Source organism: Tamandua tetradactyla, chromosome 6 (genome assembly GCF_023851605.1).
Source record: "Tamandua tetradactyla isolate mTamTet1 chromosome 6, mTamTet1.pri, whole genome shotgun sequence".
In the NCBI taxonomy this organism is placed as follows: domain Eukaryota; kingdom Metazoa; phylum Chordata; class Mammalia; order Pilosa; family Myrmecophagidae; genus Tamandua; species Tamandua tetradactyla.
Window position 1 is genome coordinate 14,899,327 of NC_135332.1, and position 71,860 is coordinate 14,971,186.

Here is a 71,860-nt window from a genome sequence, read left to right on the forward strand (position 1 = left end):
TACCCCTCTCACATGGATCAGCTTCTTTCCTTCAGTTATCAACTTTTTTGAGTGATTCAAACCTGGTTCTTCCTTTCCCCTCCCCCACAGCTGAGTTGCAAGACCTTATGAGGTTCCACTTCCTGCTATCCATTTACTTTGTAAGTGGTTTTCTCTTTATATCGTGAACATAGCTCCCTTGACCTCGTTACCAGACAAAGACGATGGATTCTTATGCCCAATGCTCTCAATAACTAATTCCTGAGACATCGAAGTTTTAAAGACAGAGAGAGTTTATTACTAGGCACCTAGTAGGAGAGCAGATGGCCCAATGGCCCAAAATCTGTCTCCCCGAATTCCAGTAATTCTGATAGTTTTATTAGAGAAAAATGTGGGCAGGGTTTAGGATAATGAGCACAGTGGCCCCAGATGATGTAATCAGAGGTGATCTGATTATTGAGCATGCGCAGATTGATTACATGCTTAGTCACAGAGCACGTGCAAGAAAATGGAGAGATATAGGTGACTTACAGGTTAAAGTCTAAGCTACAGCACATGGTAGGGGGGCCCACTACGGTTTGATGCAATCTCGGTAATCAAGATAACTATAGGGGTGGATTAGTTCTGGGCTGACCCAAGACCCTTCATTATTAAACATTAGGGGCTGTCTTTAGTGATTACAAGTCTCTAAAGTTAAAAAAACTGGATAACTGGGTACAAATGAAGGTTAGTCACAAGGTGTTCTAGTTTGCTAGCTGCTAGAATGCAACACATCAGAGACGGATTGGCTTTTAATAAAAGGGGATTTATTTTGTTGGTTCCTCAGAGGAAAGGCAGCTTACTTTCCACTGAGGTTCTTTCTTACGTGGAAGGCACAAGACGGTCTCTGCTGGTCTTCTCTCCAGGCCCCTGGGTTCCAACAACTTTCCCCGGGGTGACTTCTTTCTGCATCTCCAAAGGCCTGGGCTGAGCTGCTAGTGCTGAGATCAGGAATGCCAAGCCGCTTAGGCTGTGCTACATTGCGTTCTCTATTTTAAGCACCAGCCAATTAAGTCAAACGTCACTCATTGCAGCAGACACGCCTCCCAGCCGACTGCAGATGTAATGAGCAACAGATGAGGTTCACATACCATTGGTTTATGTCTGCAGCAACAAAACTAGGTATGCTCACCTGGCCAAGTTGACAACTGAATCTAACTAACACACGAGGTTTTTACAATCCCAGGGGCAGAAGACAAGGGCTGTACGATCATTATCAGATATCAAGGCAGCTGGATTACAATTTAGAGATTTCAAGAATTTTCCTCTTCTCCTTTAATATACGAGAAAGTCAAAAGAAATATTTATATAATAATTCCATAATCAAAATCATCCCTTAAATCTTGACTTCTCGGTTACAACCTTTCTCCCTGCCCATGCTGAGGTGGACAAGACTGATGCGTGCTCAAATCAGTTTTATTTTGACTCTCTGCTCTTGGCTTACCTCATAGTAGCTTCCCATTTTTTCTCCCAGTTAATTTCTTCACAAATTCCAGGTTGTTTAATTTATCAATAATAGTAATATGCATTACTTGTACAGTTTTTCATTTGACCTTAAAATCCTATGTGCAAAACTAACACAGTGCCTCCGTGGTGTTATTCACCTGTCTTTTCTTTTTCAATATGCAAGACCAAAAATCACTGCCCCGGCCTGATGATGTTGACAACGAGTAAAACAGACATCAAATAAATAAAAGCACAAATAACTATGTAACTACTCATTGTAGTAGGTGCTGAAAGGGAAAAACATTAGGATGCTTTGAGAGAGAATGAGACTGAGACACAGTTATCTTGAGTGATAAGGGAAATTCCTCGGGGCAGGGAGTGGAATTTTGAAGTGAATTGTTCTATATAAATAGGTGCCATACAGCAAGGGGAAGTTGAATCAGGAGAGTATCATGGTGTGGTTTAAATGCTTAAAGGTTCACTTGGGTTGCTATGTGAAGAAAGATTTACTAACTGTTCAAAATGTTCAGTATGGCAGGAAAGTTGGATGGGGAGATACAGAAAATCAGATGTTGTTTCATTCCATGATATTTTGCTGTCCTTCCAGAACAGGAGTTGGCAAACTATGGCCAGCAAGCCAAAATCTGGTCAACTTCATTTTAGGAACAAGCCACTCCCAGATGGCCAGGGAGCTCCCCATGAACGGCACCTTCCCTTGCCCAGGTAAGAAGTCCACAAGCCCAAGATTCAGGCAGCCCCATTGCCTGGAAGTCAGAGGGATATACCTCTGTATGTAGCTGCATCCTGCCTGGTGGAAACCGACAATCCAGAGACAAATAGCAACCCTCTTGACCAACTGTCATGGCCAGGTTCATGTGTCAACTTGGCCAAGTGGTGGTACCTGTTTGGCTGGATGGTCAAGTACTTGGAAAGACCATAATTGGAAAATTGGTGACAAAAAGGTCTGGGGAAGAGGTATATGGATAGACCTTTCTGAGTGGGCTAAAAACATGAATATATTTGTATCCCATGTGAATGTGCACAAGAGAGTGACTTCAGCAGAGGAAGGTTTTAATAATCAAGTGGATAAGATGACCCGTTCTGTGGATACCAGTCAGCCTCTTTCCCCAGCAACTCCTGTCATTGCCCAATGGGCTCATGAACAAAGTGGTCATAATGGTAGGGATGGAGGTTATGTATGGGCTCAGCAACATGAACTTCCACTCACCAAGGCTGACCTGGCTACAGCCATTGCTGAGTCCACAATCTGCCAGCAGCAGAGACCCACACTCAGTCCCTGATATGGCACCATTCCCCAAGGTGACCAGTCAGCTACATGGTGGCAGGTTGATTACATTGGACCACTCCCTTCATGGAAGGGGCAGCAATTTGCTCTAACTGGAATAGACACATACTCTGGATATGGGTTTGCTTTCCCTGCACCAACACTTCTGCCAAAACTACCACCCGTGGGCTTACAGAATGCCTCATCCATTGTCATGGTATTCCACGTAGCATTGCTTCCGATCAAGAAACACACTTCACAGCAAATCGAAGTGTGGGAATGGGCACATGCTCATGGAATTCTCTAGTCTTACCATGTTCCCCATCATCCAGAAGCAGCTGGATTGATAGAACGGTGAAATGGCCTTTTGAAAACTCAATTACGATGCCAACTAAGTGACAATACCTTGAAGGGTTGGGGTAATATTCTCCAGGAAGCTGTATATGCTCTGAATCAGCATCTGCTGTATGGTGCTGTTTCTCCCATAGCCAGGATCCATGGGTCCAGGAACCAAGGGGTGGAAATGGGAATGGCACCACTCACTGTTACCCCTAGTAATTTTTGCTTCCTGTCCCTGTGACCCTGCGCTCTGTTGGTCTACAGGTTTTAGCTCCAAAGGGGGAGTGCTTCCACCAGGAGAATCAACAATGATTCCACTGAACTGGAATCTAAGACGGCCATCTGGTCACTTTGGGCTACTCATGCCCCTGGATCAACAAGCCAAGAAGGGGATTGCATTATTGGCTGGGGTGATTGATCCTGACTATCAGAGGAAATAGTACTGCAACTATACAATAGAGGTAAAGAAAAGTTTTCCTGGAATACAGGAGATCCCCCTACGGTGTCTTTTAGTACTACCATGCTCTGTGATTACAATCAATGGAAAACTGCAACAACACAATCCAGGCAGGACTACCAATGGGTCTGAAACTTCAGGAATGAAGGTTTTGGGTCACCCCACCAGGGAAAGAACCACAACCAGCTGAAGTGCTTGCCGAGGGTAAAGGGAACATGGAATGGGTAGTGGAAGAAGGTAGTGACACATATGAACTACGACCACGTGATCAGTCACAGACACAAGATCTGTAAGGCTGTTTGGTTCATGTTATACTATTTAAGTTGTAAGATATTAAGTTTAGGAATGAATATTACCCAAGGACTTGCACCCTATCCTGGAGAGATTTAATGTGCTTCCGGTTATATGCAGGACAGTTAAGTATTATTAGGTGAAAGAAAATATGTGTGCTTTATTGTTTTTATTTAGAAATTAGGTATGGTTTAAGGTGATGTGTATAAGCTGACAAGGGGTGGACTGTCATGGTCAGGTTCACGTGTCAACTTGGCCAAGTGGTGGTACCTGTTTGTCTGGTTGGGCTAGCACTGGCCTGTCTGCTACTATGAGGACATGTCATAGGATTAAATCATGATCATGTCAGCTGCATCCACAGCTGATTCCATTTGTAATCAGCCAATGGGAGTGTCTTCTGCAATGAGTGATGCTTAATCTAATCACTGGAAGCCTTCTAAGGAAGATTCAGAAGAGACAGGCTTTCTTCCTGCTTCAGCCGGCAAGCTGCTCCTGTGGAGTTCATCCAGACCCTCCATCAGAATCGTTGGCTTTACAGCCTGCCCTATAGATTTTGGACTCTACATTCCCATGGTTACGTGAGACACTTTTATAAATTTTATATTTGCGAATATTTCCTGTTGATTCTGTTTCTGTAGAGAACCCTAACTAATATGCCAATGAAAAGCAAGCCACAGCTTTCAGTACCCTCTGTCTTTGCAAGAGTATCTGCATGTCCTGTTACATATCTTCTTAATAAATTTTCTGTCTGCCACACACTTGCTAATCTGTGGTTTGGTTCTCTTTGTTTAAGATTGTGAGGAACTATTGACATTTTGGTCTGGATGACCCTTTGGTGTGCCCTTAGCCCTGTGCATCGTAGGATGTGTAGCAGCCTCTGGCCTCCACCTAATAGATGCCACAGCAGCCCCCTCTCTAAGTTGGGACAACTAAAAATGTTTCCTTGCCACATGTCCCCTGGAGGCAAAATCACCCTCAGTTGAGAATCACTAGTTTAGAGGGCTCATTTGCCTTGATAAACTCAAGTCATGACAAAGTTTCTTTGAATCTGAAAACATTTCATGTGTCTCTAAACTTCCTCCCTACCCATCCCCCAATCTTACATTTTGATTTAGATTAACTTGTTCTACCCCCAGTAAGGCTACCTCTCATACTCACAACCACCTCCCATGCTGGTTTTCCGTTTCCCTTCACTTCCTCATCTCCTTATTTAGTGTCTATTTATTAACTGCATGCTAGTGCTAGGCCCTGCCCTAGTCCTGGGGACTGGGTGGTAAACAGGATAAAGCGAGGTTCCTGATTTACAGCTTTCCTCTTCCTCCTTCTCCTCCTCCTTCTTGCCACCACTGATAACAAACGTTTGTTGGTGCCTGCAATGTCGATGGCTCATGTGTGCTTCTAGAAATTAAAAATGAAGAGTCTGTTAGAGACCATGAAGTCCAGTGAACTCATTGTACACATGATGTTGGAAGGACAGAGTGGGGAGCAGAGAGGAGATGGCCCCTCAGCAGAGGGGGACGAGATCCAGTCCTGACCTTGCTCTGTGCCCTTTCGCTCCTACTGCTCCAGGTAGGGTGTGTCTGTCCTAAATCCAGCCTGAAATAATGATTGGCCAACCCAAGGTATTTTTAATTTTTTTGCTTAAACATTTTAATTCTTGAGTCTATAAGGCTTCAAAAGAGTTTCTCGGGAAAGGAAAGCTAGAAAATCCTTAGAGTACTCATCCTGATTTTTTTATTCTTGGAGCTCTTGCTTTTCTTCTCAGATTGGTGCTCCATGTCCAAAACTATCTGACCCAACCCTGCCTATCTGGTCTTATGTCCTCTGCCCTCCTAAGAAGCCCCATTACCCCAAGCCCTTTCATGTCTCTAACTGTGTAATGTTCCCCACTCACCCCTTCTCCACCTGGAGGACTCCTATTTATCCTTCCATATCCAAGAGAAATGACACTTCCTCTGTGAAGCCTTTGCTTTGGTGGAATCAGATGGTTGTCACCTCTCAGCAGCCACCTCCATAGCACCTTGTGCACTACACACATGCAGCACTGTCCCCGGAGTTAGGATAGTTTGTGGATGTGAGCTTTTTGAGTGCAGGATCAGTATCTTGTTGGCCCTTATGTCCCCAGCATCCAGCACCATGCCTGGCACACCGTGGATGCACGGTACATGTACACTTATTGACGAGTTATCGTGCCTCTGGAATGTCCCCATTATTAATAGGAAAGATGCCCCCACTCCATCCCTGCAGCTCCAGGAGGCAGAGAAGGAGCAGGGTTGGGATCAGCTCCTGCCTCCTCTTGATACCAACCAAAAGCGGTGGGTTCTCTGCCCAGTGTGTAGAACAGCCAATCCATGACACTGGGATTTCAAAGAGAGAAAGAGTTTAATGCTATGTGCAAAGCTGGAAAGCAGTTGGTTTATGGGACAGAAAATCTGTCTCCCTGAGTCTAAGGAGTTAAGGGTTTTTATGGATTCAGATAAGCGGGGGCATGAAGCTGTCACCATTACAATTATAAGTATACACAAGGCTGGGACCAGGCTAGAATAAATATCACACCAGAAAGTACAAACAAGGGTGAGACCAGCTGAGTTTCAATAATTTCAGTTATCAACCCTGCCTATTCTACCATATAGAAAGAAAAACACCTCTATAATGATTCAGTAATCATAATCATTTGTTAATTCATTTTTAAATTTTTTTATTGTGCATATAGCATATATACAAAGCAAAGCAAGAAAATAAGTAATAATTTTCAAAGCACACTTCAACAAGTAGTTACAGAACAGATCCCAGAGTTTGTCATGGGCTACCATTCCATCATCTCAGGTCTTTCCTTCTAGCTGCTCCAAGACACTGGAGGCTAGAAGGGGTATTAACATAGTGATTCAGTAGCTATACTCATTTGTTAAAACCTATTTGCTTTGTTATACCTCCTCCTTCTCCTTTAATCCTTCTCCCAATCTACAGGGATCTTTGGGGCATGACTATTCTGACTTTTTCATGTTGAGAAGGGATGTCCACACTGAAAGATAGGGGGATGCAATTAACTGATAATCCTGGAGAGGCTGGTCCCTCTAGGTTTCAGGATTTATTTGATCTAGGAACCCTCTGGGAATTATATGTTTCAGAAAGGCAAATCTAGTGAATGAAACCTTTATCGAGTCTCAGTTCGAGTCCTAGGTGTTCTTAAGAGTCAACAGGAATGATGGCGATTTTTATTGTGTATTAGCAAACCATGGAAATTAGCGCTGTCTAACTGAAGCTTGCAATCCTCAGAACAGCCTCTTGACTTCATTTGATCTCTCTTGGCCACTGATGCCTTACTTTATTACCCTTCTTTCCCCCCTTCTGGTCAGGAAGGCATCGTCAATCCCATGGTGCCAGGGCCAGACCCATCCCTGGGAATCACGGCCCACATTGTCAGGGAGATTTTCACCCCTGAAAATGGCTTGTACCATGTAGTGGGGAGATAAATGATTTTCCTTGCAGAGTTGAGCTTAGAGAGAGAGAGAGGCCACATCTGAGCAATAAAGAAGCTTCCTGGAAGCAACTCTCAGTTCTAGTTGTGGGTAGTCTTAGCTTCTCCCCTACAGAAATAAGCATCATAAGAGCAAGCCTCAAAATCCAGGGTTTGGCCTATTTTCTAGGGAGTCCCCAATGGTTGGGAGGGTACCCGTGGTTTAGTAGATTCGGGAGTCTGTTAGTTCCACACACACACATATATATATAGTATATACTTTTCCCTTCAGGTCATCAGGAGTCTAGGAGTCCAGATTGTCTAAATGAGCTATCCAGAGTGGTTGATTCAGATTAAGAGTTACAGAAAATTTAGATTCTTGACTCAATAAACCTGTCTTTACATTTATTAATTCTTAATTTCTCAGTTACACTCAGATACATAAAGGGGAGCAAGTCCCAATCCCATGCGGATTTTAGCCCTCCATTGTCCAATAGAAATCTAATGTGAGCCACATGTATAATTTCAAATTTTCTAATACCCACATACCAAAAGTTAAAAAAAGGTAAAATTAATTTTAATAGTATATTTGATTTAACCCAATATATCCCAAATATTATCATTTCAGTGATATTGGAAATATCAGAAAATTTTTCCATAAGAAAACTTCAAAACTTAGTGTTCCTTTCATAGTTATAGCCAATTTCCACGCAGACAAGCCACATTTTCAAGTACTCAGTGTCCACCAGATGGGCAGTGCAGGTCTGGATGCAGTTACCAAAACCCCATATCTGTAGCTCAGCGCCCCCATGTGCTTCTCTTTCATCTAACTTCTCCTGCTCACCCCCTCCAGCTATGTCTTACTTTTAAGAGGAAAGAGTAACAGATTATTTTCAGAGATGGCTTGAAAGGGTGATGGAAACTTGACTGTGAATCTTGGCAACATAATAAGCAGTAAGCACGCACAGCTCCTGGGAATGAACTACAGAATGCAGCAATCCTCTGTGTCTTACACCAGCATTCCTAACTCACCCGGTGCCTGCTCCCTCCTGCCCCTGACTAGCCTCCCTTCTTTTCCTCTTCTTTTTTTCCGTGGTCAGTACGATCCCTCAATATGTCTTTATAGTGAAGATTCTACATGCCTTTCCTGTTTGGTGATTGAAGAACGATTAGAATTGGAGCTTTCCTTATACTTGCTACACAGGATTTATTGGGCATTCACCTCATCTTCGGAATGTCGATGCCAACTGATGCATAAGGGGGCATGTATGATTCTCGGGGAGCAGCTTGCCACCCAGATATTGAGAGGCTGTCAGTTCTCTATTACTCTGGGAATACAACTATGGGGCTGGAATTCTACTGGGGGCTATTCCAGTGCTGATGGGAGTGGAGGCAGAACCACCAAAGTCCCACACAGGGACATACCACCCAATGAACCCCCAGAACATCGACACACAAGCCTTTGCCCACACAAGCCTGAGAGTCAGGTGTTGGATGCACAAGATGAGTAGATGGTCCCTAATGGATGGTGTCTCTAGAAACAGAGGCTCAAGTAGGCATCTTGGTCAAAAGGTCAACCTAAACTCTGCAATCTCTTCCAGAGGACTTCCTGATTGGGAGAATGAGCTGTGCCTTCCAGAACATCTGTTGCTTCCTGCTCTCAGGCCTGGGCTAGCAGTGCCTCACCTTCCTTTGGCTGATGCCACCCAAAGATGCCATGAGGCCAGGATATACCCTTCCTGGGAATAGAGGGAAAAAGCTGAGTTGAAACCCATAGCAGTTGAGGGAAACTTGTTCTCTGACAAATCTAGAAGAATTAAGAGAGAAATTGGTCACTGAATAGTCTTAATATTTTCTGCCAAAGCCACACTCACCCAGACTCATCCCTAGAACCTGGAAAGGGATGGTGACTTATGCAAGACTTGAACTGTGAGGAGTCTTCTGTCTGCGGAAAGGAGCTTGCTGAGGGGAAGAGAAAAAGGTCAAGTTCTCAGAGCTGCAGCCCACAGAGAAGCCCAGGGGTGAAGAGGTGGGAGTGAGGGCAGGAATGAATGAGACAAGCCAGAGCACAGAGGATGGTTCCAGCAAGGCTTTTGTAGTAGATATTTTGGTTGCCTCTTACCAACATGCATTTCCCCAAGATGGAACCGCCATCTTTTTTGGGCATCTGCCCTTCTCCATGTAACCCAGGGGAGGATGAGCCTCTCCCCAGCTTCAGGATTGTCTCAATTGCTCAATTAAGGGTTATCTGAGCCCGAACTATGCAGGTAGAACTGCTGGGAGGGTGCTGTGGGAATGTTCCTCAGGAGACGTGATCCTCTTTTCCTCCTGGAAATAATGGTGTCTGGACGTGACTGCTGTCTACTACAGACATCTTAAGATGCAGGAGGAGAACCAGCCTTGGCATAAAGATGGTGTTGAGAGAACGATGAAGATAGCAGGAAGGAACTTGTATTAGCCAACCAAACCGACTAAAACCAGAAGTAGTTCACTGTGAAACCAGAGTGCTAATGAGGACTGGGGCAGCCTGGGGCCAGTGCTTTGGGGATGAACAGTAGAGCTAGGGGGAGTGACAGGCTTCAGACATTCAAACTGGGGAGCTGTACCTGAGACACCAATTTCAGGTCAGAACACTGAAAAGGTCCACAACCTTAGTAAAATGGTGGAGTGGAAATTATCAACTTGCTAGCAACAGGAAACAATTAACAAAATAAAACCTGTCTCTGTTGCAGCTTCAGCTAGAAAATATCATTAATTGTTAATAATGATGGTAGTAGTATTAATAATAGTATACTCATATAATTTGTAACCATGGGGCTGGGATTCAAATTTACACTTCCCACATGGGTGGGGAAACTTGTAAGTAGGAAAAATTAAATGAAATGGCACCATGTTCATACCAGTCTGTGATTCCAGCAGAAGCAGAAACAGTTGTTTCCTAGAGGGAAGCATCCTGCAAGCTACAGATTAAATTTAGTCAGATATGAGCTCCGAGGATAATGCTACCAAGTATAGAAGAAAACAAGTCACCATGAGGGTGAGTCTGGAGAATCAAAATGGTAGATTTAATTCTACGAAGATTTCTGATATTTAGATGACCCGAGAAAAATAGGAAAAATGTTTTATAGATGTAAAGAAATAAAAAAATAAGAGGGGGTCCTGAAAATATGACAAAGGAGTCAGAGGCTGTTTGAAGTGGACCAAGCAGATTTGGCGAAGCAATCTTATAGAACATCTGGATATAAGAAATGGGATCATTGAAACAAAAAACCTAAAGATGGGCTTAACATCAGATCAGTCACTGAAAGAGAAGTTATGATCTGACAAATTCCCCAGAGTGTGCACATGGACACAGGCAGGTGGCAGCCAGGAAAGGGAGGTCAGGAGAAATGGAAGACGGAATGGAAGACCTACCACGCACGTCTATTCCACGGTTCTCAACTGGAAAGGTTCTACCCCTCCAAGGAACATTGGACACTGTCAGGAGACATTTTTGATTGTCACATGAAGGTGCTACAGGTTTCTGATGGAGGCCAGGATGCTGCTAAACATCCTTCCATGTACAGCACAGCCCCCGTGACAAAGAAATTTCCAGCTCAGAATGTTGGGGTGCTGCTACTGAGAGATCCTGACCTAATGGAAACTCCAGGAGGAGGCAGAGTGAATAGAGGGGATACATCTTTATGAGATGATGGCTGAGAACTTTCCAAAGTAATGATGGGACTTAAAGACCCAGATGTAGGAAGAAAACCATCAACAGGCAGGATAAACAAGAAGCGTCCCATGCATCAGAAGAAAAAGACGTCAAAATGGAGAGAAAAGGTGGGCCCCTTACAATGGAACAGTGAACAGACAGACTGAGATTTCCTCAGGATGGCAGTGGAAGTTTGAGGACCGTGAACAATATCTTAAAAGAACTGAGAGAAAATAAATATCCACCTAAAATTGTGAACCCATTAAAACTGCCTTTCAAGAATGAGGGTAAAATAAAAACATTTTCAGATAAAAAGAAATTGACCTTCACTAAAGGAATTCCTAAAGAATATACTTCAGGCATCAATGTCAGCTGTCCACTTAAGACTGCAAAGAACTTTCCTTATATTCCAGATATTTTAAAAACAGAATTGCAGCTTGCTTGTCAGATTCCCCCCGCCCACCTACCCCCACAATTATAGTTTAATGATCATATATGCCTAAGTATGACTTAATTTTCATCATGAACTTTCGTTCTTACCTATGAGATATTTAGAGATGTGGTTCTATATTTCCAGGTAGGTGTGTTGGTCCCCAGTAGTGGGGGATACAGAGGACATGTCACCGCTGCTTCCTGAAATCCTGGAAAGCTGAACAGCTTCCTCTGACAGGCCAGAGATGAGCCAAACACCTGCCTCAAAGGAAGAAGCTAAACTACCATAGCCTACTGTCTCCCAGGCTCTGGGACCAACACTGAATGAGCCAGTGGGCCCATCAATGCCTACCTCCCAGGAAGGGGTCTTGCTTCTTGATGCGCTGATGGGGAAGCCCTGAAGATGGAGTTTAGGCAGAAGTTCATTTCATGTGGTGAGACAGCCTTTTTCCTTTTCTTTTTAACTGAAGCTCCACTCTTAGGATGCTTTCCATACGCTCCTGGGGGTAAAAGTTCCATCGGATATTTGGAGACTTGTCAGGGAAGCCCCTCGGAGATACCATTGCCTGAACCCCAGAGCCCCACTCCTCTCCTGGGTTTAAAAGGCCAGGGTCTGGCTCAGAAGGGTACACACGCCCCAGTGTTCCTGGCACATCACACCCACCCACCTCGTCTCCCAGGGGGACAGGAGCAGCGAGAAGCTGGGGGACAGCCTTGACACGAGGGTGACAGCTGAGAACACTGTGCCCCATCTGAGGGTGGGGAGGCCCACCTGGCCTTCCCCACCCACCTGCCGAGCCGCTGGCTCCCCCCCACCCCTAGGCTGTTCTGGTGGCCTGGCTGAGCGGGTGGGAAGGTGGTGGAGGCAGGGCCCCGGGGCTGGCATCCCCAGTAGGGCGATGCGGGTGCCTGGTGCTCTGTTCAGCCTGTCCCGTCTGAGCAGTGCCGGGATTTCCAGGCTCCTCGCGGCTGGAGCTCCGAGCCCAGTTGAAGGAGGGAGAAGGTTTCTTCTTGGCTGAGGGTCACCCACGGATGGCCCGCAGGGGAGGGGTCCCCATGGGGGGGCTGGAAGGTGCCCCTCTGCTTGGGTCTCTGTCCCCTGAGGCCACCTCTCAGGAGGAAGGGCAGGCTGGCCCAATAGGGGGTGTTGGAGGAAGCATGCATGTGACGCGACAGCGCTTCCTGGTTCATTGCCAAGGTCAGACAGCGCCACTTCCCTAGGTCTTAATCAGCGCCCCCACCCTCCCACCTGGAGGCAGTTCTCAAAGTTCACTGTACAACCCCCCCCCCCCACCAGCACTGAAGGTAGGGGCTCAGGGCCAGGGCGCAGCAGGGGGTGGTGAGCACCCGGGCTGGTCCCCCTCGTCCTCGCAGCCTGGCCGTGTCCTCCCGGGCCGAGGGACCCAGCCTGCTCCAGCCCAGTGCCCGCCGCTCCTCAAGGGCCGCACGCCCACAGGGATGGCAGGGATGGCGCCCGCAGGGTTTCCGTAGGCACAAGTAACAAATCCCAGCTCGACTGGCTTAAGAAAAAGAAAGAGTTCTCTAACCGTCCATCTCGGGACCTCAGGAAGGAGAGGAAACGAGGACTGGTCTCCACTTCCGGCGCTTCCCACGTGTCTGTGGCTCCTCTCTGCGCCCCACCCCAGCTCTGCCACCAGGTTTCCAGCAGTGGGGTTAGGTTGGGGGCACCCTCCTCACGCCCCCGGGGGATCGGGTAGGATGTTAGGGTGTTGCTACCGGAAGACGTGGGAATAAGAGCCCGCTGGGAGGCAATGCCGCCTTGACAGGGTCCTGAGCTGTGCCCCGGAGCTGTGTAGAGCAGAGAGGACGCCCGGGCGGCGCCCCCGAGCCAGGGTGGAGACCCAGAGCTCCCGGCCTCAGCCACAGCCTCCCGAGGACTCGGGGCCGCCCCTGAGGCCTGCCTTTCCTCTGCAGCTGGGTCCCAGCCCAGAGAGGCCTGAGCGTCCATCTAACAGGCTGTGCCTTTGCTCAGACGGTCTGCGGACATGTTGACATAGAGAGGCTGACCCCATTGCTTCTTGGGGACCTTCTGAGACTCCTTCAACCAGAGGATAGCCCCGAGCAAGATGAGCAAGATGGGAACCTTCACAAACACCAGGAGCACATAGCGAGTCCTGCAAGACGGACAGAGGTAGGGAATGAGGAGCCCGAGGCCCTGTCCCCACTCCCAGGCTGTCACCCCCAGCCCAGAGACAAGGCAGCACTACCCAGCTTGGCAGGGCCTGTGACCCTGGGCTCAGCAGCCCTATCTGAAGTCCCCTTGGGATCCCTCAGGTGGCCACCTTAGCAGGTTTTGTGCTGGCCCCACCTTCCTTGCTAATCTTACCCTCTGGGACTCTTTTCTGCCCAGAGTAGTTTTCAGCCCAGTAGGAGCACCCAGAGACCCCCATGCAGGCTGTGCGTTCCAGCTTCTGTGCTTTTACCATTCCCGCTAATGCCAGCTACGGGCACTCCTTTCGGCCACCGAGGCTTAATTACCTTGCCTATCCTGTGGCCCTCGGTGCCCTGAGTACAGAGGTTTGCATCTTATCCCCCTGCGGCACCCACGAGGCCATCAAGGCTCTTTTCATCGACTTATTGAATGGATGGACGATGTTGATAGAAAAAATCTCCCCAGAAAGATACTTTGCTGAGGGCTGGAGTGGGAGGATGGTGGGTGAGGGATCACAGGCGGGCTGGGATCGGTCTCTGTCCGAAACAGGCTCTGGGCGGGGGGACATGGAATTGGCACCAGGTGATGGCACAGGGGCAGAAGGGATTCCCAGCTTTGGCTTCCCCACTGGAGGGGTCTCAGGAAGGGGCAGGAGAAAGGATGGCAGGGGCTCACCTGACGAAGGGGGTCGCCTGGGCGCTGCTGCTGTCAGTCGGCCTGGCTAAGAGATCTGCGTCTTGGTTCATTGGAACAGCTCCCACTGGACACAGGCAAAGTGGCTGGTTAGTGGCTCCAGGTTGGGAGGTATAAGTGCACAGCTCACTGCCACCCCACCCTGCCAGCCGTGCCCCCCAGGAGGGCCCTCTTCCTCTGTGTCTTTTTTGAATACCATCCCTTGGACACACTCTTCTCACTCCCAGCCTGTGCTCATGCTAGGCAGATTCTGCATGGGCTCCCAGACCTTGCAGTCTCAGCAGCTCCTCTGGAGCGCCCCTGCTGCACGACCCCTAAGGCCTTTCTCCCTGAAGCTCCACGTGGGCCACACCTTTTAGTCCCTCTCTGTCCCTTGCTCTCAGGCCCTAATCAATTCTTCAGTCCCCATCTTGCTTCTTGGCTGCACTACTTGGCAGCCCGGGGGGAGGTCTTGCTTGGTTAATGCTTTCCGGAGTCATGCCATCCAGCAGCAGCCCCTAAGCCCCACTCTGGTTCCAATCCTAACGATGAGCGGCTCACTCTGAAATCAGTTCTCCCTCTAACGTGTGAGTGGCTGCTGGGCTCAGGTGTGGCCGAGCACCGTGTGCTGGATGGCAGCGGGGGAGGGGCGGTCCCCAGGCACCTGCAATAGCAGCAGAGCCACGGAGAGGGGCTGAAGTCACAGCCTCTGCCTCGCCTGCCTCTGTGCTGCCAGAAAGACCCCAGAGCCCCTCTGTCAGGGTCTGACACACTAACGCACCAGGGCAGTCAGAGAGGTAGCTTCCTGCACCCCTACCCCCATGCCCTCAGGCAGTGACGGGTCTAAGGTGTGAATGTGAGATGGGCCCCCACCCAGAGGGATACAGGGAGACCCTGCAGATGCCTGAGGCCCATGTGGGTGCTGGCTTGAGAATGCAAGGCTGCCAGGCTGGCGCAGCTCCTGGGAGGGCTGAAGGTCTACAGCCCCAACCCCAGCCCCAGCCCGGTACTGTCTGCTGAGAGCTCAGGGAGCCAGCAAGGGTTGTAAGGGGAGGGTGGCGCTGGGCTCCCACCCCTCCTTAGTTTCTCTCAGTTCCCTCCCCATCCATCTGTCTGTCTGTCTCCGGCTCCCTCACACACACCTGCCCCCCACCCACCCATGTACCCAGCTGTGCCCCTCTGCCCTTGGGGACAAGGGAGGAGCCCCGGTTTTTTCAGTCCTGAGCACCAGAGCCAAATAGTGTAAACGAGAAAGTTCCTACCTGGGTGGACGATCACTTTAACTTGGACCCCAAGGTCAGTTCCGAATTTCTCAATCCCACACCAGTAAGTGTCAGCGTCGTCCTTGCTCAGATTCTGCATGGTCACCGTGAACAAGCGGTTGCTCTGATTGTCGCTGATCAACACACGGCCTTTCTTCTGCAGGTACCCGGATTCGCTGGTCTGCACGAGGATGCGGCAGAAGTCCCAGCCGGCCCCACGGCACCACCACTTCCTGTGTCTCTCCCAGCCCGTGTCGTAGTGACACTGCAAGGTCAATGACCCCTGCTCTGGGCCAGTCACAGTACTCGGACCTCGGATGGAGAAACAGCCTGGAAAACAGAATTCCAAGGCACCGCTGCTCCCACACGGAGCCAGGCCCAACCCGGGGCCCCAGGGCCTTTGCACGGGAAGCTGCCATCTCCTCACACCTTGGGGCCTGCTCCCTGGAGCCTGTGAGTGCTTCCTTCTACGGCAAGGGAGCTTTGTGGATGTGGTTAAATTAAGGACCTTGCAGTTAAATTAAGTACAGTCCAGATTATCTGGATGTAACCTAGAAGTTAGGATTTAAGGGATGATTTTGATTACTGAATCACATAAATATTCCTTTTTACTTTCTGGTGTATTGGAGTAGACAGAGGGGAATACCTGAGATCCCTAAACTATAATTCAGCCACCCTGATGTCTGAAATGATTGTAAAACCCCTAATCTTTTTGCCTTTGTGATTGTAAGAGCAGTTACTCCCGGTATCCAGTCATTTTCTTAAAGGAACTTGTAGGGCAAAGGTCCTAATGTTGGTGAAGGGCTGAGAACTAGTTTCAGCCCCTTATGTTTGTAAGTGTGTTAGCTGGACTCTGCTGTTAAAGAGATGACTGTTCTCCTTCCTTTGGGCATACACCTTTAGTATTGAAATGGTAACTCAGCCTCCCCTCCTTTCCGCTTTTTTCCTGTTAAAATGATAATACTGTCACCTTTTCTGCTTCAAACTTGCTATTTGAAGTTGTAATGACCTCATGTCCCCTCATCTGACCCATAAAAACCTTGAACCCCCTAAACTTGGAGAGACAGGTTCTGGGCCGCTAGGCCATCTGCTCTCCTCCTAAGCACCTAGTAAGAAACTTTTTCTCTCTTTGAAAGCCCAGTGTCTCAGGAATTGGTCATTTGAGTGCATCGGGCCAAAGAATCAGCCTTTGTTTGGTAACCCAGATGGATCCAATATAATCACGGAGGTCTTTATCAATGAAAGAGGAAGGCAGGAAATCAGAGCTGGAGAGAGATTTGAAGGCGGGACACTGATGGCTTTGAAGTCAGAGGAAGAGGCTGAGCCAGGGACAGCAGGTGGCCTCTGGAAGCTGGGAAAGGAAGGCAAGGCCAGCCTCCCCTGGGGCCTCCAAGGGGCCCTGCAGAGCTCCACTCCAGCCCAGCGAGACCCTCCCACACTCCTGCCCTTCAGAGCCGGCAGCTAACACATTTGAGTTGTTTTCAGCCCCCAAGTTTGTGTTAATGCCATGGCAGCAAGAGGAAAACAATGTGGTATTCCATCAGCAGAGCCAACTCAGCACTCCTCAAAGCAGCCGCGTCACTCTGCAGCGTAACTAGAGAAGTTGGTCTCTTCCTTGGTTCTGTCCTCTCATCAACCAGTGCAACTGACTCATAGCCAGATTCAGCCAGTTCTGCCTTGAAAATGTTCCTGAGAGTCATTTTCCTCTCTGCTTCTTTGCTGTCACAGTCCATGAGAACAGCATGAAATTGCAGAAAGAGTGTGAATTTTGGGCACAGAAAGCCATGTCTACCACAAACTGATTAGGAAGGAAACCTTGGTAAATTGCTTAAACTCTCTGAGCCTTGGTCCCCAACTTATAAAATAGCTATGCTGCTTGTCACCTTGCTGGCTGTCTTAAGGCCCGGATATGTGGCACACACCCAGCCCTTGGCACTGCCCCACGGGGAGCCCATCACCGGGCCAGGGCCTCATCAGCCGGGTGATGGAGGCAGGAGGTCCTGACCTGCTCTGGCAGCACCCCACCCTCACCTCCTCCACGATTGCTGCTGGACTTGTGCCCTGAGCCTGCCTCTTCTCTCGGCTGCACATGCCATGCCACGAGCACTCTAAACAGCTCGCAGGGCCTGTCCTGCAGCCACGCCACCTCCCCACCCCTCACTGCCTCGGACGGAGTTAAGATGCTTTCGCTTGGGTCTGGGTTTCCTAGGGACACTGTAACATATTCCCACAAACCAGGTGGTTTGAAACAATAGAAGTGTATTGGCTCACAGTGCTGGGGCCAGAAGTCAGCAGGACTCCCCAGGATTCTAGGGGAGGAGCTTGCCTTGCCCCGCCCACTCCTGGCCACTGACGGCCTCGTGGCCGCATGCCCCGTCTCTGCCTCCGTCTTCTCGTGGACCTGCTTCTCTGTGTGCTTCTCCAAATCTCCCTTTCCATATAAGGACACCTGCCATCTGTTTTGGGGCCCACGCTAGTCCAGCCTGATCTCATCTTGACCAGATGGCACCCGTGAAGACCCCATGTTCCAAATGAGGTCACAGGCATAGGGACCAGGGATTAGGGCTTCAAGTTATCATCTTGAGGAACACAATTTAACCCATAGCAGTTGGGTCTTCGAGTCTCGTTACTCTCTGGATCAAGTTCTCTTTCCAGCACTGCTTCCTGTCGCTCGCTGCTTCCCACTCCCCATGACAACCCACTCCAATTTTCTCTTCTCCTGACATTGCTTGTGAGCCTCCTTCCACTTGGAAACTCCTTCTCCACCCCTGCACTTCTGCTGGTCACTTTTTCCACTTCCTTCAAGGCTCAGCTCTTTTTTTGCAAAGCCTCCTGCCATTGAGAACTGCTTCCTTCCAGTATTCCCATGGCCCTCCGTATGGAACCCAAACGCAGCACTGGTATTTTGTTATTGTTAGCCAGCTCTTTTGTGTGTGTGTGTGTGTCTTACTTGCTAGGATGCTCAATCCAGAAGAGCAGAGATAGTATTTATTTTCTTTCTCTTTTCCCCCTGCCCTCCGCCCCCCTCCAACTCCAGCGTCTTACTCAGCATCTGGCTCAGGGTAGGTACCAGTAAAATTTATGGCTGCTTTTGAAAAGAAGCTGGTTACTATGTGATCTTGACCTCAGTCATTTCAATTTTGGGATGAGATACAATTTCTACACCAATGGATAATGAAGTATAACAGTGTTAATTGCCATACTAATGTGCAGGGCATTGGCGCATCGGACCCCAGAAAAAACATGTTCTTAATCTTAATCCATTCCTGTGGGTGTGACCCCGCTGTAAATAGGACCTTTAAGTGAGGTTCCTCAGTGACGATGTGGCCCAGCTGAATCAGGATGTGTCTTAATCCTGTTGCTGCAGGCCTCATAAGAAGGCCCCTGAGAAAGCGAAGCCAAGGGAGCTGCAGAAGCTGGAAGGAATCAGAACACGGGGGAGAAAGAAAAAGACACTGCCATGTGCACTGCCATGTCATAGAAGAGTTAAGGAGCCCCCAAATCCTGCAGCCAGAAGATACTGACCCTGGGAGGAGGCCAGCCTGCTAGCCTCTGAAACTGCAGGCCAATAAATTCCTGATGGTAAACCAACCCATTGTATGATATCTGTTTTAGCAGCTGAGAAACCGAAACATAAGTTGGTAGTAAAACTGGAAACAAACTCCAAAGCCACCGACAGGGAATTTGGAAAATAAATGATGGCCCATTCACACCGTGGTTAAGAAAAAGACAAATCTTCACATAATGATAGGAAAGAGGTCCAAGATAAAGTATTGTTAAGTTAATAAAGAGTTGTCTAACAGAATGTGTGTGATTCCGTTTCCATGGTTTTCCTATAGTATATACATAGGCGAGAAATCTGAAAATATGTGTTCTAAATTTTACCAGAACTTAGCCCTGAGATTGGGTTTTATGGGGGAAATTCTACTTTCTATATCACACATTTCTATTGCATTTAAATTTTTATGCTATCGTAAACTGATTAAACAAGAATTTAAAAGGAGTCAATTATGAAAAGGGTTGCTAAAAGACAGTAACTGACATAAATTAAAATCAAATACAGGAACCAGCAGACAGGAGCTTTTGCTTTTCTTAAAAGAAAAGTAGCACAGCTATAGCACAAAGCAGAAGTTCCACACTGGCCGTATTTACAAACACTCACAAACAGCAGTAAGTGCTGGTAGTTCTTTAACAGAACAGTTTTCATCAATGCCAGCTTTGGCGACTGAGTCTGACATTAAACACTCATGACGCTATTGGGCCCATTTAAAAAAATTATGTGAGTGATTTTATAAATACAGATTATGATGGGTGGAACTATTAATTAGGCCTACACGCATTATCAAGACTTGGTTTGAGGGAAGAAGGAGTGGAGAGGGGACAACAGCAGTCAGCTTGGAGCAAACTCTGGGGAATGGGGGGTGGGAAGAGTTTGTAAAGCATAAGGCTGTCAGTAGTTCTAAATTTTGATTTTTGCAAATCTAAAATATAAACTTTCTCCTTTGTACCAATCTTTTAGGAAAGCTTGCGACGCATGCAAAATCCTTGGGGGATGGCCTTTTCTCCAGATCTAGAAAAAGGCCTGAGCCCCATGTCTGGGCTGACAGCTGGGGGTGAATGATGCCCAGAGACAGCCGAGGGTGGAACTCAGAACAGAGATGCCCATGGAAGCATTGGCCCCGAAACCGCAGATCGCAGAAATCTGGGGCGGGGTGGGGGTGGGGGCACTGGAATGTTTCCTGGGTGGGGAATGGAGTTTGAGCTCATCTTATCTTGCATCCATGGGACAGGGCATCCTGGCTGAAGCTGGGATGCAGGAAGGCCAGTTCAGTCTTTGAAGAGTGATTTCTGGGTACAGGGAAAGAGCTTGGGGTCCCAATGACAATTTATTGGTGAAAACTAGGCACCTTGCCTAACCACTCCCTTCCCATGTTAATTCACAGAGTTGGGCAAGGACAGGCTCTGTCCTGTCTCTGCAGGACCTGTTAAGCTAAAGTTGAGGAGCAGTTTGGGGGTCCCCAAACTTGTGAATTCTAGGCCCCAGGGAGTCTCACTTATTAGTAGGGTGGTCACAGAGGGCATCTGCCTAACAGCCTCTCTACCATGTGTCCCCTGGTATCATTGTCACCAACAAATCAGCATCAGCTGCCACAAGTCACAGAGTGCCCACAGCCCTCGCTTGCTTATGTCTGATCCGAAGAGTAGGATCCCACAAAGTCCGAGTTAGAAAGGACCTCGGAGGCTTTCCATTCACACCGCAATCCCAGGTCTTAGAACGAGGGACCTGCTGGGTCATGAGCCTCAGCCGGGGCTGGACCACAGTCCCCAAGCTCCCTGGCTGTGCTCTTTCCTGCAGTCCATCTTTGGTCTGGTCTGCCTGTGCCAGGGGGTCAGCCCCCAGACCCCAAGAGAGGACAGTGTGACCCACATATTGCACACATAATGTGGACTTCAGCACAGTCCCAAATGCGCCCAGGTGCCCATGCTGGTTTTCCAGGTGGGGGAAGGAGAACCGAGCCCCTCTCACCTTCCACCCGGGTGCTCCAACCTTCCTGGTTTTGTCGCCTGTGTTTGCAGTCCTCGTCCCACCAGTCCCCCGAAGCGCCCTGCACGCTAAGAGCCTCCTGCACAGAAGCACTGCCCTTTCTCGAACCTCTGGACTTTGCACAAGCAGCTCTGTGTCCCTGAGATGCTCTTTCTCCTCTCTGCTGGAAGAGCTGATGCCCAGCCTTCAAGGCTCATCAGATGACAGGCTTTCTCTAGCTCCCCCAGCCAGAACTGCCCTATCCATTGAGCTCAGCTCTGTCTCTTTCATTGCCTCCCAGTGCGCCCTGATTTTCTTGTTGTTTGTGTGTATCTCCCCAACAAGTCGTTGTGTGGTCCTCCTTAATGGCTGACCCTATTTCTATCTTCCCTTCTTGCCCTTCAGACTTGACGCAATGCCAGGCACGGGGCAGGACCCCAGTGTGCTTTTGCTGAGGAACTCACAGAGCTGCCTCTCCCTTGGCTGACGGGACCCCTCCTCTTGAACGTGGCACACGCCCGCCCTGCTCCTGGGGCCCACACTCACCTGGGAGGCTGAGAATGAGCAGAGCCTGGGACAGCCACATGGTCTTCCTTCCCAACTCCTGCACCTGCTGACCTCCAGTCCCCAGCAAACCCCAGGCCCAGCCGGACGCACGAACCTCCGCCTGAGCCCAGAGGCTTGTACCTTCTTCTGTCCGGCCCGCCTTTGACTTTCTTACTCATGCACTTCCTTTTATAGAATGAGTTTCCTGCTTTTCATTATTCAGCAGAAGGGGTGTCATTCTTGGCAGGCCTGGGTCACAGGTAGGGAGAGGAAGCAGGTGGGTTGTGCAGAGTGAGGAGGGACGGGGGAGATGGTTCTGGAGAAGAGTTAGGGGAGGGGGCTAGGGAGGCTTGGGAGGAAGGGCTACATCAACCTGGGTGGGTAGCAACTCCAGAGATGGTTCTACAGCCATGGGTTCAGCAGCAGGGAACCCCCCACTCAGAGGTGTCAGGTAGGCTATGCTCAGTATACCTGGAGATCACCTGTTCAGATGTTACAGCCTAGTGCGTAGAAGTACAGACTGTGGGGTCGCAGAGACCTGGGCTCTGACCGCACCAGCACGACTTAGAAGCTGTGTGATCATGGACAAGTTCCTTAACCTTTCTGAGCCTCAGTGTGTATATCTGTAAATTGGGTTCACTGTAGTTGTGAGAATTAAATGAGAAAACGTTTGTGAAGTTCCCAGAACCGAGTCCCAGAACAGGGTAAACACTCAGCTCACCAGGATTATCACGAGTGCCCTGGGCAAAACTTCCACCAATAGAGGAAGAGAGGATAACACAGACCCCGGTCGGGGACTGTGAGGGGGCTGGCAGGCTGGGCTTCCTCTCTAGTTACAAGACAAATTCAAACCTTAACCCGACGTCATTTAAACAGGTTCCGATTTAAAATCCAAACTGTTTGTTTTTTTAACTTTTTAAATTGTAAAATTGTGGTAGATAGATTCAGGTGTCAACTTGGCCAGGTGAAGGCACCTAGTTCTATTGCTGTGGACATGAGCCAATGGTACCTGAACCTCATCTGTTGCTGATTACATCTGCAGTCAGCTAGGAGGCGTGCCTGCTGCAATGAATGATATTGACTTAATTGGCTGGTGCTTAATTGAGAGAGCTCAAAGAAGCACAGCCAAAGCAGCTCAGCCCAGGCCTTTGGAGATGCAGAAAGGAATCACCCCGGGGAAAGTTGTTGGAACCCAGAGGCCTGGAGAGAAGGCCAGCAGAGGTCACCCTGTGCCTTCCCACGTAAGAACCTCAGTTGAAAGTTAGCTGCCTTTCCTCTGAAGAACTAATGAAATAAATCCCCTTTTATTAAAAGCCAATTCATCTCTGGTGTGTTGCATTCTGGCAGCTAGTAAACTAGAACAATAATATAACATATATACAAGGCAAAGAAAGGAAAAAAGCAGTGGTTTTCAAAGTACTCTTCAACGACTGGTTATAGGACAGATCCCAGAGTTTATCATGGGCTGCCATACCATCATCTCAGAGTTTTCCTTCTAGCTGCTGCAGAATATAGGAGACTAGAAGGAATAAATATATGTTTTTATCATCATAATTGACTTTTTTCTTCTTTTGTGATAAATAACATATACACAAAAAAGCAAGAAATTTCAAAGCATAGCACCACAATTAGTCATAGAACTTATTACAATTGTGGTTACGATTCCACAATTTTAAGTTTTTACTTCTAACTGCCCTAAGATACTGGAGACTAAAAGAAATATCATTTTAATGATTCAGCAATCATACTCATTTATTAAACTCGACCTTCTCTGTATAACATCACCATCACCTTTAATCTTTCTATCCCTCTCTTTAGGGGTGTTTGGGTTATGGCCATTCTAACTTTTTCATGTTGGAAGGGGCTGTCAAGAATATGGGGTAGGGAGATGGAACTATCTGATGTCCTGGAGAGGCTGGGCCCTCTAGGTTTCAGGACTTATCTGATCCAGGGACCCATCTGGAAGTTGTAAGTTTCTGTAAAGTTACTCTAGTGCATGGAACCATTGTAGAATCTTATGTATTGTGCCCTAGGGGTTTTTTAGGATTGACTGGAATGGAAAAAATCCCAAACTCTTGAAGCACTATTTTACAGGCTGGGAGGCGTGTGAGGATATTTCTTCCCGGGGACCTGAGCCCGGTGCAGATGGAGGGGCCCCTAGAAGTCCCGTGGTGGTGCAGGCTCAGGACACAGCAGTAGGGCAGAGAGAAGGAAGGGGGCTCAGCCCCGCACTGGGAGCACTGAGAGACAGCAAAGGGTGGAGGTATGAGCCTCACCCAGGTCTTTTTAGATGGGTGTCACTGACCCCACTGTCTTTATTTCTCCGGGAAGGTGGAGCCCTAGCGGAGGTGATGACAGGGACAGGAGTTAGGATTCTGGAGGACCTGGGGAACTGGTTTCCAAACTCTTTGGAGTGTGGCCACAGTGAGAGATATGTCTGAGAGCTAGTCCAGCACACACACACATACACACAGACTCGTATCAGCTGTGGCCCAGCAGGGGCTCCAGGTCTCCTTCCCTCTCTACCTGCCTCCCCACCTTCTTTCGTTCCAACAATTTTTACTGATAAATACAACACAGATACAGGAAACCACATGAGAGAAAATGAACAGTTTCATGAGCTCTTATAAAGCAAACGCTCCTGTAAGCGCATCAGAAGAGAGGACTTCGCCAATCAGCCCAGAACCTTCCAGAAGCCCCCTCCCAAGCAAACCCTTCCCCACACCCCAAGAGTGATACTACTCTGGCTTCGGTAGTAAAAAAAAATTTTGCAGTTGAAGGCATGAGCAGAGATCATGTCAGAAAAGGGTGTAAGTACTGAGACGCCGTCAAGCTCACAGTGGTGGGCTCGAGTTTTCCAAAATTCTAATCTTCCTCAAAAGCCCAAGTTGCATCATTGGCAACAGACACCATTAGTGTTTTCCTCGAAGTGACAGGCTTGCTTCATTGATTTTCAAAGAAATGTCTCCCAAATGCTCGAGTCTGAATAACCGTAGTCTGTCCATCAGCCATTTTTTTTTACGTAAAATTGGTGTGTCACGAAATAAAATGGTGAGTTCAGTTTGCAACCAAAAAAATTTTCAAAGCGATTTTCCTCCAGATCACCATTTTACTTCCGTCTGCTGCACGAGTACCCTGTGCCTATTTCTTATTTTGTCACAGGGATTAGTAAAACCACATGCATTCACAGGGTGAGATTTAATAAAATTGGTCATTTTTTCTGCTTCATCAGGACATTGTTCAGCGAAATAGGCTGTCTGATCTCACACACACACACACACACACGCACACACACTTCTTTTAAACTGTGAGTGTTTGTGAGTGAAGAATTCGGGGCTCACCCATGGAGCTTGGTGTCGTTGCTAAGGTTGACTGAGAGGCTGGCGGTTTTAGCTGCCAGTGTTTTTGCACCTTTGGTACAAATGTCAACACAATGGAAAAAGCAAGTAAGGTGCTGTTGGCATTATTACAAATACAGACTTGATCTTTCAGACCCCCTTACAGGGTCCCATGGGCCAGGGGTCTATGGAAAACTAATGCTCCCATAGATTCGTTGGGAAGGGGTCTTGGGATAATATGTTTGGTGGTGATGACAGTTTGTAGCCTTTATACCTGAAATTCAGCTTGTCTGGATATAAAACCCTTGGCTCACATTTCTTTCCTTTAGTGTCTTAATGCATTGCTCGGTTTTCTTCTGATATAAAAGTATGATGACAATTAATTTTTATTATTTTATTTTTTTATTAATTTTTAAATTTTTGAAAAAAAATTACAAGAAACACAAACATTCTTAACATATGATCATTCCGTTCTACATATATAATCATTAATTCACGATATCATCACATAGTTGCATATTCATCATCATGATCATTTCTTAGAACATTTAATGACAATTAATTTTTTTCTATTATATATTGCCTGGTGTTTTTGCCTGAATGCCAAAGTCATTTTTTTCAAAGTCCAATAATTTTGCTAGAATATATGCTGGTGCTGTTTTTACTGGGCAGATTTTCAAAGGTACATGGTGTGCCTTTTAAGCACATAGTTTCAATTTTTTTTTAATTTCATAAGAATTTTCCTGAAGTTTAGCTTTATAGATTTTAGCATTTATTTTGCCCCTTTGCTTTGAGTGTCTTCTTTAGAGATTCCTATTATCTGGATTTTGGATTTTCTTTGCTTATCTTTTTTTTCCCCCAAGGCCTGACTTTTTTTTTTTTTTATTAGAGAAGCTGCAGGTTTACAAAAAAATCATGTCGAAAATAAATTCCCATATGCCCACCCCTAATATTAACACCTTCCACTAGTGTGGTGCCTTCGTTACAACTTATAAAAGAAAAATTTTATAACTATAGTCCATGGTTTGCATCATTGTTCACTGTGTTAAATAGCCTTGTGATCTTTTTTTTTTGTAATATAAATCTAACCTAAAATTTCCCCTTTAACCACATTCAAACATATAATTTAGTGATGTTAATTACATTCAGTGTTGTCCATCTCCATTCTCCATTACCAAAACTTTTCTATTACCCCCACCCCATTCCTTACCCTTGCCCTGGTAACCTGCATTCTAGTTTATGACTCTATGAATTTGCTTATTCTAATTATTTCTTTATCAGTGAGATCACACAACATTTGTCCTTTTGTGTCTGGCATATTTTACTCAGCATGGAATCTTCGCGGTTCATCATGTGTCCCATGTATCAGAACTTCATTCCTTTTTACAGCTGAATAATATTCCACTGTATATATACATTTTGCTTATCCATTCATCAATTGATGGATACTTGGGTTACTTCTATCTTTTGAAGGCCTGCGTGCTTGACTGGTAAAGATAGGAACCACTTTTAGGTGTAGACACTTGCTTACTTAGCAAAAAGAAGAGTAAGCCCAAAGTGCCAGCTTCCCCAGCTTGTTCCACACACACAAAAAGGACAATACTGAGACAAAAGGGGCCGGTTGACTCCACTGGACCCAAATCCAGACGGCAGCTAAATGGTTTAGCATTCTGCAGCTCTGTTCTGAGGCATGGGGCAGAAAGGAGGTAATAAGAAACTGTCTTGTGACAGTGAATGAGGGGACGCAAGTGGGAGATGGCTTTGGAGTAACTCTTGACCAGCCTCCCAGCCTCTCGTGTTCCAGGAACATCACAAAGCCTTCAGCAAAGAAAGCCCCAGACAAACGACAGTTCTGCCTTTATGGATATGTGCAAGGCTGCTGGCAGAGCTGCTTCCCTACAGAAATGTTTTACAAATTAAATAAATTAGGTCAGAATGCAACTCCTTAAGTTGATCGCAAAGACAAGTAATCCTAACTGTATGTCAAATTGATAACAACCACAAAAGAAAACGTGTAACTTTTTAACATAATATTCCAATTATACACTCTTAGAAGGATATTCTCTAAATATTAAAATGAATGCAAAGCATAGATAAACTTTGCTTAGTAGTTTTATTGTTGATGGTGGTATTGATATTACTCTGAAAACTTTTTTGGATGTATTACAAAACAGCTGAGTAAACACTGATGATGTTTGGAACCAGGGTTTTCACTGTGACAAAAGAAAAATAAGGACTGGAGGGTGGTGTTGGAATTTTTTTTTAATATAAAAACAAACAAACACAAACATTCTTAACTTATGATCATTCCATTCTACATATATAATCAGTAATTCACAATATCATCACAGTTGCATATTCATCACCATGATCGTTTTTTAGAACATTTGCCTCAATTCAGTAAAAGAAATAAAAAGACAACAGAAAAAAATTCATACGTACCATACTCCTTACCCCTCCCTTTCATTGATCACTAGCATTTCAATCTAAATTTATTTTAACATTTTTTCTCTTATTATTTATTTCTATTCCATATGTTTTACTCATCTGTTGATAAGGTAGATAAAAGGAGCATCAGACACAGGTTTTCACAATCACACAGTCACATTGTGAAAGCTATATCATTATACAATCATCTTCAAGAAACATGGCTACTGGAACACAGCTCTACATTTTCAGGGAGTTTCCTCCAGCCTCTCCGTTACATCTTGACTAACAAGGTGATATCTACTTAATGCATAAGAATAACCTCCAGGATAACCTCTCGACTCTGTTTGGAATCTCTCAGCCATTGACACTTTATTTTGTCTCATTTCGCTCTTTCCCCTTTTGATCGAGAAGGTTTTCTCAATCTCTTGATGCTGAGTCCCAGCTCATTCTAGGATTTCTGTCCCACATTGCCAGGAAGGTCCACACTCCTGGGAGTCATGTCCCACATAACCAGGGGGAAGGCAGTGAGTTTGCTTGTTGTGTTGGCTGGAGAGAGAAGCCACATCGAGCGACAAAAGAGGTTCTCTTGGGGGTAACTCTTAGGCCTAATTTTAAGTAGGCTTGACCTATCCTTTGTGGGGTGAAGTTTCATATGAGCAAACCCCAAGACTGGGGACTCAGCCTGTTGCTTTGGTTGTCCCACAGTTTGTGAGAATATCAAGAATTCTCCTCTTGGAGAAGCTGGATTTTACCCCTTTCTCACCATTCCTCCAAGGGGACTTTGCAAATACTTTTTTACTCATTGTTCAAATCACTCTGGGATTTATCGGGGCATCACTCTGAACAAACCTACAAAATCTCATGCCCTACTCAAGGTTCCATGTACTTATGGTGTTCAATTAAGCTGTCCACATAAGTTATATTAGGACATGCACTAGTCAAAATATAAATGTTGGCCTCGCGGCGCCCACGCCCCGCAGCAGCCGACCCGCCCGCCCTCCTTCTCCCCCCTCTTTCTCCACCGGCCCGCCGCGCGGCGCCCACGCCCCGCAGCAGCCAACCCGCCCGCCCTCCTTCTCCCCCCTCTTCCCCCTCCTGCTCCGGCGGCTCTCCAACCAGCACGGTGCCCTCTTCCCCCACCTTCACCGGCTCCTCCGCCACCAGCCTCGATAGCCTTGCCGCCCTCAACTTTCCTCCTCCAGAACAGCTACTGGGGGAGTGGAGATAATACAGAGCAGCTCCCGGAGCCACGAGGGAGATCAAAGGGATAGCGTACCCCATCCTGGAACGGCTGACTATCTGGGAGAACCAGCTCCGGTGAGATCACCAAGGGGCACGGGCTTACCTGGGTGGGACGGCAAGCGACCGGAGTCCCTCCCTTCCACCTTCCCAGGCCAGCTGGTAGAATTGGACAGGCGGTCCCCTTAGGCCGCGGCGGCTGGTGCCCCCACCACGCGAGGCCCCCCGGACCAACTGAGATAGTTGGGTCGGAAATCCCCAGACTGCGGAGAACAGTGACCGGGGGATCCCTTTCAAACACGTGACTCCCCCGTCCGGCTGGGAACAGTGCACTCTCCCGGGCTGCGCCAGCTGGCGTCCTCCCGCCACACTTGGTGCCCCAGGCCAACTAGCTAATTCGGCCGGACGCTCTCCTGTGCTGCGACGGCCGGCGACCCTCCCCGCATTCGGAACCCCAGGCCGGCTGGCATTCTTCCAAGATGCTTCGGCTGCCGAACCTCCCCTACAGCGAGAATTTTCCAGAGTTAAAGGACCCACAGCAACTTTCACTGGTGGAACCCGTAGACAAACGTGTGCCACGAGCGCCACCTACTGGGCAGGATAAGAAAAACAGAACCCAGAGATTTCACAGAAAAATCTTTCAACCTGTGGGGTCGAACACCCAGGGAAATCTGACTAAATGCCCAGACGCCAGCAGAAGATAACGGATCACGCTCAGAAAATTGAACATATGGCCCAGTCAAACGAAGAAACCAATAGTTCAAATGAGATACAGGAGCTGAAACAACTAATGCTGAATATACGAACAGAAATGGAAAACCTCTTCAAAAACGAAATTGATAAATTGAGGGTGGACATGAAGAAGACATGGGCTGAACATAAAGAAGAAATAGAAAAACTGAAAAAACAAATCACAGAACTTATGGAAGTGAAAGATAAAGTAGAAAAGATGGAAAAAACAATGGATACCTACAATGACAGATTTAAAGAGACAGAAGATAGAATTAGTGATTTGGAGGATGAAACATCTGAATTCCAAAAAGAAACAGAAACTATCTGGAAAAGAATGGAAAAATTTGAACAAGGTATCAGGGAACTCAAGGACAATGTGAACCGTACAAATATACGTGTAGTGGGTGTCCCAGAAGGAGAAGAGAAGGGAAAAGGAGGAGAAAAACTAATGGAAGAAATTATCACTGAAAATTTCCCAACTCTTATGAAAGACCTAAAATTACAGATCCAAGAAGTGCAGTGCACCCCAAAGAGATTAGACCCAAATAGGCGTTCCCCAAGACACTTACTAGATAGAATGTCAGAGGTCAAAGAGAAAGAGAGGATCTTGAAAGCAGCGAGAGAGAAGCAATCCGTCACATACAAGGGAAACCCAATAAGACTATGTGTAGATTTCTCAGCAGAAACCATGGAAGCTAGAAGACAGTGGGATGATATATTTAAGTTACTAAAAGAGAAAAACTGCCAGCCAAGACTCCTATATCCAGCAAAATTGTCCTTCAAAAATGAGGGAGAAATTAAAACATTCTCAGACAAAAAGTCACTGAGAGAATTTGTGACCAAGAGACCAGCTCTGCAAGAAATACTAAAGGGAGCACTAGAGTCAGATACGAAAAGACAGAAGAGAGAGGCATGGAGAAAAGTGTAGAAAGAAGGAAAGTCAGATATGATATATATAATACAAAAGGCAAAATGGTAGAGGAAAATATTATCCAAACAGTAATAACTCTAAATGTTAATGGACTGAATTCCCCAATCAAAAGACATAGACTGGCAGAATGGATTAAAAAACAGGATCCTTCTATATGCTGTCTACAGGAAACACATCTTAGACCCAAAGATAAATATAGGTTGAAAGTGAAAGGTTGGGAAAAGATATTTCATGCAAATAACAACCAGAAAAGAGCAGGAGTGGCTATACTAATATCCAACAAATTAGACTTCAAATGTAAAACAGTTAAAAGAGACAAAGAAGGACACTATATACTATTAAAAGGAACAATTAAGCAAGAAGACATAACAATCATAAATATTTATGCACCGAACCAGAATGCTCCAAAATACGTGAGGAATACACTGCAAACACTGAAAAGGGAAATAGACACATATACCATAATAGTTGGAGACTTCAATTCACCACTCCCATCAATGGACAGAACATCTAGACAGAGGATCAATAAAGAAATAGAGAACCTGAATATTACTATAAATGAGCTTGACTTAACAGACATTTATAGGACATTACATCCCACAACAGCAGGATACACCTTTTTTTCAAGTGCTCATGGATCATTCTCAAAAATAGACCATATGCTGGGTCACAAAGCAAGTCTTAACAAATTTAAAAAGATTGAAATCATACACAACACTTTCTTGGATCATAAAGGAATGAAGTTGGAAATCAATAATAGGCGGAGTGCCAGAAAATTCATAAATACATGGAGGCTCAACAACACACTCTTAAACAACAAGTGGGTCAAAGAAGAAATTGCAAGAGAAATTAGTAAATACCTAGAGGCAAATGAAAATGAAGACACAACATATCAAAACTTATGGGACGCAGCAAAGGTAGTGCTAAGAGGGAAATTTATTGCCCTAAATGCCTTTATTAGAATCAAATCCCATGAGGAGAAACTAAAACTGAAAAAATGCCCAGAATTTTAATGCAGGTTGCAGGAAAGCATTTTCAGGGAACCCAGGTCCTCAGAGCTAAGAGGTGTTTGCTGCACCTATGCAGGAAATCCTTTCCAGGAAATCTTCTTAGAGCTCGTTACCGAGCATGGCTCCTCTAACTACACCTGATATTCGTATTTTCTCTGCTTCACTGTAGACGATATGTCCTGTGAGTGGGAGAAGCACATTAAAGATGGATAGGGTGGGGTGGAGGGAGACAACTTTGGAAAGGTTTTACTAGCAATTTGAGTTATCCTCACATACCTTTTGAGCAGCTATCAAGCACCAAATGTTGCCTTTAGCCAAGAGTTCCCATCTGTTAGTGCATATGAGAATCCCCTGTGGAGGTTTTAAAATTTAGATAGGCCTTACAGTGAAAATGCCCTCTTTTTTTAATTTTTGAAATTTGTTTACAAATGCTCCCCTTTCCTCCATGAATTTCCTATTTCTAGTCATCTCTTATAAGTAATATCATACAGTATTTGTCATGTGCCTTGCTTATTTCACTGTGCATAATGTTCTCAAGTTTCTTCCACATTGTAGCATGTTTAAGAATTTCATCCTTTCTTTTGGCCAAATAATATCACATTGTGTATATGAGACACATTTTATTTATCCATGCATCTGTGGATGGGCACTTGGGTGTAATGCTGCTGTAAACACTGTATACAAATGTTCTAGTTTGCTAGCTGCTGGAATGCAATATACCAGAAGCAGAATGACTTTTAAAAAGGGGAATTTAATAAGTTGGTAGTTACAGTTCTAAGGCCGAGAAAATGTCCCAATTAAAGCAAGTCTATAGAAATGTCCAATCTAAGGCATCCAGGTAAAGATATCTTGGTTCAAGAAGGCCATTGAAGTTCAGGGTTTCTCTCTCAAGTGGAAAGGCACATGGCAAACACAGTCAGGGTTTCTCTCTCAGCTGGAAGGGCACATGGTGAACACGGTCAGGGTTCTTCTCTCATCTGGAAGGGCGCATGGTGAGCATGGCGTCATCTGCTAATCTTCTCCTGGCTTCCTGTTTCATGAAGTTCCCCAAGAGGCATGTTCCTTCTTCATCTCTAAAGGTCGCTGGCTGGTGGACTCTGTTTCTCGTGGCTATGTCGTTCTGATTTGCTCACTCTGAATCTCTTTACATGCTAGAAATTAGTATTCTTGAGTTATGCAGTTTTTGAAAGCAGGGCTATGATGGTGTCAGGTAGGAAATTAACTTCAGGTCCACCACAGGTTAGCTATTCCAGATGTCACAAAAGAAAGACACACAGACCAAATTAAGATGCCCAGGGCACACATTCGAATGAATCAGTAAACATGGTAAGAAGCAAGGGAAAAGAGATGGGGCAAGTTAGCATACTTGGGAGAGTGTGCAAGGAGGGTGGGTGAACCACACTATATAAACCTGGGTCTGCAATGTTCACATGTCCTAGATCTCTTTGCTGCAACAGCCTACCCCGCTGATGATACTTAGGAGGAACAGAGTCGAGGATAAGTAATGGGCTTGACAGATGCTTCGAGAATAATCTTGCCTCAACCAGGGAAGCTCATGGATAATTTTGTTTCATCTGCAACCTAGCCCCCATCATCCACAACCCCAGAGTGTTCTAAAGTGAATTGTAGACATCAAATCTTTCTATCCATAAAATTAATAATGCAGTGTGTACCCCTAAAAGATAGGATTCCTTTTGTTTAAACATAGCCACAATGTCATTTTCACATCTAAAAATTAAAATTAATGAAAGTTAAAAAAAAATATATATATATATATAAATGTTGTACCAAATAAACATTTTTTGCTTTAGTCTCACACATAAGTTAAACATTTAAAATATTAATTACCATCTATTTTCAACACCCTGCAGTAATGACATTCCTTTGTTCTTCCTCATGCAAAAACATTTTTAAATTTGTACATTTGCTCACTATCATTATACACTCTAGGCATTCCTAGATTGTACCTTCTCAGTCTTCATCATCTATCTTTCTTTCGGATTTCATTTGTGCCCCCAGCCCTCCTCCTTCTATCATTCTCACATTCAGCTTCTCTCAGTGGTCTAACATTATTGTATTACAGTTAGGTAGTATTGTGCTGTCCATTTCTGAGTTTTTATATTCAGTCCTGTTGCACAGTCTGTATCCCTTCAGCTCCAAATATCCAATATCTTACCCTATTTCTATCTCCTGATGGTCTCTGTTACCAGTGAAATTCTCCAAGTTCATTCACTAATGTCAGTTCATATCAGTGAGACCATATAGTATTTGTTGTTTTGTTTCTGGCTAACCTCACTCAGCATAATGTCCTTAAGGTCCATCCATGTTGTTACATATTTCATAACTTTATTCTGTCTTACAGCTGCATAATATTCCATCATATGTATATACCACAGCTTGTTTAGCCACCCGTCTGTTGGTGGACATTTGGGTTGTTTCCATCTCTTGCCAATTGTAAATAATGCTGCTATAAACACTGCTGTGCAAATGTCCATTTGTGTCCTTGTCCTCATGTCCTCTGAGTAGATACCTAGCAGTAGTATTGCCGGGTAACATGGCAATTCTATACTTAGCTTCCTGAGGAACCGCCAAACTGCCTTCCACAGCGGTTGCACCATTTGACATTCCCACCAACAGTGGATAAGTGTGCCTCTTTCTCCACATCCTCTCCAGCACTTGTTGTTTTCTGTTTTATTGATAATGGCTATTCTAGCAGGCGTGAGATGATATCTCATTGTGGTTTTGATTTGCATTTCCCTAATAGCCAGGAAGTTGAGCATATTTTCATGTACCTTTTGGCCGTTTGCATTTCCTCTTCTGAGAAATGTCTGTTCAAGTCTTTTGTCCATTTTGTAACTGGGTTGTTTGTCTTTTTATTGTTGAGTTGAACAATCTCTTCATATATTCTGGATACTAGACCTTTATCTGATATATCGTTTTCAAATATTGTCTCCCATTGTGTAGGCTGTCTTTTTACTTTCTTGACGAAGTTCTTTGATACACAAAAGTGTTTAATTTTGAGGAGTTCCCATTTCTTTCTTTCTTTCTTTCTTCAATACTTGTGCTTTGGGTGTAAGGTCTAGGAAACTGCCTCCTATAATGAGATTTACAAGATATTTCCCTACATTTTCTCCTAACAGTTTTACAGTCTTAGATTTAATGTTTAGGTCTTTGATCCATTTTGAGTTAATTTTTGTATAGGGTGTGAGATATGGATCCTCTTTCATTCTTTTGCATGTGGATATCCAGTTCTCTAGACAGCATTTATTGAAGAGACTGTTCTGTCCCAGGTGAGTTGGTTTGACTGCCTTATCAAAGATCAATTGTCCATAGATGAGGGGGTCTACATCTGCACACTCTGTTCGATTCCATTGGTCAAAATATCTATCTTTATGCCAGTACCATGCTGTTTTGACCACTGTAGCTTCATAATATGCCTTAAAGTCAGGTAGTATGAGACCTCCAACTTCATTTTTCTTTCTCAGGATATTTTTAGCTATTCGGGGCACCCTGTCCTTCCAGATAAATTTGGTTTTTGGTTTTTCTGCTTCTGAAAAGTAAGTTTTTGGGATTTTAATTGGTATTGCATTGAATCTGTAAATCAATTTAGGTAGAACTGACATCTTAACTATATTCAGTCTTTCAGTCCATGAACATGGCATGCCCTTCCATTTATTTAGGTCTTCTGTGATTTCTTTTAACAATTTCTTATAGTTTTCTTTGTATAGATCTTTTGTCTCTTTAGTTAAATTTATTCCTAAATATTTTATTCTCTTGGTTGCAATTGTAAATGGAATTTTTTTCTTGATTTCCCCCTCAGATTGTTCACTGCTAATGTATAGAAACACTGCAGATATTTTTTATTAATTTTAAATTTAAAAATATGACAGCAAAGAAATAAAAACATTCTTAATATATACTCATTCTGTTCTACATATATAATCAGTAATTTACAATATCATCACATAGTTGCATATTCATCATCATGATCATTTCTTAGAACATTTGCATCAATTCAGAAAAAGAAATAAAAAATAACATAAAAAGAAATAAAATGAAAACAGAAAAAAAATTATACATACCATACCCCTTACCCCTCCCCCTTTCATTGATCACTAGCATTTCAAACTAAATTTATTTTAACATTTGTTCCCCTTATTATTTAATTTTATTCCATATGGTCTACTCATCTGTTGACAAGGTAGATAAAAGGAGCATCAGACACAAGGTTGTCATAATCACACAGTCACATTGTGAATGCTATATCATTATACAATCCTCATCAAGAAACATGGCTACTGGAACATAGCTCTACATTTTCAGGCAGCTCCCTCCAGCCTCTCCATTACATCTTGAATAACAAGGTGATATCTACTTAATGCATAAGAATAACCTCCAGGATAACCTCTCGACTCTGTTTGGAATCTCTCAGCCATTGACACTTTGACTCATTTCACTCTTCCCCCTTTTGATTGAGAAGGTTTTCTCAATCCCTTCATGCTGAGTCTCTGCTCATTCTAGGATTTCTGTCCCACATTGCCAGGAAGATCCACACTCCTGGGAGTCATGTCCATCATAGACAGGGGGAGGGTGATGAGTTTGCTTGTTGTGTTGGCTGGAGAGAGAGGCCACATCTGAGCAACAAAAGAGACTCTCTTGGGTGGGCCACGGTGGCTCAGCAGGCAAGAATGCTTGCCTGCCATGCTGGAGAACTAGGGTTTGATTCCCGGTTCCTGCCCATGTTAAAAAAAAAAAAAAAAAGAGAGACTCTCTTGGGGGTGACTCTTAGGGCCTAATTTTAAGTACACTTGACCTATCCTTTGTGGGGTTAAATTTCATATGAACAAACCCCAAGACTGGGGGCTCAGCCTGTAGCTTTGTGAGAATATCAAGAATTCAACTAGGGGTGGTTGAATTTCCCCCCGTTCTCACCATTCCCCAAAGGGGACTTTGCAAATACTTTTCCACTCACTGATAAAATCACTCTGGGATTCATTGGAGCATCACTCTGGAAAAACCAACACAATCTCATGTCTTACTCAAGGTTCCATGTACTTATGTTGTCCAACCAACTATCTACATAAGTTATATTAGGACATGCACTAGTCAAAATATAAATTTTGTACCAAATAAACATTTTTTTGCTTTAGTCTCACACATAAGTTGAAATTTTAAAATATTAATTACCATCAATTTTCAGCACCCTGCAGTAATGATATTCCTTTGTTCTTCCTCATGCAAAAATATTTTTGAAATTGTGCATTGTACATTTCACTATTATCGTACACTCTAGGCATTCCTAGATTATACCGTCTCAATCTTTAACATCTATCTTTCTTTCTGATTTCATTTATGTCCCCAGCCCTCCTCCTTCTATCATTCTCACATGCAGCTTCATTCAGTGTTTTAACATAATTGTATTACAGTTAGGTAGTATTGTGCTGTCCATTTCTGAGTTTCTATATTCAGTCCTGTTGCACAATCTGTATCCCTTCAGCTCCAACTACCCAATATCTTACCCTATTTCTATCCCTTCATGGTCTCTGTCACCAACGAAATATTCCAAGTTTGTTCACTAATGTCAGTTCATATCAGTGAGACTATACAGTATTTGTCCTTTTGTTTTTGGCAAATCTCACTCAGCATAATGTCCTTAAGGTCCATCCATGTTGTTACATACTTCATAACTTTATTCTGTCCTACAGCTGCACAATATTCTATCATATGTATATGCCACAGTTTGTTTAGCCACCTGCCTGTTGATGGACATTTTGGCTGTTTCCATCTCTTGGTGATTGTAAATAATGCTGCTATAAACATTAGTGTGCAAATGTCCATTTGTGTCCTTACCTCTGTCCTTTGAGTAGAGACAACATATAGATGAGTCCTGTTTTTTAATCCATTCTGCCAGTCTATGTCTTTTGATTGGGGAGTTTAATCCATTAACATTTAGTGTTATTACTGCATGAGTAGTACTTTCTTCTACTATTTTGCCTTCTGAATTTTATATGTCATATCTAATTTTCCTTCTTTTTATCTTTACTCATAGTCTTCCTTTCTACACTCTTCTCCACACCTCTCTTTTCTGTCTTTTTGTATCTGTCTCTAGTGCTCCCTTTAGTATTTCTTGCAGAGCTGGTCTCTTGGTCAGAAATGCTTGGATCTATAATTTTAAGTCTTTCATGAGAGTTGGGAAATTTTCAGTGATAATTTCCTCCATTAGTTTTTCTCCTCCTTTTCCCTTCTCTTCTCCTTCTGGGACACCCACAACACGTATATTTTTGCGCTTCATATTGTCTTTCAATTCCCTGAGTCCCTGCTCATATTTTTCCATTTTTTCCCTATAGTTTCTGTTTCTTGTTGGATTTCAGATGTTCCGTCCTCCAGTTCACTAATCCCATGTTCTGTCTCTCGAAATCTACCAATGCAGGTTTCCATTGTTTTTTTTCATCTCCTCTACCATACCTTTCACTCCCATAAGTTCTGTGATTTGTTTTTTCAGACTTTCAATTTCTTCTTTTTGTTCTTTCCTTGCCTTCTTTATATCCTCTCTCAATTCATTGATTTGGTTTTTGATGGGGTTTTCCATATTTGTTTGTATATTCTGAATTAATTGTTTCAACTCCTTTAGCTCATTTGAATTGTTGGTTTGTTCCTTTGACTGGGCCTTATCTTCAATTTTCCTAGTGTAATTTGTTATTTTTCCTCTGGAGATTGCTTTCACTTCTTTTACCTAGGGTTTTCTTGCTGGATGAATTTGTTGTCTCTCTGTTCTTTGACATTCAGTTCAGCTTTATCTGGACCTCTAACTTAGGTTTTGTTTAACAGAGGAGAATTTTTCAGTTCTTGTTTTCTTGTTTCTTGCCCTGCTTGTATGGTGCCTTTCCCACACACACACACACTTAGGAGGGTCTACTTAGGTATTATAGAACCCAGGTGGATTTTCCAAGACCAAACTAGCCTCCTATCAGGAGGAAAGAGTCACCTGCATCAGTTTTCTATGAGGGTGAGACCCAGCAAGTTAAAGACTTTCCTGTGAAGTCTCTGGATTCTGTTTTTCGTATCCTGCCCAGTATGTGGTGCTTGTCTGCCTGCAGGCCCCACCAGTATAAGATGATATGGTACCTTTAACTTTGGCAGACTTTCCCTACTGGGAACGAGGTGGAGACGGAGGAGAGGTTGTAGGCTGGTTTTAATGGTTTCAAATTACCAAGCCCTGGGGTATGAATTCCTTGAGGGAGGGATTCCACCTAAGTTGGGCTTCACCCCTCCCCTGGAGAAGGCAAAGTCTCCAGACAAGCTCTCAAACAACCTTGTTTCTGCCTATGTCTGAGGCAGTTGCAGCCTGAGAAGTCCTGCCACTGAATCCAGAGGCAGTCAAGCCTTTGTAGAACACAGCCACAAAAACCTCTATTTCCTATTTTTTTTCTTTTTCCATCAGCCCTGCCCCCTCGTCTCTGGTGCAAAAATCAGCGACCTCCGCTTCGACCAGGTTCACCTGAGCTGGCGGCCTATTTTTAGTAGTCAGAACTTGTTAATTAATTCCACAATTGGCGTTTAGTTGGATTCAGCCCCTGCTGCTGGTAAAGTCCCTTTCCTGTCCCCTCTGGGAAGCAGTCTGTGAGGAAGGGGCGCCAGCCACAGCAGCTTAGGGAACTCACAGTTTTGGAGGGGCTCACAGCCAGTCCAGCTGGTCCAGACTGGGGTACGATGTGTGTCTGGTCACTGACATGGCCCAGGAGCTGTTCTGTACTGTTTCTGGTTATTTAGTAGTTTTTCTGGAGGACGAACTAAAATGCACAAATTGTTAAGCCACCATCTTGGCCTGGAAGTCAACACTACAGATTTTTGAGTGTTGATCTTATAACCTGCCATTTTGCTGTACTCATTTATTAGCTCTAGTAGTTTTACTGTCGATTATGGGGGGTTTTCGACATATAGTATCATATCATCTGCAAACAGTGAAAGTTTGACTTCTTCCTTTCCAATTTTGATGCCTTGTATTTCTTTTTCTTGTCTAATTTCTCTGGCTAGAACTTCCAACACAATGCCGAATAACAGTGGTGACAGTGGACACCTTTGTCTTGTTCTTGATCTTAGGGGTAAGTGGTGTGGGATTTGAATAGGGAAATTTCAGTATGAAGCCTTGGTTTTAAGAAAAAAGCTCTGTCCTCTGAAAGGACCACAAGACTGACACTCCACAGCAAAAAGTTCTTTAGTAGTACTCATATCCTTGTTTCTAAATGCTACTTACTAATAAAAGGAACCAGAGCTCATTGGAGAAATGGTCAATTTCAGGTTTAGAGCAAGGAAATATAAGATGAGCCTGGACCATCTTGTGTTAGAAAGCAAGGGAATGCTCAAATATTATTGGCATCCTATCCAGAGAACACAAGAACTGGCCCAAAGAAATTCTCACTAGCCAAATATGGGACAATGTGAATATCAAAATGATTGACAGCCACCTACGGGCAAATACGATATCACTTGTCAGAGATGTCTAGAAATAGCAAATCCATAGACAGAATTTGCTTATCTTTTATGTTTGTCATTTTCGCTTGACTTCTTTATCTCTTCTTTCATCCTTTTTATTTGCATTTTTTTCTTTTCTCCTAAGGCATTATCTGTTATTTTTATTTGTTCTTGTCCTTCTTCTTGCCTTGTCTCTATTCCTGAAATGCTTATTTTCACATTCTTTCCTGTTTGCGCTCTCCTAATTCCTGAGTTTTTCTAATTCTGATTTATGATGCTCTTTCAAATTTTATATAATTTTCTTAAGACCTTTTAGATTGGTTTGAAATACAAATAATAGTCTTTAATCTTCTGTGGGTGGGGACATGTCTTTCTGGGCATCATTTTCTGTGAGGATGTTATTGTCCTTTTCTTCTTTCTTCTTATAACCCATTTATATGGGGTTTGATCATGATCCTTTACTGTTGATCTCTTATATGAAATTATACTCCCTAAACTTTTAGGAGAGGAGCTTGCTTTAGAATACTTTTTCTAATTTCATGGCTCTACAGCTTCTCTTTCTCTGTTTGTGTGTGTGTGTGTGTTCTAGTTTGCTAGCTGCTGGAATGCAATATAACAGAAACAGAATGACTTTTAGCAAGGGGAATTTAATGAATTGCTAGTTCACAGTTCTCAGGCCGAGAAAATGTCCCAATTAAAACAAGTCTATAGAAATGTCCAATCTAAGGCATCCAGGGAAAGATACCTTGGTTCAAGAAGGCCGATGACGTTCAACATTTTTGTCTCAGCTGGAAGGGCACAGGGCGAACATGGCAGCATCTGCTGGCTTTCACTTGGCTCTACCAAAAAGGGATTCTCTCCAAAATGTTTCCTCTTTTAAAGGATTCCAGCAAGCAACTCCACCTTCAGGTGGAGACACACCTCCACGGAAATCATCTAATCAAAAGTTACCACCCACAATTGGGTGGGTCACATGTTCATGGAAACAATCAAAATGCTCCCACCCATCAATATTGAATGAGAATCAAAGGGCATGGCTTTTCTGGGGTCCACCATAGATTCAGACCGGGACAGTGTGTGTGTTCACCTCCATGGCAGTTTACATGGCAACATCTTCCAGCTCTGCTCACTCTACACTCCCACCTCCTTTATGGGGTGCTTTTTTCCTTCCTCTCCCTTGTCTTGTTCTACTCAATTGGGACTTAGCGCTCACAGGTTTTTCTCAGGGTGGTCCTTTGGAAGGAACCTTGGTTGGTGTTGAGCAGTCACGGCATCGAGTCTTGTCTGATCCACTGTCTTCACTCATGCCTGGAGAACACAGAGCCCTTTAGGTTTAAGCCTTTCTTCTCACATTGGCTCATGAGATTTTGAGTGTGCACTTGTGGTTCTTTTGGAGCTTCCACGTCTCTCATACACCTTACTGCTTCCTACAATTTCCTCCTTCACAGATGCTGGGATCATGTTGTCAGTGTGTAGCTGGCAGTGTTCTGTCCTTACATGCCTCTATATTGGGGCTTGGAGGGTTGCCTTCCATGCCAATTATCAATGAGTGCCTCTCGGCTCCAGATGTGCCCTTCCTTGGCTGCTTTGTGACCCTGTGAACATTTCTCCTCTGCCAGCTGGCACAACGCTGAGTTTTGTCTGTAGAAGGTGCTTTGGTTCCCATGTTCTCTCCATGGCTTGCTCCTGTAGCCTGCAGCAGCCAGAATGGTGGGGGACGTACACCCCAGGGAGTGTTCGTGTGACCATTCCATGGGCAGTTTCCCAGTGATTCTCCCCAGTATCCTGTGGGTGGCTTCTGAATGAAGCCCAGCAAGTCTTGCAGATGTCAGTAGGTGGCTTCTTAGCATGTCCACCAGCACCCCAACTTAGGCTGCAGCCCGTCAGTGAACTCTGCCATTTTGTGGGCCCCAGCCACACCCTCTCCAACGAGGTCTGCAGCTCAGCACCAGGGCTGGTGGGATGGGGCCACGCTTCTAGATTTGCTCTCCCTGGGGTGGTCTGTCTAGCCCTCGAAATAGAAGTTTCCCTCTAACTCTGCTCCTCCTATCTTCTTGACAGCTCTGTTTACCCCTTAATAATTAATACCTTGTTATAGTCAATAATTCTTTATGCAAAAACTTACCTGGGAGTACAAGTGTTGTTCAGTGGTAGAATTCTTGCCTGCCATGCGGGAGATCCGGGTTCAATTCCTAGCACATGAACTTTCCCCCAAAACAAGCAAACAAGCAAGCAAGCAAACAAACAACAACAGTAAAAATTCAACTGATGGTGTTACAATAACGGGATACTCAAATGGAAAAAAGAATGAAATGTGACCCCTGCCATACAGTATGCAAAAAAAAAAAAAATCCGTTCTAATTACTGTGTGGTTTCTTTCTCCTGATTGGTCCAAAACTGGTATAGAACTAGTTACCAAGAGTGGTTCAGGAGACAGCCAATGGCTGTGGATATTGGACGGATCAGTAAAGAATGGAGAACAGGTAGTGTGCAAAATGTTTAAAAATAAAAAAGTGATTGACATATGCTGAAAGAAGAAGAAACTAAAAATTTGATGAGAGGAGGCACATTGGAAAAAATACCAAAAGTTAAAAAAAAAATGTACTCAAGGATTGTTACTCTGTAAGAGAAGCCTGAAGAACTGTATCACAGAGGGAAAAGGATGGAAAATATGAAGATGAGACGATAAGTCATGGGATGAGAAGGTTGAACACTTACCTAATAAGAATCGCAGAAAAGCATAATAAAGAAAATGGGAAGTAATATTTCAAGAGACAATGACTGCACATTTTCCAATGCTGATGACTCTAATCCTTAGATTTAGGAAGTCCAGCACATCCCAAAGAAGTTAAGTAAAAATAAAGCCACCCACTGACCGCCATGGTGAAACAACAACAAACCCCAACAAAGAGAAGATGCCAAAATCAAACTAAGAAAAGAGACAGTTTATGTACAAAAGAATGATAATTAGACCAGTGGTTGATTTCTCAATTGCCAGAAGAAAGAGGTACAAACTCTTTAAAGGGTTTATTAAAAATAAATGTCATTCTAGAATTCTATTCCCAGTAAAACCACCTTTCAGGAAGAAGGACAAAAGATCATTTTAAAGGACCACCAAGAGCTTTGCTTACCAACAGACCTCATGAAAAGTATTTCTGAAAGATATTCTTCAAGAGAAAGAAAAAAGTGCCTCCTCAATTCTGTGAATACAGAAGAAAATGGTAAACTTATGAAAATTTAGGTACATATTAACTATTCAAAACGGTTTAAAACAATAATCAAATACCTTCAAATTTATGAGAAATCAAGATAAAAATAAAATATTGTGTAATAGTAAGACAAGGTGTGGTTAGTGATAATGTTTCCTAACCTCTTTATATTAAGAGGGTAAAACATTTTTTTTTTTTAACATGGGCAGACACTGGGAATCGAACCCGGGTCCTCTGGTATGGCAGGCAAGCATTCTTGCCTGCTGAGCCACCGTGGCCCGCCCAAGAGGGTAAAACATTTTAAATAACTTTAGATATTAAGTGAAATATGAGATTAAAAAATTTCTAAAGTAATTATAAGAAGACCCTAAAGAGTATTATAAAGTGCAAAGTCATAGAGGGAATTTTAAAAACTGGTGGGGAAAAATATGAAAGAAAAAGAAAGGAAAGAAAGAAGGAAGAGAGAGAAAAAGGAAGTAAGGAAGGAAAGAAGGAAATGGTGTAAGAAAGAAAGAGAACAAATACAAGTACACAGAGAGTCACAAATAAACAATAACGATCTTACTAATCATATAGTTTAAGAAAGTGGGACAGTTTAAAGGAAAAATATAAAGTGATAGAAATAAATTCAATTATACCAGTCAGTAAAAATGGACTAAATATTCCAATTATGAGACAAAGATGATTACTTTGGACTAAAACAATCCAGACTTATGGTGTTTATAAGAAAACTATCTAAAACATAAAGGTGTAGAAAGGCTGGCAATTAAAGACGGGAATAAAATGTACAAGTAAATAAATAAATGTACTAAGAAATGATAATCATACATCTATGTGATGATATTAAGAATTACTGATTGCATATGTAGAATGGAATGATTTCTAAATGTTGTGTTAGTTAATTTTTTTAAATTAATTAATAAAAAAAAGTTGATGTATGCATGCTGTATAACCCAGTACAAGCCTAGGTATATTCCCAATACATACATATGTTCAACAAAAAGTATCTACAAGAATGTTTATAGTAGCACTATTGATAATAGTCAAAAGCTGTAAACAAGCCAAATGCCTGCTGACAGTATACTGGGATTAATTGTGGCATATTCATACAATGAAAACTATTGCTGTTCAAAACATCATGGATGAATTTCATGAGCATGAGGTTGAATGAAAGAAGCCAGACCAAAAAATGCATGATGCATGATTTAATTCCCACCAAGTTTAAGACAGGCAAAATTAATATATAATAATAACAGGGATGCTAGTCATGTCCTTTGAGAGGTAGTGACTGAGGGGACACGATGGGACTACTGCAGTGCCTCATCATTTCCAATTTCTTAACTTGGAGGCTAATTATACAAGTCTGCTCGGTTTGTGAGATTTTATTGAGCTGTACACTTGAGATTTCTGTGTATTTCTGTATGTATATGTATGTGTATGTGTATAATCCCAATGAAAAGTTTACCAAAATATATTCTTCTTTAATTAACTTCAAAAAAAAATCTCAAAAGAGTTCTTTTTTGAAAAAAAATTTATTGTGGTAACATACATACAGCATACAATTTCCTACTTTAACTGCTTTCAAGCACACACTCTAGTGGTATCAATTTCAGTCACAGTTTTGTGCTACCACTACCACTATCCATTATCAAAAATGTTCATAACCCCAATCGAAAACTCCATACCCATTGCACATTAACTTCCCTCTTCCCTAGTAACCTGTAATCTACTTTCTGTCTCAGTGAATTTGCATATTCTAGTTATTTCATGTAACTAGAAAGTGAAATCAAATAGTATTTGTCCTTTAGTATCTGGCTTATTTCACTCAACATGTCAAAAGGACTCTTGAGTCACAAAAGAAACTCCGGATCCAACTCCCTTAGTGGGCAGATGGGAAGCAGAATCCTGACTAGGTGACTATCTGTCAAGGTCTAACAACTTAGTGGCAGTGCAGGGTCTAGACACAAGGACGCTTAGCCCTCAGTCCCGTGTATTTCCCAACACCCCGCACTTCTTGGTATTGGAAAAAAAGAACAGTTATTTTTACTTTAGCCACCAGCTCCATCAGAGTAACCACAGATCCCATTTTTGTCTCTAAAGGAAGAAATATATTTACTTAACTGAAAACAAAATCAGAAACAGACATCATGTCACATCACCAACTAATAGCTCAAATTAAACTCGTCTGATAAAATATCTAAACCTGCACCTTGGTTGTGAATTACTTTCTTAGCCAAGAATATTTTCTTGAAGATACCCCCAAAAAAATAAAAAATAAAAAATAAAATAACAAGCAAAATAAAGCTAGTGTAATCATGTTAATACGAAGTACAATAAACTTTAAAGCAAAGGCATTATTAGAATAAAAGAGCTACTAGATATTGATTTTAAAAAGTTGAATTCATTAGGAAACTATTAAAATTCTAAAATTAATCATATTGCTCAAAAATATATAAAGCAAAAATATCAGAATTACAAAAAGTGACAAACGCACTAACTTTGTGGAAGTTACTAAGAAGTCATTTTCTACCTTCTTGACTAAAAAGGGAAAGAGAGAAATGAGACAAAATAAGGTTTCAGTGGCTGAGAGATTTCAGAGTCAGGAGGTTACCCTGGAGGTTATTCTTATGCATTATATAGATACCCCTTTTTAGTTTGTAGTGTACTGGAGTGGCTGGAGGGAAGTACCTGAAACTGTTGAACTGTATTCCAGTAGCCTTGTTTCTTGAAAAGGATTCTATAGCTATATGGCTTTTACAATGTGACTGTGTGACTGTGAAAACCTTGTGTCTGATGCTCCTTTTATCCAGGGTATGGAGAGATGAGTAAATAAAGAAGGATAAAAATAAAGAAATAATAAGGGCAGATAAAGGGTAAAAATTGGGTGGACTGAAGTATGGTGCGTAAGGGGTATGGGATGCACAAGTTCTTTTTTTAATCTTTTATTTTCTTTTCCTGGAATGATGTAAATGTTCTTAAAATAATTATGGTGAAGAATACAAAAGTATGTGATGATATAGTGAGCCATTGATTATATAATTTGTTTGGACTGTACATGTGTGGACATTTCTCAATAAAATACTTTTTAAAAAAGAAATTGCCTTCTGTAAATGACAGATCAGACAAAGAAAAAATCAATCAGCATGTAGAATATTTGAATAATGCAATGAATCTGTTTCACTTAATTGGAATATATAAGACATTGTTCCAAATAGCCAGAGAATACATGTTCTTTAAAAATCAATTAAGATTCTTGTTCAAACCATATAGCAAGTCATAATAAATTTCAAGAATCGTAACATATGAACTATAATCTCTGATGTACCAGATATATTATAAAATTGTAACAAAAATATAAAATAAATAAAACACTTTTTCCCCCAGAAAAACACTTGAGTCAAAGAAGAAATTCTACCTACAATGGAATGAACACTTACAAGTTAATGATAATCAAGATATCACGTATAAAAATGTAGAGCGCAGTTAAATTGGCACTTAGAGGACAATTTGTAGTCCTACATGTTTGAATTAAGAAATAAGATAGTCTGAAAATTAGTGAGCTTAAACTTCAACTCAAAAAATTAGAAGAAATCCAAAGTAAAAGAAAATTTAATGAAATAAAAACTGAACATAGGGCAAAGTGCACGTCAGCGGGGAAGCGGCACTGCCTGTGGAGATCCGCGGAGGCCGACAGGATTCGTTTGCTGCCGTCCCCGCTGTCGTGCACTGGGTGAGGGATCCCCTCGGGCGGTGCGGCGAGAAAGGTGCAGCGGCCCTGGCGGTTAGAAAGGACAAGTAACGCCAACCATGAAAGATCCAAGTCGCAGCAGTACTAGCCCAAGCATCATCAATGAAGATGTGATTATTAATGGTCATTCTCATGAAGATGACAATCCATTTGCAGAGTACATGTGGATGGAAAATGAAGAAGAATTCAACAGACAAATAGGAGTTATGGAAAGAAGAATTTATTGAGCGCTGTTTCCAAGAAATGCTGGAAGAGGAAGAACATGAGTGGTTTATTCCAGCTTGAGATCTCCCACAAACTATGGACCAAATCCAGGACCAATTTAATGACCTTGTTATCAGCGATGGCTCTTCTCTGGAAGATCTTGTGGTCAAGAGCAATCTGAATCCAAATGCAAAGGAGTTTGTTCCTGGGGTGAAGTACTAAAATATTTGAGTAGAAGGGGCCCTCTTTTGGTGGATGTAGCACAATTTCCACACTGTGAAGGCAGTATTAGAAGACTTAATTGTAAAAGCTCTCTCTTGTCACTGTGTTACACTTACACATTGCCAAAGTTTTGTTAGTCTTGCATGCTTAATAAAAGTGCTGAGACTGTTATTAAGTAAAAAGCTGTCAAATATTTACTGAAAATAGAATTGGCCCCATGCCTTGATGTGAAGACAGCGAGAAAAGAAGCACCAGTCAAGTTGTGACAAAGCAACAAATTAAATGACCTCTAAATCTTAACTAAATTTTCCTTGAGGCTAAATTGGTTCCTTAGGGTTAACTAACTCTTGTTAATGTCTAAACTTTGTTTAAATGAGTAAATTTAAATTCTAATTGTTAAGCATATTTCTCAATTGAGACTTCAATTTGTTTTTGTCCCCATCAAAAAGAATCTTCTTTTTCTGGGTAAGGCCTGTTATTTAAAGTAATTCATTATAGACGAGTATGCTTTTGGTTACTGAGGTTCTAAGATAGTGACAGATGAGAACTATTCCTGACTTTTATGGTATGTTACCATGTTAGAAATGTTTAATTCTGCTCCTAATGTTATATCTGAGGAAGTTTGTGATTTAAGAATTGTATTTTTTTTAAGGGAGCCCACGGCAACACAGTTATGCCTCTGTAAAGCCTAACATTTAAAGAATCCATAATCCAAGTGGACAAAGAAATTGTAACACTATGATTTGAGTGGTGCTTTTCCTTGCTTTGTTAACCATCAGGACAATAGTCTACAGCACAACTTTTCTTTTAACAAAGCTAGAACAGTTTTGGCTTCTTAAACTTCATATTTGGGTAGGTTAAGCTGCCATACGTGTTCAGTGTGAATAGTGTTTAAGTTGAAAATATTGTAAAAAAATTATATTTTTTCAAAAATATTTAAAAAAATAAATAATAGTAGAACTGAAAAAAAAAAAACAACTGAACATAGTTGTTCTAGTTTGCTAGCTGCCAGAATGCAACACACCAGAGATGGATTGGCTTTTAATAGAAGGGGATTTATTTCATTAGTTCTTCAGAGGAAAGGCAGATAACTTTCAACTGAGGCTCTTTCTTACGTTGGAAGGCACAGGGTGATCTCTGCTGGCATTCTCTCCAGGCCCCTGGGTTCCAGTAGCTTTCCCCCGGGTGATTTCTTGATCAGCTGCTTGGGCTGTGCTACGTTGAGCTCTCTCATTTAAGCACCAACTGATTAAGTCAAACGTCATTCACTGCAGCAGGCACGCCTCCTAGCCGACTGCAGATGTCATCAGCCACAGATGAGGTTCACATGCCTTTGGCTCATGTCCACAGCAACAGAACTAGGTGCCTTCGCCTGGCCAAGTTGACAGCTGAATCTAACTACCACAATAGTGTAGAAAGATTTCCCAAAAAACCCACAAAACTGGTTCTTTGAAAAAAGACTAAGTGGTTGATAAATCTCTGGCAAAACTAACCAAGAAATAAAGAAATAAGACAAAAAGAACAATATATTTTTTAAAAAAGCAAAAGTATAGATGAAAGAGAGATGAAAAAGATAAGGTAATATGTTGAATAGTTTTATGCTGAGATTTTTTTAAACAGGCAAAGTGGATAAATTTCAACAAAGGTATGAATTGCAACATTGATTCAAGGGAAAAAATATTTTAGAATCACAAAATCTTCCCGTGATGAAAATCAGATGTAGATGATTTTGTGGGAAAATTATATAACAAAAATGTAAGGAATGAATCTTTCTAATTTTAAAGATACTCTTTCAAAGAATAGAAAAAGAGAGTGCATATCTAAATCATTTTATAGGACCAAAATAGCATTGATACCAAAATCAGACAAAATCATAGAAGAAAGGAAAATTATAGATCAAATTCACTCATGAACTACTTGTAAAAATTCTAAAAGAAAAATTAGCTGAATGAATGCAATAAATAAAAAACAGAATACATTACAAGTGGGTTTGGTTTATTCCAGGTGCAAGTTTATTTCAGTATGAAAAATTTCTATAAACCCCCATATTAATAGGGCAAAGAAGAAAAATCACATAATCTTGTAAATAGATGCATAAAAAAGCACAATAAGAATTCACCACTTTTCATGATGATCTAGGAATAGAAGGGAATCTAATAGCAAATCTACAAACATTACAATCAACGGTAAAACGTTAAATGACTTTCCTTTAAAATCAGGAAGAGAAAAATTACACTCATAATCACCACTTAAATTGAACACTGGACTGCAGCCTCAGCCTTCACAATGTAACAAGAAAATAAATAAAAGATATGAGAATTACACAGAAGAAACAAAATTCTAAAAAAGGGATAGTCGAATTTATTGCCTGCATGCAAAACTGAAACGAATTACTGAAATTTTAGCAAAGTTGCTAGATGTGCGATCAGAATACAGAAATTGATCTATCTACACACATGCAAAGAACAACATGAAAATGCAATAAAGATACCATTGAAAATATCAATAAACAACAAGGTATTCAGAATTAAAGTGAGCAAATGTAAGCAATTTTTAAGGAGAAAATAAAACAAATTACTAAAAGACATTTAAGTGACTTAAAAATAGTTGACGTCACGTACAACTTTCACGGATAGGAAAATTCCTTCACATAAAGATGATTTTGATACAATTACATTTAAAATTACAACTGAATTTTTTTTTCTTTTTTCCTTTTATGAAACGTAACTGGCCAATTCTAATAATTTATATGGAAAAGGAAAGGGCCAATATTTGCAAAGTCATTCCTGGTATAAAAGAACAATCTATGGTGACATGGCCTATCAGATATTAAACATTTTTTTTTTTAAACTGTAGTTAGTGAAAAACAATGTTGCATTGGTTCAGGGATAAGGAAATAGGCCAATGAAACAGAATAGAGAGTGCAGATATATCTACAGATATCAGTATGTGCCCAGAGTCACATAGATGATCCTGCAGAAAGGAGGGAGTATTCAATACATGCAGGCAACGCCTGCCCATATGGAAGAAAGGAAATGAGTTACTAGGCACAAAAATCAAGTAAAGGTGCTGCTGCATTTCTAAAGCTGTAAAGTGAGCGCACAGGGTTGAAGAATGTTCTTTGTTGCGAGTGTAAAAGCTTGTCAGCTGCATTCTTTGGTGTGTATGATACACTGCACGGGAGAATGTTAATTGTAGAGTATTCTGATGGAAAGGTGGACAGTGGCCCAGGACTTATTGGTTAGATGGCCATATGCATCTGGACCAAGGGGCTCTGTCGTGGCCCAGACCTCGATGGGCACTGGGGCTACTCGTTAACGGGGGGCACTCCACCTCTGGGGCCGGTTCACCCACACGACGGCACTGAGCATGCTCAGGAGCAGAGGCACCTCCAGGAAGACGAGGAGCAGGAAGTGGACGCTGCTGAGCAGGGACCTGGGGTGGGGGGAATGACACAGTGACAGCCAGACAGTGAGCTGCCTCCTCGGGGGGACGCCTGGGGTCTCCTCCTCCCCTGTCCCCGAACCCAGGTCTCAGGGCCCCAACAATCCACGCCAGGCTCAACCCCTTGAATGCTGAGGAGTGACCAGCTGAGGATTTACCAAAACAGAATGACGCTTTAGACCAGGGTTTCGGAGGGAAGCAGGGGAGAGGGGACAGGAGACACCAGGCCCCAGAGTGTCTGCTTCCTTCTCTCGCCTTGGCTGAGATCCAGAACATTCCCTTGCCAGGCCCTGTCCCTACTGTTCCCTCCAGATACTGGTTGCCTGCAGCTCCACCCCAATGTCCTCTTCAGCAAGACTTCTCCTGACCATAGTGTATAAACCCCCAGGGGGTGCAAGGGTAGGGCAGTGGTAGAATTCTCACCTGCCGTGCAGGAGACCCAGGTTTGATTCCCTGCCCATGCGCTTCTCCACCCCACCCCATCCCCCAAATTCAACAAATGGTGCTACAATAACAGAATACATGGAAAAAGAATGAAATGAGACGCCCACCACGCAGCCTACAAAAAAAGGGAAACGCCATCATTCTCCCCCCACATGCCCTCCTCAAACCCAAGGGGTGGACTTTTCTCTGCAGCATTTGTTACAGCAGTGTGTTTATATGAATTTATTTGCTGATTTGATCATTTGTTCATAATCCACCCGGCAGGATCATGTCTGGTTGTTTGCTGCCTTACTCCAAAGCCCACCAGGGCACTTGGTAGCACCTAAATGATTAAATGGGAATCAGTGCATAAAAGAGGGACCTGGGGGTGAAGGGGCCCCCACCCAATAGTAGCATCCCGGGGTGCCGGCCCCTTACTGTGGGTTCTGGCTGGCAGTGGGGGTCTCCTGTCCAGTAGTGCCGAGCCTGGTGGGCGCTGGCAGGGGTGTGGGGGATCTGGGGGTCCCTGGGGAATGCTCAGCGTCGGGTGCTGCTCTGGGGGCTGACGGTGAGGAACACATCAGGCCGGTGCCCTCCCTGGGTCTCCCACACACCCTCACCTGCACAGCTCTGACATCACACAGGTGAGGTCACCCCAGGCGAGCTGAACAGGTGTCCTGGGACCCACATCCTGCATCGTTGCAGCAGTCCTGGCCAGGGCCCTTGGACCCTTCCCTGGCCCCATCCAAGGTGCTTCATCCCAGGTGGGACTGTCCAGATGAGGGTGTCACCCCAGACAAGGAGGGTCTGAGGTTGGGGGAAGGAGCACCTCGCCCCAGGTCACATCCCAGCCCCACTGCCTCACCTTCCTTCTCCTCATCCACCCGCATGGAAAGGTTGGGGTTTACTCTCTGGGGGACTTTTCCAAGGTGATTTAGGAACCAGGCACCCAGGCGTAGTGATCAACGGGTCCCCACACTGACAGATGGGACCCAAGTCCCCTTGGCACTCTCAGCCCCCAAACTGTCAGCCAGCTACAGAGAATCCTCACTGGGAGAGCCACTAGCAGGAAGAAAGATCTGTAGAGATGGACCTGGGTGGACCAAGAGAACAGCCTGTGGGGATGTCACAGGGCCACAAGGCCTGTCGCAAATGCAGTTTAGCAACTGCATTTTTATTGCCTTATTCTTGAATATGCTATACCCAAAGGACAGTGAGGGAAACCTCCCAAATGAGAGAAACCCAAACCACTAAGACAGGGATGCAGGGGAACTAGAGACAAAGTCAGAAGAAGAAAATAATATAAAAACATTGGTAAATTTAGATAAGCTTTCATTTGGTCTTTATGAAACAAGCACAGGGTTGTCTTTAAAAAGCAATCTTTGGAAATGAAGGAAGAGCATTGAGTCCATAGAAACCTGGGACCCTGTGTTCCTCCCTGTGACCCTGGGCCCCGGGAGTCTGTGAGAGGCCTGGGTGCTGCAAGAGATGAGCAAATGTCCTGGGGTCCCGTTCTCGTAGGGAGGACCAAGCCCAGGTCCGGGGAGAGCGGGGGGACACAGGGAACCTCTGTGGAGTAGACATGGCCCCATTGGGAAAGGAGGCAGGGCAGACCCCCAGATCCAGGGGGTTCTCACGGACCATAATGAGTGATGGTGTTAGTGTCGCACACACAGATGCTGCCAACTAGCTAAACCAGTCTGTGCACGCACACACACACACACACGCACACACACGTACACACAATACCCCGAGTCACAGGCCCCCCACCCCATCTTTCTGAGCCCCTCTGTCCAGGTCATTCCTCGGGTCGGGCAGCCCTGCTGGGGTGGGCCGGGCTCACCTGGGCTCACGGTCACCTCGACCAGGACGATGGGGTCCAGCCCTGAGAGCCACAGTGCGTCTACCCCGCACCAGTACTGGCCCGCGTCCTCCATGGTGAGGTTCCCCACAGTCACAGGGAAGCTCAGGTTGGCAGGATAGTCCATGATGGACACACGCCCACGCCTCCTCTCCAGCTCCAGCCCTTTGGTCTCCACGATCTTGTCACATCATAGAAATTGAGGTCTTCTGCACCAGTATTTGTTGCCCTCCTTGAGCGCCTCGTCGTAGTGACACTGCAGGCTCAGGCAGCCCCCCACGGCACCCGCCACGGTGCTGGGGCCCCTGAGAGCCAGGCAGCCTGCAAGACACCGCAGCCGCACCTCATCAGGGGGCCAGAGCCTGGAGGGAACATCGGCTGGGAGGTGGGCTCTCCTCGGACCCAGGTGCCAGTGCCCCTCTGGGGGTGGAGAGGTGGGAGGGACCCAAAAGAAGCCGAGAGAGAGAGGAGTGTGTGCGCATGAATGTGTGCTGTGCACCGAGATGCCGTTTCTGGTGATATAACTACAGGGGTGATGGCACAGGCACCGGCCTCACCCAAGGCTCCCTCTGAGCCGCTGGGCGCACGACACCCACCCGCCCACAGGCCTGCGGCGAGGCAGGTGTGATGGCCCCTGATGCTCCTCTGCACCCCCATTCCCTCCCCCTTGAGGTCCTGCCCTCACACCCTCCCGCTCACGCCCCTTTTTCTCGCTGGTCAGCAGCATGTCCCCCTCAGGGCCCACCCGGCTCACCTGGGATGTGGAGGAGGAGCAGAGCTGCGGGCAGCCCCGCGGCGCCCTCCCACGGGGCCATTGCTCCAGCACAGGTGTCCCCACAAGCCTCCCCAGGAGGGTCCGCTCCACGCCTCCCGCCTCTGCTCTCTGCGGCCTCTCTGCTCGGTGTGCAGCCCCGACCCGGGTCTGAGCTGGGCAGGTAGGAGGAGCCCGGGGAGAAAAGCAGCTTGAGGCTGCAGGCACACACCCGTGGGGCTCAGTGCGGTTTGCTCTTCTCAGACCCAGTGGGTGCGCAGGTGCGGGGTGCCCTGGATGTGGGGTCCCCTCCCCCCAGGCTCACAGCCTGCTCCCCTCACCGCCTCATGCCTCCCCGCATGGCAGAGACACATGGGGTGCTTCCGTCTCCGGGCGGCAGCCTCTGCCCACCGCGGGGATGTCACTTCCTCCCAGTCTGGATGAAGCATCCAGGGAGGGAGGCAAGACTGTCCACTCTTCTTTGGCCTTGCCGGTGACCACAGAGGGGCTGTGTCCCCTCTGATCTTCCATCCCACGTGGGCCACCCTCCGAGGCTGCAGAGCTCATTCCGGCCACACCGGTCAGCACGGTGACCCCAAACCCTTCAACGCGGCCCCTCCTGGTGCTCGGACCCCAGTCAGGGATCCCCGTGGCTGCAGCTTCCCCATCCTGCTACTGTCCCAAGCTCTTGGTGCCGTCACAACCTTCCTGGGCTTTCATCCTTACCTGCCATGCTCTTGCCAAACTCCGGCCCCCCGAGAATCGGAGAATCGGGACTGAGAATCAAGAGCAGAGGGAGCCGGACTCAGGGTTGGGAGCTGCAGAAATGGGAAGTTGGGGCCACGTGAGGCTGTGGCTGACCCATCCCCCACATGCACTGGCTCACAGCAAAAAGTGGGTTTCTGGCTAGGAGGACGCCTGCCACAGGGCCTCTGCTGCTGGTGCTGCACCTGCGTGCACCTGGATCACCTGCAGGCTCTGCAGGGGGCCGGGATAGGGGTGCGCCTTCCCAGGAGGCAGGGAGGCTGGGTTGTCCTGGGCATGGCTGTTCTCCCAGCAGGAGGGCCCTAGCGTCAGGCTTTCCTGGAGGTGGGTGGGGGCGAGACAGGCGCAGGGGCCACTTAGCCTCTCTCTCGGGCGGGATCAGCCCCTCAGCCTGTTGTGCACACACGTACAAGCCCAGGTCTCCTCTACCTCCCCTCCAGATTGGGACACGGTGATGAGGATTGGGGAGCAAAATGTTGGGGACCTGGTGCCTCTGCAGCCACGTCCCGCCTTTTCCCTCCTCCCTCCACCCTCACAGGGCTGCAGTCCCGAGCTAGGGTCACTAGGCTGATGGCCCGAGACTAAAATTACAGAGCCCGTCCAACCCCAGGGAGGCCCCAGCCCCTCCGTTCTAGTCTGCACCCCCGGCCTGGCTTCTCTGGGCTGGACCCTCTTCTGCCCCTGCCCGGGCCCCCCTCGTCCTTCCCAGAACGGACAGCAGGATCCTTCCCAACCCCACCCCGGGGGCGGCTCTCCTACGATGCCTCAGAGGCTCCTGCTTATGCACAGGCTGGAACCCCACGTCCTGACCTCGACTCTGCCAACACAGCTCGGTGCGGTGGCCAAGAGTCCTCCTTCCCTATTCGCCCGTGTGCCCTCTCCTGTCCACCACTGTACCTTTGTCCTGCTCCTCTGCCTGGTCACGGGCACGAGCTCGCGGGCACACTGCCACCATCCACCCAGGAGGTGCTGCTCCCTTTCCAGTGGGCCCTCTTGACCCAGTCACCCTTCCCTCCTGGCTTTCATCAGACCCCTGCTCGCAGGTTTCCTGTCTGCTGCCTCTGGACAGGGCGCCCAGGTGGGTGGGGGCGGCCTCTGGTCTCGCTCACTGCCAAGTGCCAGCACCTCTGCCAGGGTCTGCCCAGTGCATCTAACAAACTGCCTGTGGGATGGACGAATGCACCAATGACCCTCCCAGGTCTCACCTGCCCACAGAAGACCGAGCTGTCTAATCCTGGTGGGACGTTTCCCACTTGGGCTGGGGAGGAAGGCAGATGGATGGATCCCGGAGCTGAGGGTCACCTGCCCGTGGACACCTGCCTCCTGACTTTGCTAATGATACTGGACAAAGGCAGGCGATTCTCTGCCTGACACGCTCGAATGACCAATTCCTGAGATGCCAGGGTTTCAAAGACAGAAAGGGTTTATTGCTAGGTGCAAAGCAGGGAAAAGATCTCCTAAAAGCAGATCTAAAAAAAAAATCTGTCTCCCCAAACTGCAGTAATTCTGATCGTTTTATAGTATCAAAACATGAGCAGATTTTAGGATAATGAGCACAATGGCTCCAGATGATGTAGAGGTGACCTAATTGATTAATTGGTTACCTGCTTAGTCACAGAACGTTTGTAAGAAAATTGTGACCTTAATATGATGACAAGTGAGATCTTTAGTGCTATAATGAGGTATAGGTGACTTATAGGTTAACATCTAAGCTACTGCATGTGCCAGGCAGGCTCATTTGGTAGCTCCAGCTTTGGTTATCAAGACAACTTTTGGACTCGGCGTGGGTTAGTTCTGGGCCAACCCAATGCCCTTTATTAATAAACCTTAGGGGCTGTCTTTAGTGAGCTCAAGACTCCAAAGTCGAAAAACCAGATAAAATGGGTACCAGTGAGGGTCAGTCACAGGGTTTTAACAATCACAAGGGCACAAGCTAAAGACTATACACTCCTCAGAGGTCAGGGCAGCTGGATTATAGCTCAGGGATTTCAGGGATTTCCTTCTGTCTACTCCAATATACCACAAAGCAAAAAGGAATATCTACATAATAATTCAGCATCCATAATCATCCCTTAAATCCCAACTTCCGGGTTACAACTCCTCTCTCTCATTTGATGATTCTCTCAATCTTGAGGGATATCTGGATGATGACTGTTCTAACTTCCGCATGCTGAAAAAGAGGCATCACCATTTAGGACAGAGGGACAAAACAGGTTGTTGTTCCTGGAGAGAGTGGTACTTCCGGATTTCAGGGCTTATTTGGCATAGGAACTATCTGGAGGCTTTAAGTCTCTGAAAAACAAACTTAATTAGTAAAACTTTTATAGAGCCCAGGGTATCTTTTAGGGTTTCCAGAAACACTGTTGGTTGCTTGCCACATGGTGGCAGTATGCAATATCTGGCTGAAATCTGCACAAGAGTCCTTCCAGAACAACCTCTTGACTCGATTTGAAATCTATCTGCCACTGAAACTTTATTTCTTTCCCCTTTTTGGTTAACCAATCCCACGATGCCATGATCCTTGGGGGTCATGTCCCATGTTGCCAGGGAGACTTACACCTCTGGAATTCCTGTCTCATGAGTTTATTTGCAGAGTTTGGTTTAGAGAGAGGGAGACCACATCTGAGCAACAAAAGAAGTTCTCTGGGGGTGACCCTTAGACATGAATTATTGGTTGGCTTAGTTTTGCTATTACAGAAATAGTTTTCATAAGGGCAAGCCTCGAGATCGAGGGCTTGGCTTATAAAATTGGGAGCTCCTATTGCTTAAGAGAATAGCAGGAATTCCCCAGGTGGGGAAGTTCAATAGTTTCATATTTTTCTCTAGACCTCTAAGGGACTGTGTACATACTTAAAAAAATTTTTTTTTTTTTTGCTTAAAATACTCTGGCTCTTTTTGGTCTCACACAGAATTTAAAGTTTTAGAATACAGACAGTATTATCTTTTTTTTATTTTAACTTTTTTATTGTATAGTATAAAATACATACAAAGCAAAAAAATAAAAAAGCAATAGTTTTCAAAGCACTCTTCAACAAGTAGTGACAGGACAGATCCCAGGGTTTGTCATGGGCTACCATATGATCCTCTCATATTTTTCCTTCTAGCAGCTCCAGAATATAGGAGGCTAGAGGGCTTAAATATTTTTTTATCATCACAATCAACTTTTTTCCTTCTTTTTTTTTGGTGAAAAATAAAATATATACATAAAAGCTATGAATTTCAAAGCACAGCACCACAATTAGTTGTAGAACAAATTTCAGAGTTTGACATGGGTTACAGTTTCACAATTTTAGGTTTTTACTTTACTCTAAATACTGGAGACTAAAACAGATATCAATTTAATGATTCTGCATTCATATTCATTTGTTAAATCCTATCTTCACTGTATAACTCCACCATCACCTTTGATCTTTTGATCCCTCTCTTTAGAGTTGTTTGGGCTACGGTGATTCTAAATTTTTGATATTGAAAGGGTCTGTCACTAATATGGGGTAGGGAGATGGAACTATCTGATATTCTGGAGAGGCTGGGCTAAGTTTCAGGACTTATCTGGATCAGGGATCCATCTGGAGGTTGTAAGTTTCTGGAAAGTTACTCTAGCGCATGGAACCCTTGTGGAATCTTATCTATTACCCCAGGTGTTCTTTAGGATTGGCTGGAATGGTCCTGGTTGGGGGTTGGCAGGTTATATAGGTAGCAAGGTCTACCTGAAGCTTGTGTAAGAGCAACCTCCAGAGAAGCCTCTCAACTCTATTTGAACTCTCTCTGCCACTGAGATTTTGTTATTTACACTTCTTTTCCCCGTTTCGGTCGGGATGGAATTGTTGATCCCACAGTGCCAGGTCTGGATTCATCCCTGGGAGTCATCTCCCACGTTGCCAGGGAGACTTTCACCCCTGGATGTCATGTCCCACGTAGGGGGGTGGGCAATAATTTCACTTGCAGAGTTGGGCTTAGAGAGAGCAAGGCCACATCTGAGCAATAACAGAGGTCCTCCAGAAATAACTCTTAGGCATGCCTATAAGTAGTCTAAGCTTCTCTGCTACCTACATAAGCTTCACAAGAGTAAGCCTCCTGATCAAAAGCATGGCCTATTGATTTGGGCGTCCCTAAAGTTTGACACAGTATCAGGGGATTCCCTAATGGTAAGATTTAATAGTTTCATATTTTTCTCCCATCCTACAGGGGACTTTGCCACTACTTTTTCATTATCTGCTTAATGTACTCTAGGATGTATCCAGGCATTACAATAATCTATACAGGATGAAAGGACCTCTTTCTTATTCTGTGCTCTCTGTGTTCCAATTGTTCAAATGAGCTATACAAGTAAGTTTCAGACAATATTATCTTTTACCCTACATTCTGATTTACTTTAGTCTTAACTAGATCAGCATCATTCACATGTAGCTATATGGAATAATGCTGGCTTTTCAGAGCTGGGGGACTTTAACTCTGAATCTTAGGTGTTAAAAGATATTTAAAGTTCTGGGGAACTACCAAGTTATACAAAGAGTAAGGCATCTCAGAATTTAGAAATAACAGTTAAAGGTCAAGAGTAAATGTGACTGCTGTAAGTACTTACAATTTAAGCCCTAACTTTCTTATAAGCATTTTTAAATGAAACTACTTTCAGAAACAAAACATTTTACAGTTGTCTTATTTTGGGGTCATCAACCACAAACCAGAGCAGAGGTTTTGTGCCATTTCAGCTTTATACATTCATTAACAGGTAAAGCATAATTTGTGTATTTGTCTCACTTCTCTTTTAAAATATCTTTTTGTGGGCGGGCCGCGGTGGCTCAGCGGGCAAGAGTGCTTGCCTGCCGTGCCGGAGGACCCCGGTTCGATTCCCGGCCCCAGCCCATGTAAAAAACAAACAAACTAACAAAATATAATAAAACAAGAAAATGTTTAAAAATGTTTCCCTTTCTTCCTCCCTTCCTTCCTTCTCTGTCTTTCCTTCCTTTCCTCCCTCTCTCTTTAAAAAAAAAAAAAAATCTTTTTGTTACAGATGAAGTTTTGACGTATAACTGACCATATATATGCTTTTTTTAAAGATTTTTTAACTGTGAAAAATAGCATATATACAAAAAAGCAATAAATTTCAAAGCACATCGCAGCAATTAGTTATAGAACAGATTTCACAGTTTGGTATGGGTCATAGTTCCACAATTTTAGGTTTTTCCTTCTAGCTGCTCTAAGAAATTGGAGACTAAAAGGAATATCAATATAATGTTTCAGCAATCATACTCTTTTGTTAAATCCTATCTTCTCTGTTATAATCCACCTTATCCTTTGATCCTTCTCCCAAATTTTAGGGGTATTTGGCCTATGCCCATTATAACTTTTCATGTTGGAAAGGGCTGTCATAATATGGGATGGGGGATGGAACTAGTCGATGTTCTGGAGAGGCTTATCTGGTCCAGGAACCCATCTGGAGGTTATAGGTTTCTGGAAAATTACCCTAGTGCATGCAACCTTTGTAGGATCTCAGATAAAGCCCTAGCTCTTCTTTAGGGTTGGCAGGAGTGATTTTGGTTGGGGTTTGGCAAACCACAATAAATAGCACGATCCAGCTGAAGCTTACGTAAGAGTAGCCTCCAGAGTAGCCTCTCGACTCTATTTGAACTCTCTCAGCCACTAACACTTTATTTATTACACTTCTTTCCCCCTTTTGTTAGGAAGGCCTTGTCGATCCCATAGTGCCAGGGCCAGGCTCATCCCTGGCACATAAACTCTTAGAGAAGCGTTAGAACAAAGCAGTGTGACAAGTAAATTTGGATGTTTCCATGATCTGTAACCTTTTTCGAAGAATGACCAAAACCATGACTTGCAACATCAAACCATCGCCTAACATCATACAGATCAGTATCAGATATAACACGGACAGTGCAAACATTGTCAACTCTCTAGGAATTTTTATGCAATCTCTAAATATGAATAACATTTCACCCATATAAATCTATCTCACAAAAGTATAAAAATCCTTTAAAATTATTGTAATACTTCCTAAACCCCTCCTATATAATATGTTAAACAATTTGTAGGTTACAAGGTGAAAGAATGAACCCTTTGTAATAGTTTTCCTTTAAAAATGAGACTTGTCTTCTGAATTAAAGGATGATAAGGTCAAGAAAACCATGCCTAAAATTGGCCTAAAATATGCCTAAAATTTCTCTGTCCCATCCAACACCACTTTCAAAGGTCAGAAGAGGCCATGTTTGAAATATAATCAGCTCTTCAATAATTTATGGGTTAATACCCAGGAAAAATAAATTTTTTCTCAATATTATTTTCAAGTACTAAAATAATAGCATGAATGTGTTAGTTGACCAAATTAAGTTATGGCTTCTAAAAGAACTAGTTCAGAGCTCTACTTATTCAAATGCTACTTTCTTATTCAAAGGTCTTACAAGTGCCATCTTTTCTATGAGGACTTCCCCTAGGTTATTCTTTATCTATCTGCTCTTTAAAAATTCTTTCAGCATTTTATTCCTCTATAAAGATAATCAGTAAGTACTTTAAATACTACTGTTTATTCTATGCCCTGGTACAAGTATACTCCAACTAGAATATGAACTTCTTGAAGCTAAGAATAAAGTCTTCCCCATTCATGACAGCACTTACTAACCTGATTATGTCTATACTCACGGAAAATATACTGACTGACATTAACAAGGCCACTACAAGTACAAATTCTTCCACATTGTGGGGTAATAAATGGCAAAGTAATTAAAAAGCCAGATTGTTAAGAATATTGTTAATAAGTGAGACATAACTGAAAATGCAACAACTCCAATGAATTATTATGACTACATATATGACATTTAAAAATATATGAAATAATTTCTTAGTGAAATGTAAATGATCAAAATCAACTCAAGAAGAATTGAAAGCATGGTTGATCCTATAACCATAAAAGAAATATAATTAATAGGTGAAATTCTTCCCAGAAAGAAGCTACAAATCTGTGTGCTTGTACATGAGTCACAACAAACTTTCATGGAATGGACAGTCCCAATTTTAAAGAAATTCATTTCATAACACAATAGAGAATTGTAGTAAATTCATATTATGGGGCTACTATAACACTGACAGAAAACCCAAGGAAGGAGGGAGGAATAAAGAAAACTTATGAATATAAATGTAAAAATCCTAACTAAAATCTTGGTAACATAAATGCATAAATGTATAAAATAATATATCTTAACCAATTGAGTTATTCCATAATGGAAATGTGATTTGGCACTAGAAAATTTCTGAATGTTACTTGCTATATCAACAGATAAAAAAGAAAAATTATATGACATTAACAGATGCATAAATGAGACCTACTGCCTGATTGTTTCTTGGGAAGTAGCTTAGGACGCTCCCTTCACTAAAATAATAAAGAATGCACTAGTGAAGAGAGCTCCTCGATTGTAGAGGAACTCAGTATTGGCTGTCCTTTATTGGGCAGGAAGATAGGAGGGAACTACTTGACATGGAATTGGATTCTCTAGAGGATGATAGGACTTCAGAGTAGCAGAAGCCAGGTTGCATCAATCATCAGGCAAAATAAGGGCATCATCAAGGAGAGAATGCAACCAGAAGGCCTTGACTTGCTGGGATCTGTGAGAAGAGCTACCAGATATCGTGCTCCCAGGGGCAAGTGAGATGGGCCAAAAACAAGGACATTACTAACTTATATAATTAAAAAAGATCAAGAATGGGTAAGCGAAAGGATTATTTTAGTTACTACAATGGAAAAATCATGATCTTTGTTTAGTTTTCAGACCTGTGACAGTTCTCAGATTCAGAGCTCATTGATTGAAGAGTAGTCATCATCTGTTTGATGAAGTACTTTGCAATGCCACAACAAATATATACAGTAATGACTTCCCCAATCCTTTCCTAAAGTGTCACAGGCTCATTTATCAGAAAAACCATAAAGTGAAGAAAGGGAAATACTTTTCTTTAGCACTGGTGGATACTTAGCCTGAGCTGTCATTGATGCTAAGAGGATACAAAATGCCATCATGGACTCCTCTATTAGAGTGAGGAATGTGTGGAGGCCAGTTGTTAAATGCTGTTGTGTTGGTTTGAAAGTATTATGCATCCCAGAAAAATCCATGTTTTAATCCTGATCAATCTTGTGGGGGCAGCCATTTCTTTTAATCCTAATTCAATACTGTAAGATGGAAATTGTTATTAACTTATCCCCATGGAGACGTGACATGCACAATTTTGGGTGTGGCCTTTTGATTACACGGTAACGTGACTCCACCCATTCAAGGTGGTCTTGATTAGTTTACTGAGTCCTTTGAAAGGGGAAACATTTTATTATTATTATTATTATTATTATTATTATTATTATTTTAATTTATTAAACTTAACATACAAACACAAACATTCTTACCATATGATCATTCCATTCTTGATAAATAATCAATAACTCACAATATCAACACATAGTTGTATATCATCATCATGATCATTTCTTAGAATATTTACATCAATTCAGAAAAAGAAATAAAAAGAGAACAGAAAAAAAATCATACATACCATACCCCTTACCTCTTTCTTTCATTGATCACTAGCATTTCAATATACTAAATTTATTTTAACATTTGTTCCCCCATTATTTATTTATTTCTCATCCACATTTTTGACTCATATGTTCGTATCATAGCTAAAAGGAAATCAGATGCAAGGTTTTCACAATCATACAGTCACATTGCAAAAGCTATATCATTATACAATCATCTTCAAGAAATATGGCTATTGGAACACAGCTCTTCATTTTTCGGTACTTCCCTCCTCCATTACACCTTAACTAAAAAGGTGATATCTATATAATAACCTCCAAGATAACCTCTCAACTCTGGAATCTCTCCACCGTTGACACTTTATTTTGTCTCATTTTGCTATTCCCCCTTTTGGTCAAGAAGATTTTCTTAATCCCTTGATGCTGAGTCTCAGCTCATTCTAGGATTTCTGTCCCATGTTGTCAGGAAGGTCCACACCCCTGGGAGTCATGTACCATGTAGAGAGGGGTAGGGTGGTGAAGTTGCTTGTTGTGTTGGCTGAGAGAGAGAGGCCACATCTGAGCAACAAAAGAGGGTCTCTTGGGGGTGACTCTTAGGCCTAATTTTAAGTAGGCTTAGCCCATCCTTTCTCAAGATTAAGTTTCATATGAACAAACCCCAAGATTGGGGGCTTAGCCTATTGCTTTGGTTGTCCCCTCTACTTGTGAGAATATCAAGAATTCTCCACTTGGGGAAGTTGAATTTTCTCCCTAAAAGCGGAAACATTTTGAAGAAACTTCAGTGCCAACAGAGAGAGAGCTGACATAGATGTCAATTTACCTGGAGAACAGAGACATGGATGTCTGGAAATGCTTGAAGCCCAGCAGATGTCTCCATGAGATGTTAAGCAAGCCAGAACCTGGAGAGAGCCAAGGGAAGCCAAGAGATGCAGCCAGCCCTGCAGAAACAAAGTGAGGCATCCCCACAGGAACAGAGGATGAAAGCAATGGAACCCAGGAACAAGGGACCAGCAGATGCCAGTCACATGACTACCCCACTGACAGGAGTTTCTGACCCATCAACCTTCCTTGAGTTAAAGTATCTTTCCCTGGATACCTCAGTTTGGGCATTTTTACAGGTTTACAACAATAAACTTGTAACTTATTGAATTCCCCCCTTTAAAATCCATTCCAGTTCTGGTACATTGTATACTGGCAACTTGCAAACTAAGGCAGGTGCCTTGGTCCAAATCTGTCTCACCATGTGTCCAGTGAGTTTGTGGACTTACCCTGTGGCCATATCCTGGATTCATGATTACATAATCAGGATGGATAGTTTTAAGAGCTGGCAGAACACTAATATTGGTCCAATGACCTATGCAGTAAAAGCCAGAATAGTAGAAAAGCCCAGAAGCTGTGTCACCATTCTGCCACCAAGATGGTAAATTATAAGCAATACCACATTCTGAGGGCAATGGCAGAGGTTAATGCCACCCTCCAAGACATAAAAATACAGCAGTGATGAGCTCCTATCATATCCTTATTTAATTTAATTTTGTCCCTGAAAAATCCAGGTGGGTTCTGGCATACAGCAGCAGACCAACTCATACTAACCAATCAATAGTCCCAATCTCAACTGTTTCTCTTGATGCACTATCTTTACCAGAACAGCCTCTCATACTTGATGTGCTGCTATCAATGGGACAAATGCACTGTTTACAATTCCAATAAGAAGTAAGATCAACAGCAGTTTACACTTGCTTGGGAAGAATAGCAGTACACATTCATGGTCTGACACAGGATTATATTAACTCTTCTGTTCTCTGCTGCAGTATAGTCCAAAGGGACTTTGATTAGGTACTCCACAGAACAGCATACTGAGTCACTTCATCGATGGCAGGAAGAAGTAAGTTTTCTAGATTCCCTGCTCCAGAAGGAGGGAGATAACCCTCACAAAATTTCAGGGGACTATCTCATAGATTAAATTTTTAGGCGTCCGCAGTCTGGAACAAGTTATTTTGTCTTGCGTCTCAAACCTCTATGAAAAAAGCACAGTGCTTGGTGAGCCCTTTTGGATTTTTGAACTAGCACATTCCACAGTTGGAAATACTGTGGTGCCCCATGTATTGGGTGACTTAAAAAGCTGCAGATCCAGGCTGAGGTAAACTTGGTCCTGTTGTTTGGACTGCAGGAGCTGATTCCCAGGTGCTAGACGTCTTTTTGGAAGACAAAGATGGCATGTACAGTCTCTGCCAATCCCAATGGGAGAGTCGTAGTGTGGACCCCTAGGATTCCGGGGCAAGGAAATGCCACCGGCAACAGAACTCCTCCCCATTTCCAAAGAAGCCCTTTAAACACTGCTGTGTCTAAATAAACACCAAATGCCTGACTATCCTTATTATTTGGTGTATATGGCAATACCCAGTTCACAATAGGAAGCTCCCATCACACAGTCACTTGATGAATTGTGCTCACACACAAGACCCTGTGGGGAGTCCCCTACAATCAGCTGATAGAAGAGCGAGAAAACTTGATCTGGTTCACAGAAGACCAGCTTGAAACAACATGATTTCCTTTGTGCAAGATTCAAAAACAGCTATGTACTTGTTTCTTAACCACAAAGACAAGCAAAGAAATGGGGGCCATGATTGACATATTGATTAACTCTGGGTGTAGGAGAAGGGGAGATAAAAGAGCAGGAGGCACACAGGGGATTCATAATTCTTAATAATTCATTTCTTAGGCTGAGTAGTGAGTACACAGATGTTTATTTTTAGTACTTACACTGTACATATACATTACACATACATTTTGTGTATGTGATATATTTCAAGAGGAAAAAATGCTTTTTTAAAAATTTTTTTTAAGTATCTGGAATAAAATGAAAAGACACATCAGGCTGCGGGTCAGAAGGCTCTCCTCATGTGGTCTGAGGGGCTGTCTTTGGACAGGGTATCCATGGGCGTAGGGGGTTGACATGCTCTTGGTTGTGCTGACTCCATTTCCCCACGAGAGGGTCTCTGAGGTCTCTTCACCCAGAGAAGGACACGGAGAATACCCAGGAGCAGGGGCACCTTCGGGAATAGGAGGAGTAGGAAGTAGAAACTGCTGAACTGGGACCTGTAAGACAGACGTGGTATTAGGTAGTGAGCTGCTTTTCCCCACCACTCCCCAGCTTTCTTTGGGATCAGGCCCAGTGGCCCCAAAACCCAACCTCAGGGTCAAACCCAGTTGGTACCAGGACCAAGCAGCTCCATGCTGAGGGCCACAAACTCCTGTCTTTCAGCTCAGGAATCGACCTTGAATGTTAGACTATCCAGATGTGGGAGGATGGTGGCAAGGGATAGAGAAGAAGACATAGGAACCCAGGCAGGGCTTTTCCAAAACCTGGATCAACAACCTCAACCCACAGGGAGAGCTCTTCAAGTTCAGCTCATAAAAATTCCTCCCTCTCCCTGGGCTCCTGGTACACAGGCCGCAGGCCAGCTCCTCACAAATGCTGTATCCCCTCCCCACTCTGGGCCTCTGTGCTATCCCTCTACCTCCCCAATTCTCTGTCTGGCTTGCAGACTAGATGCCTAGTCTGGCTGATGCCTTCCTTGATCCTCTCCAGGATTACATCAGGGCACTGTAGCAAACCCTGGTGGTCCTCTGCCCTGTATCCCCTTTGACCACTTGAGATCCTTGCAGCCTACGGCAGTCTGAACACACCAATGGTTTCCCATCTCAAGATCCTGCATCTCTTTGCTGATGGTTATCTCTAGCTACAAGAGTGTGCTTGGCTTGTGTGCAGAGCAGGTCAGAAGCGCCACAGAATTCACGCCTCCAAAGTGACTTTCTGCTTGGAACACTCTTACTCCAGATTCCTGCTTGGCTGGCTCTACCACTTCCTTCCAATCTCCGCTCTGTATGAAATTCCACCATCTTCCTATATGGTCCGTGCATGTAGGGACCAATACCCCAGCTTCTTTGCTTTCCAGGGGACAATTCTCAGAAGATGCCCACAGGGGTCATGCTCCAGTTTCCACAGTGATAACATTTATCAACGTACATGTAATTGGCTTTCTACCCCTTTCCTACCTCATGTCCCTGCCCTCTTGCTATGCTTCTTGGGTTCACCTCTCTGTAAACTAGTTGCACCCGAATCCTTGTCTCGGGATCTGCTTTTGAGGAACCTCAAACTAAGACTGTCCCTTTATTTGTTCTCTTTTGAACATTTTGTATTTTCTCTATAGCCCTCATCATGCCCTACTGTCTCCCCTCACATCCTGTCACCCGGCTTTATTTTTCTTCATAGTAATTACCATTAGCTGACACCGTTAGATGTCTAATCTATTATCTATCTCTAACCTACCTGTATCTGTTATCAATCTAATTTCTATCTGTTATTGATTCTATCCATCTATCTAGCATTTAGACAATCTTTCCATTCGAATGTAGCTTTCTCTTTGTTCACTATTGAATCTCAGCACCTGGATCAGCGTTGAGTAAATAGCCAAGGAAACCTGTGTCTAGGAAGCCCTGCCTTAGGGAAGGACCCACGCAGGTGGTGGAAGAGACTGGGGTGCACCTTACCTTTGCTATTGGCTGGGCCTGGTGCTTACTGCTTGGGACAGGGGGGAGTCAGGGATCCCAGTGGACTTCTCAGTGCTGGAGGCTGCAGTGGGTGCTGAGGATAAGAAAAGAGGCCTGGCAGTCTGTCTGCAGCTGTGGACCTGGCACTGTATAACCACAGAAGAGGGCACTCAGGGCAGGGGCTGGTAGAATTCCTGGGGCCTACGTCTTCCCCTGGCCAGACCCAGGCCTGACTAGAATGGAGCATTCCCACCACATCCATCCTAAACTATGCTGCCCCCAAATGGACTTCATACCCAGAACCTGGGAATCACCCCCTTTTCCCATCAAGGATTTCAGTGTCCCCACCTCACCGAAAACAGGGAAGGTCAACACACCAGCTAGTTCCTCAGATTCTCCCCGCTCCCCACCTCCAGCGTTGGTTCCCTTCCCCTTATCCACCTTTGGACGAGACTGGGAATGGTTTCCTTTCCATAGAGGTTGGCTCAGAGCTACGTGAAAGTGGAGACGCCTTGCCCAGCTGATGGCTAGAGAAGGCCATCAGGCCCTAAACAGGGCAGCCAGGTGTTATCTGCTCCCTGGAGAGTGGGACCCCAGGCGCCCTTAGCCCACCCAGCTCTCGGACACTGACAGCCGCACTTACAGCCCCTCAGGCAGGGCCCTGGAGAATCCGCCCGAGGTCAGGAGGAACGATGGACAGAGACAGACACCGCAGGGTCCTGAAGAAAATGGCCAGGTCCTCGGGGGAGGTGCACCCACCACCACCCACAGGACCTCCCTTCCCCCAGAGTTACAGCCGGTTTCCTGGGGCCACACTCGTAGACGCACACAAAGACCATTTGAAGAGAGCCTGCAGCATGGGAGCTGAAGCCAACTTCACCAGAAAAAGGAACCTCAGAGGAAACTGAGATAGATAATGCAGGAAGCAGATGAAAAAGGAAATGAATATCCTTAGATGGATAAGGGATGAAACAAGAAAAAAAAACTCAATTTCAAGTGGCTTATAAAAAGAACAAGAAATGGAATTTGGATAGAAAAATACGTTAGAGGGCCGCCGCTCTCCACCTGGCTTCTGTCCTTGCCTGCGAGAGCCCCAAGGCCTGATCAGGGTCCCTCCTGCCTGGTAAGGATGGCCAGAGAAGAGGGGGGCAGCAGGTGGAGGCTGTGGACCGAGGAAGTTGACCAGAAGACCGCACACGTGGGCTGGGGCCTCCCTCCTCTGCCTTCCCCACGCCCACCGGGGAGCCCCCTTTGGCCCACAGCTCAGGGGAGGGGCCTCCAGAAAATAACCAGAAACTGGGTTTCACCAGAGCCCAGCACAAGGTGAGAGGCCAGCAGAAGTGTGGGTCCAGGACACGGACTTCCGGAGCAGGGGGCACCTGCTGGACACCGAGGGTGGAGCCCAGGCCGTCAGGGCCCTCCCATGGCCCCCCGTGATGCCCTGGGCCCCAGCTGCTAGCACGAGGAGGAGGGGATTCCTTTGGCCTGGATCGCCCTCCCCTCCCCCACCAGCCCCAGACCGCTCCAGGCCTGGAGACTTCATCAGGACCAGGGGCAGCCGCTGGATCCTTGGATGTCACACCCAGTCACACTCACACGCACATCTTTGCACGCTCACACACTCTCACACGTGTACTCTCACATACATGTACGGTCGCTCACCCCCTCCCCCCATACTTTCACACATACTCACATATATTTACATATCTCACAAGCACTCACACACACCTTCCTGTTCACACCTATTCACACATACAACCCTCACACTCACTTACACATTCTCACTTGTGTACGCATACATGTACTCACACATTCACCACCACCGCCATACACACACACAAACACTCCATCCCAAATGTCTGCTGCACAACCCCAGGCCCAAGTCCTCTCTCCTGAGCCTTTCCTTGGATGCTCTGCTGGGATCAGCTCAGATTCCTTCAATCCTGTTGGCAGAGACAAGGATGGTCTTACCTGGGGAAACAGACACTGTAACCTGGAAAAAGGGTTCAGGCAGGAAACCAGAGTCCACTTTCCTTCAGTATTGTTGAAACCCCACACCTGTATTTTCCTGCATCACCTGCCGTGAGGTTTTCCAAGGCCACGGTGAAGGTGAGGTCCCCAGGATGGTCTGTGATGGACACTCGGCCACTCCGCCTCTTCTCCTCTGGTCCTCCAGTCCTTACTCTCTGGTGCCAATGTGGAATGCATGGTTGTCTGCACCAGTATTTGCTATATGTTTTGTATTTCTCCTCCTATCGACACTGTATGGTTAAAGTTTCTCCCACAGAGCCTGTCACGGTGCTGGGACCCCTCAGAGACCAGCAGCCTGAAAAACACAAGTCAGTTTTCCCCATCTTCACCCTGAAAAACCTGGAGCAGTGGGGCCTCGGGTGTCAGGTCTTCTGGAAACCCAGAAGTTGCGATGAGGCTGGAGGTGGCAGGAGGCAAGAACCATGGAGATGTGGCGCGTTTCTAGACTTTGGGAATTGGGGAATCACCGAACCTGATGTGGAATCCTTAAACTCAAGAGGCCATGTCCAGCCCATGTGTGCTCATCTGACTCAGAATACTAGGGTGAGGGGAAGGCTCTGACGGCCTCAGACAGGCATGGATGGGGATATATAATGTCCCCGTCAATCACTGATAATTAAATGGGGCCACTGAGTACAGTGAATAAATGGACTGATGGATTGACGGATGGAAGGATAGGATAGAATAAAAGAAATACAAAGCTCAGTATTGAGAGCAAGGATGACACCTTGCTAGGCCACCTTCCCAAATTTACACAGATAAAGTTACACAGATAAAGCCTCCTGCTCATTGGACTGGGTCACAGAAGGAATAGGTACAGGACATGGGGCTATAAAGAGGCCATTGAGGAAAGGGCTCTCCTTGGCCATGATTCAAGAATACTCACACCTAGGTTTCCTTCCTGGGACAAAATCCTGCAGCAGCATGTGCTGTCACGTAACATCTTTAGGGACTGCCTGCTCATACTGGGGACCCACCAGAGGTTCCTTCTTTCCTCCGATCCTCGGCAACCACCCCCCAGTCTTGCTGTGACCCGGACCTTCTCTCCAGGTATTCTGCCACCTGAACACTGCCCTCTCCCTTCCAGACCCCTCCTCATCCCTCCCATTCACTCTGAGCCTCCAGCCCCAAATGATTAGAACCTTAGTTTCCTTGCTTCCTGCCTGGTGGGGCGGTGCAGGCCATAAATGGCCCGGGGTATTCTCACTCACTCCAAGGAGTGGCTGCTCTCTGATATGTCGCCCTCAACAAGGAGGGAAATAACCAGGGTGAAAGGACTATTGACAAGTGGTTTGGGCAAAATACCAAAAACCCTGAAAAAAACCTTTGTGTATTGTCTGTCTGTCTATTTGTCTATCTGTTTATCTGTCTACCTATCCATCCATCCACCCTGGCAGTATATTGTCATCCACAGATTAGGAGGCATTTGTTCATTTTATTCTAAAGATAAAAGAAAAAACTTATCTCTTGCTTCCTAACTTTAAATGGTATTTTCTCACTTTATTTCCCAGAAAGCAAGCTCAAGGATCCATTCCACATCAGAATGCTGTCTGTTTCTCTCACCAATACCCTCTAAAGCAGAGGTTCTCACTTGGGGGAAACTTTGCCCCTAGGGGGCATTTGCCAAGGTCTAGAGGCATTTATGGTTGTCACAGACAGGGGAGGGAGGTGCTATTGGCTTCCGGTGGGCAGAGTCCATGGGGGCTGCTGCACACCCTGCAATGCCCAGTGCAGCCCCAACCACAAAGAATGATCCAAGTCCAAAGTCAACAGCGTGGAGACTGAGAAGCAAGCCCTAGAGGACACTCTGCCATAGGCTAGAGGTGGGAGTCTGGCCATGTGTGTGTTGGGGATGGGGGGTGGGGCTGCTGGACTCTTGTCCTCATGGCTGCTGCTGTTCCAGACCCAGGCTTAGGGGGCGCTGTTCTCTCTGTTTCTGATGGGGACTCAGAGCCGGCCGGCAGGGCAGTCTGCACTCCTGCGTCCTGAAGCTCCTCTCTTGACCATCCGGAGCTCCTCCCCTGGTCTAGACGGAAACCCTTGTGAGGAACACATGATATGCACCCCAAAGACTTCCTTGCTCCAATACTCAGCCAGATCCTTGCCTGAGCCGAACAAACACACTTCAACCCCCATCTGTCTCCAGCGCAAGCCCCTACCAACCAGACCTGCGAAGAAGCCTGACCTCCTTCCCCATTCATTACCACGCTCGGTCCAGACGGACCACCTTCCGGGCCGGTCACGCAGAGCTCCTGGGGCCTGCCCGCATCTGCGGGACACACAGGGTCCCCTTGGTGGGCTCAGATACATAAATGGCTATTTACAGGCAGCCCTGGTAGTACCTGATGCCAAATTGTGAAAAGAGCAACGACC

General features: G+C 44.6%; 1 protein-coding gene, 1 long non-coding RNA gene and 2 pseudogenes across 4 annotated transcripts in view; 1 reads left to right on the forward strand and 3 right to left on the reverse strand.

Annotated features, from left to right (window-relative positions):
* Positions 1–6,545: 6,545 nt before the first annotated feature.
* CD300LB (CD300 molecule like family member b) lies at positions 6,546–21,744 on the reverse strand. Its single transcript, XM_077163738.1, has 4 exons — positions 21,597–21,744; positions 15,527–15,856; positions 14,268–14,352; positions 6,546–13,554 (listed from the first exon to the last, which is right to left on the reverse strand). The coding sequence occupies exons 1-4, from the start codon at positions 21,634–21,636 to the stop codon at positions 13,389–13,391; spliced, it is 621 nt and encodes a 206-aa protein (XP_077019853.1). The 5' UTR covers positions 21,637–21,744; the 3' UTR covers positions 6,546–13,388.
* A 24,972-nt stretch (positions 21,745–46,716) lies between these two features.
* Positions 46,717–48,109, forward strand: LOC143685819 (polyadenylate-binding protein-interacting protein 2 pseudogene; annotated as a pseudogene).
* A 2,339-nt stretch (positions 48,110–50,448) lies between these two features.
* On the reverse strand, positions 50,449–54,449 carry LOC143685820 (uncharacterized). 2 transcript variants are annotated; one of them, XR_013176759.1, is made up of 3 exons: positions 54,337–54,443; positions 53,614–53,786; positions 50,449–53,180 (listed from the first exon to the last, which is right to left on the reverse strand). It is a non-coding gene; the product is annotated as an uncharacterized LOC143685820 (long non-coding RNA). The 2 variants fall into 2 exon arrangements; XR_013176760.1 differs by lacking the exon at positions 53,614–53,786 and having other exon boundaries at positions 54,337–54,449.
* An 11,191-nt stretch (positions 54,450–65,640) lies between these two features.
* The window catches only part of LOC143685821 (protein CD300H-like), a 7,006-nt pseudogene continuing 786 nt past the window's right edge, over positions 65,641–71,860 (reverse strand). The window contains exons 2-4 of the transcript XR_013176761.1: positions 69,428–69,782; positions 67,457–67,550; positions 65,641–66,001 (exon numbers count right to left, since the gene is read on the reverse strand). The product of XR_013176761.1 is annotated as a protein CD300H-like (transcript). The remainder of the gene's footprint in view (positions 66,002–67,456; positions 67,551–69,427; positions 69,783–71,860) is intronic.

Coding starts and splice junctions, on each gene's coding strand:
- CD300LB (XM_077163738.1), bottom strand. CDS start 21,636: ATGTGGCTGTCCCAGGCTCTGCTCATTCTCAGCCTCCCAG. Junction 15,857..21,596: donor GCTCATTCTCAGCCTCCCAG/GTGAGTGTGGGC, acceptor TCTGTTTTCCAG/GCTGTTTCTCCATCCGAGGT. Junction 14,353..15,526: donor TAAAGTGATCGTCCACCCAG/GTAGGAACTTTC, acceptor GCCTGTGTCCAG/TGGGAGCTGTTCCAATGAAC.